At 41.6% G+C, this 71,839-nt stretch overlaps 2 protein-coding genes and 1 long non-coding RNA gene across 3 annotated transcripts; all 3 read right to left on the bottom strand.

Annotated features, from left to right (window-relative positions):
- Positions 1-6,637: 6,637 nt before the first annotated feature.
- Positions 6,638-12,534, bottom strand: LOC129534834 (allergen Bos d 2-like). The gene is made up of 6 exons (XM_055393323.2): positions 12,420-12,534; positions 10,657-10,796; positions 10,394-10,464; positions 8,960-9,067; positions 6,843-6,944; positions 6,638-6,674 (listed from the first exon to the last, which is right to left on the bottom strand). The coding sequence occupies exons 1-6, from the start codon at positions 12,498-12,500 to the stop codon at positions 6,658-6,660; spliced, it is 519 nt and encodes a 172-aa protein (XP_055249298.2). The 5' UTR covers positions 12,501-12,534; the 3' UTR covers positions 6,638-6,657.
- A 4,627-nt stretch (positions 12,535-17,161) lies between these two features.
- Positions 17,162-22,626, bottom strand: LOC148773206 (uncharacterized). The gene is made up of 3 exons (XR_016036903.1): positions 21,987-22,626; positions 20,601-20,707; positions 17,162-18,315 (listed from the first exon to the last, which is right to left on the bottom strand). It is a non-coding gene; the product is annotated as an uncharacterized LOC148773206 (long non-coding RNA).
- Positions 22,627-39,356: 16,730 nt separating this feature from the next.
- Positions 39,357-45,507, bottom strand: LOC148773205 (allergen Bos d 2-like). Its single transcript, XM_088833800.1, has 6 exons — positions 45,381-45,507; positions 43,369-43,508; positions 43,105-43,175; positions 41,692-41,799; positions 39,562-39,663; positions 39,357-39,394 (listed from the first exon to the last, which is right to left on the bottom strand). Exons 1-6 carry the CDS (start codon positions 45,459-45,461, stop codon positions 39,378-39,380), a joined length of 519 nt encoding a protein of 172 aa, XP_088689926.1. The 5' UTR covers positions 45,462-45,507; the 3' UTR covers positions 39,357-39,377.
- Positions 45,508-71,839: the final 26,332 nt, after the last annotated feature.

Here is a 71,839-nt window from a genome sequence, read left to right as displayed (position 1 = left end):
CACACAGACACATACACACATGGGCTTACTATGTGAGGAGACAGATGTGTTGTTTAACTTGTGACTCTACCTTCCTGCTCCTTAACTCCCTGGAAAGTCCTACGAGTTCACATATCTAGTGGATTAAGTGATTAAACTTCATGCACTAGTGATAGAGGATCCCTCTTCCCCAGTTCAGTTCAGTTCAGTTCAGTTGCTCAGTCGTGTCCGACTCTCCACGACCCCATGAATCACAGCACGCCAGGCCTCCCTGTCCATCACCAACTCCCTCAAACTCATGTCCACAGAGTCGGTGATGCCATCCAGCCATCTCATTCTCGGTCGTCCCCTTCTCCTCCCGCCCCCAACCATTCCCAGCATCAGACTCTTTTCCAGTGAGTCAGCTCGTCGCATGAGGTGGCCAAAGTATTGCAGTTTCAGCTTTAGCATCAGTCCCTCCAATGAACACCCAGGATTGATCTCCTTTAGAATGGACTGGTTGGATCTCCTTGCGGTACAAGGGACTCTCAAGAGTCTTCTCCAACACCACAGTTCAAAAGCATCAATTCTATGGCAATCAGCTTTCTTCACAGTCCAACTCTCACATCCATACATGACTATGGGAAAAACCATAGCCTTGACTAGACGGACCTTTGTTGGCAAAGTAATGTCTCTGCCTTTTTTTTTTTTAATTTATTTTATTGGAGGCAAATTAACTTACATTAATATATTGGTTGGTTTTGCCATACATTGACATGAATCCGCCCCGGGTGTACATGTGTTCTCTCTCTTGAACCGCCCTCCCACCTCCCTCTTCCCCATATCCTCCCTTCATGTCATCCCCGTGCACAAGCCCCAAGCATTTTGTATCATGTGTCGAACCTGGACTGGTCACTTATGATAATATACATGCTACAATGCCGTTCTCCCCAATCATCCCACCTTCACCCTCTCCCACAGAGTCCCAAAGACTGTTCTATATGCCTATGTCTCTTTTGCAGTCTCATATACAGGGTTCAGGTTACAATCTTTCTAAATTCCATATATATGTGTTAGTATACTGTATTGATGTTTTTCTTTCTGGCTTACTTCACTCTGTATCAGTTCAGTTCAGTTCAGTTCAGTCGCTCAGGCGTGTCCGACTCTCCACGACCCCATGAATCACAGCACGCCAGGCCTCCCTGTCCATCACCAACTCCCTCAAACTCATGTCCACAGAGTCAGTGATGCCATCCAGCCATCTCATTCTCGGTCGTCCCCTTCTCCTCCCGCCCCCAACCTTTCCCAGCATCAGAGTATTTTCCAGTGAGTCAACTCGTTGCATGAGGTGGCCAAAGTGTTGCAGTTTCAGCTTTAGCATCAGTCCCTCCAATGAACACCCAGGATTATATGCAGAGTACATCATGAGGAACGCTGGGCTGGAAGAAGCACAAGCTGGAATCAAGATTGCTGGGAGAAATATCAATAACCTCAGATATGCAGATGACACTACCCTTATGGCAGAAAGTGAAGAGGACCTCAAAAGCCTCTTGATGAAAGTGAAAGAGGAGAGTGAAAAGGTTGGCTTGAAGCTCAACATTCAGAAAACAAAGATCATGGCATCTGGTCCCATCACTTCATGGGAAATAGATGGAAAAACAGTGGAAACAGTGCCAGACTATTTTTTGGGGCTCCAAAATCACTGCAGATGCTTATTGCAGCCATGAAATTAAAAGACGGTTTCTCCTTGGAAGAAAAGTTATGACCAACCTTGATAGTATATTAAAAAGCAGAGACATTACTTTGCCAACCAAGGTCCGTCTAGTCAAGGCTATGGTTTTTCCCGTGGTCATGTATGGATGTGAGAGTTGGACTGTGAAGAAAGCTGATCGGTGAAGAATCGATGCTTTTGAACTGTGGTGTTGGAGAAGACTCTTGAGAGTCCCTTGTACTGCAAGGAGATCCAACCAGTCCATTCTAAAGGAGATCAGTCTGTATAATTGGCTCCAGTTTCATCCACCTCATTAAAACTGATTCAAATGCATTCTTTTTGATGGCTGAAAAATAGTCCATTGTATATATGTACCAAAGCTTTCTTATCCATTCGTCTGCAGATGGACATCTAGGTTGCTTCCATGTCCTGGCTATTATAAACAGTGCTGCAATGAACATTGGAGTACATGTGTCCCTTTCAATTCTGGTTTCCTCGGTGTGTATGCCCGGGAGTGTGATTGCTGGCTCATATGGCAGTTCTGTTTCCAGTTTTTTGAGGAATCTCCACACTGTTCTCCATAGTGGCTGTACTAGTTTGCATTCCCACCAACAGTGTAAGAGGGTTCCCTTCTCTCCACACCCTCTCCAGCATTTATTGCATGTAGACATTTGGATAGCAGCCATTCTGACTGGTGTGTAATGGTATCTCATTGTGGTTTTGATTTGCATTTCTCTGATTATGAGGGATGTTGATCATTTTTTCATGTGTTTGTTAGCCATCTTTGTGTCTTCTTTGGAGAAATGTCTGTTTAGTTCTTTGGCCCATTTTTTGATTGTATCAAGGTTGTTCATAACTTTCCTTCCAAGGAGTAAGCGTCTTTTAATTTCATGGCTGCAATCAGCATCTGAAGTGATTTTGGAGCCCCCCAAAACAAAGTCTGACACTGTTTCCACTGTTTTTCCATCTATTTCCCATGAAGTGATGGGACCAGATGCCATGATCTTTGTTTTCTGAATGTTGAGCTTCAAGCCAACCTTTTCACTCTCCTCTTTCACTTTCATCAAGAGGCTTTTGAGTTCCTCTTCACTTTCTGCCATAAGGGTAGTGTCATCTGCATATCTGAGGTTATTGATATTTCTCCCGGCAATCTTGATTCCAGCTTGTGCTTCTTCCAGCCCAGCGTTCCTCATGATGTACTGTGCATATAAGTTAAATACGCAAGGTGACAATATACAGCCTTGACGCACTCCTTTTCCTATTTGGAACCAGTCTGTTGTTCCATGTACAGTTCTGACTGTTCCTTCCTGACCTGCATACAGGTTTCTCAAGAGGCAGGTCAGGTGATCTGGTATTCCCATCTCTTTCAGAATTTTCCACAGTTTACTGTTATCCACAGGATTTGATATATCGTCAATTGGATAAAGTTCATTGAAAGTACTTTTTAAGATAAAATTTTTTAATGGTTCATGTTTCCTTCCTGGTTCGTAATGTTGCTTTCATTATTCAATCTGTAACTCTTCCTGTTAGAATTTTTAAAACTCTTTTCATGGTGTGTGTCAGTAGTCATACCTCTTATAACCTCTGCTCAGTTTTTGTTTTTAATTTAAAAAGACAGACTGGGTGTTAGTTGCTGCGCTCTGCTTTTCTCTACTTGCTGTTTGAGGGCTTGTCATGATAACGGTTTTGTCTTTCAGGCTATTTAGCACAAGTACAGTTGATGTCGTGCATGGACTTGGTTGTCATTCAGCATGTGGAAACTTCCCAGATGAGGAATTCAGTCTGTGCCCCCTGCATTGGCTGGTGGGTTCTGAACTACTGGACCTCTAGAGAAGTCCCTCTGCTCAGAGTTTTTTGTTTGAATATTTCTTCGTTTTAGTTTTTGTTTTAGGCTGGCTTGCTTGGGTGAGAACTAAGTGAGCATAGCTTCATTCTCTCGGGGGCTATTAGCAGTTGTCCTCCACTCTTCCCCAGTTAGCAGTATTGGACACCTTCCACCCCGGGGGCGCTCATGTTCAGTGTCATATCTGTTTGTCATTTTACACAGCTCGTGGGGTTCTCACAGCAAGAATACTGGAGTGGTTGGCCATTTCTCTCCTCCAGTGGATCCTGGTCTGTCAGAAGTCTTCACTATGCCATGTCCGTCATTGGTGGCCCTACACGAAATGGCTCATAGCTTCCCTGGGTCATGCTAGCCCCTTCAGCACACAAGCAGTAATTCAGGAAGGGGGTATAGCTTAGTCGTCAACCACTATTGTTGCATTTTCTGTCAACAGCTTGAGTCAATGGACACAACAGCCTTGACCTTGGAGTGCCATGTGTGTTTGTAACATGCATTCAAGGTGCATGTGGCTTACAATGAGCCCTGGCAGGGTCCGTGCCCAGCGCCCTATTTTGTCTTTCCTGCCTCTCCTGCAGAATTTCAGGTGCACCCAGCCTTTCACGTCCTTAGGAGCCTACCAGAGGTCTCCGGAGTGGGCTAGGAGTGCCTCATTTTCCCATCTCCCTTACACATTTTCCTGGTCTCTTGTCTAGTCCAGCGTCATGACCTGTGCGGTACCCTTGATTCTCCTTTTGCCCATCAGTTGGCACCAATCAATGACGATTACTTTGGAAAATGTCTGATGAGGAACTTTTATGCAGAACTGTAGGTAACTCAGCACCTGCGCCAGCAGCAAGGCCTCTGCCTCCAGGAGTGAGCGTAAGATTAGCGACCCCTAGTCGGACAATGCAGACCCCGTGCTTTGTAAACACCACCAGTGCTCTTTCTTAGCGAACACTGTTCACTTCTGTTGAATGTGTGTGCGAACTCAGTTGATAAATCATGTGTGACACTTGCGACCCCACGGACTGTAGCCTGCCAGGCTCCTCTGTCCATGGCATTCTCCAGGCAAGAACACCGGAGGGGGTTGCCACTTCCTCTGCCAGTGCATCTTCTCGACCCAGGGATCGAACCTGCGTCTCATGTGTGTCCTGTATTTGTAGGTGTATTTTTTTCTACTTCACCCTGGAGGTCCATGGAAGACTGCATTCTGCAACATCCTTACGCACCCTGACAAGCCCACAGCAGATGAACGCTGCTTAACACCATAGTTCAGTTTTTTTCAGCTGCCACTTAGAAGAGCTCAGATTCTGTTTGTAGTTGTCTGACTAACCAGTTCCATCTCTCACGTGACATCTGCTCGGAAATTATATCACTATATAAAACTACCATCTGTGGTTTATTGTCCCTTCTCGAAAAGAGACTTGCATGATTCACACCATGCATCCTAAACAGAGTTATTGCCTCCTTCACTGTACACTCTAATTTCTACTTAATTTAAGTTACATGTTTTGTGCACTTGCAAATAGAGCTCCATTGCTCTCTACACTTATGGGCATTAACCAATTTATTGATCAGTTTAGGAATCCAGTAACATAAACAAGAGCAGAGGACATTCATAGATGGAAAAGCCATGGGTTCAGAGCCTTGATTTCGAGAAGAAATGATGACTTCAAGGAAAAGGTCTCCTATCTTCATCTGGACGATTGGGACACATTAGTGCTTCTATGCTGCTCATGGTCTTACTTCTTTTTTTTCTTTTAATCATGAAAAAAAGATAAAACATTGTTGAGCTGATTAGGATTAATATGATATTGGCCAGAGCATGAAGGAAAATACAGAAGCAGTTGCTGATGGAAATAATGGGGAAATTTTCCTACAGACCCGTTCCGCAGAATTTCCTCAGTGTGGGTGCCCCTGTGGGATTGCATAGCATTTCCACCTCGTGAAACCAGCTGTGAGCCGTCCAGCCCCAGCTGTTCTGTGTGGAGTTACTACGTTACATGCTCAGCAGTCTGAGACGTAGGAAATAAGATCCTATGTGCCCTGTGCCGCTTACATCTTCCGTCGTCTCATTTATCATCATGAAGGTGTTTTGGCTACAAGGTCCTTCACTCATAGTGGGATTCCCCAACGATCATCATAACTCACAGCTCGGGGCTTCACACAGTCTCCGCTATTGTCCTGAAAGCATCTCACTGTGGAGGCTAGACCAGTGTCAGTGTTTCGGTATTTCAATCGAAGACTAAGGAAGCCTGGGCCTTTGGCACATGGCAAGGAGAAGCATTTTCTTATCCCATACTTTTTCAATTAGCTTTTATTCTAATTTAGTTGATGAGCAATGTTCATTTCAGGTATACAGCAAACTGATTCATTGATACTTTTGTTGTTGTTTCGTCACTAATTCGGTTCCCACTCTTCTGTGACCATATGGACTATAGCTTGAGAGACTCCTCTGTCCAATGGGCTTTCCAAAAAGGAATGCTGGATGGGGTTTCCATTTCCTACTCCAAGGATCTTCCCGACCCAGGGATAGAACCGGCCTCTGCTGTGTCTCCTGCATTGGCAGCAGATTGTTGACCTCTGAGGCTCCTGGGAAGCCTTCAGTTTTATATATATATATATATATATATATATATATATATATATATATATATATATGTATATGTTGGTAAATGTTTACATTTTTATAGATTCTTCTTCTTTTAAGTTATTAGAGACATTGAGTATTGTTCTCTGTGCTATGCAGTAGATCTTTTTTAATTTATTTTAAATATTTTAGTGTGTATCTGCTCATCTCAAACTCCTAATTTACCCTTTGCCTGATTCCCCTTTGGTAACCATTAATTTTGTCTATATTTGAGAGTCTTTTTTTGTTTTATCAATGGTTCCTTTGCATCATACTTTAGACTCCACATGGACGTGATAGCATGTATTTGCGTTTCTCTTTCTGACTTACTTCTCTCAGTATGATCATGTCTAGGTCCATCCATGTTGCGGCACACGGCGTTATTTCATTCTTCTTCGTGACGGGGTAATATGACATTGTGTGTGTATCCCACTCTTAAAGCAGTTAAAAAACCCTCCCCCAAAGTGTTAACCTACAGAAAGGAAACAGCCTTGTCATTTGTCACATGTCTACTCACCCAGCTGATGCTCTCTGTTCTCATGGAGGACAGTTGTCTGAAAGAGAAAGAACAAGGGGACTGATGACCACTGACAATGCCTCTATGTCAAGGGGTTATTTCAAAGCAGTTTCTGTAACAGATGTCTCTGGGAAAGGGAAATGTGACTTCAATGTCCTACTGATGTGTTTTCATTTCGGATACCTGCTGTCCTCTGGGGCTTTACCTGTTTCGATGATATTTTCAATATTTTCATTTGGAATCCCCCTTTCACTGTTCAGTTCCTGATACTTCTGAAGTTCTTCTTGAGTGAAGCTGTCTCCTCTGCCTGGATTTCATAGCAAACAGGGCAGAAGAGGTGTGTATTAGAATCCTTCATAGGTTATAGAGTGTCACCTGGCTCATACCTATAGTGTCCAGTAAGACTCACCAACACCATTGCCCTCTACCATCGCCTAAACCCTGCTCTTTTCCATAGATGTGCCTGAGTATGCACACAGGTCTTCAGAGTTTTCCATGGGGCAGAGTCCACATAGCTAGCAAGTTACCACGTTCCTGTTCCCACAACTACTTAGTGAGCAGCAGATCATTCAACTGTGAGCTTAAGCATGCCCCAGTGAGATGCAACTCTTCATGGTACATTGAAGAAGTTCATGGTGAGTCTGACACTCAGAATTCCTTCCAACTCTAACTCTTCCTGTTCGCTTTGTGTACATTCTAGAATTCCATCCCTGGGGTTTTCAGGAGCCCTCATGAAATGAAAGGAGAGGATTATTATTTGGAATTATCACAAGCACACTGATTCCATTGAGACAGTGCAGGACCGTATGTTCCTTACCCCACCCCAGATATATTCAGCCTTCCTTTCGTCTGTGAAAGATTTTAGTCAAAGAATAAGTTTCGTCAGAGAATTGAGAATGTCGGATAGCAAAGGGAAACAGACAAAGGAGATGAAATAATAATGTAGTCATGAAGCAAAGACAAGGATCTGCAGATCCTCCACAAGGACAATAGATATTATTCTGGGTCATATCCTGTGCACTTTTATACACAGTGAAACCCCCACCCAGTGGACAAGTTTACTACATGATGATCAGACTGCATCCATGACAGAAGCTGCCACAGTTTAGAGAACTGACGTCCAGGAGATGGGAACATAGCGGTCCTGGAACTGAAAATTAACTCTACTGAATACATCAGGATAACGCTGGTCAGCCGCTCATGGTCAACTTCAAAACGACTGTCGGAGCTGACTGCTCTTTTTGCAAGGAGCAAAAGCTGTCTATAAAAGCTCTTGCCCCACTGGTTGCCAGTTGTGGGGTGGGGCACTCAATCTTTGGACAAAAGTCCACTCTCCCACCTTGTTGTTGGCATATGAACGAAAGCAGACATTCCTTCCTATGAAGCTGGGCTCTTAGTTGGCTTTTGAAAGGCGGGCAGCAGGAACCCACTTTTGGTAAGAACATCACACACACTACTAAGGGATTCGTTCAGGCTTTGTCATCCTCAAATACGAGACAGAACAGCCATCCAACTCCAATGCCCATATACTAGCAGAAAGGCTAAAGGGATGTCAGAGAACCCAGGGGATTGTGTGGATGGCAGAATGATTGACATGCCTGTCCACACTTCCTCTGCAGGATCAGTATCATCGAGAGGTATTTGCAGACCTTTGCATTCAGGTTCAGGCAGTATTTCAAATATTTGAGGAAGAAGAAAGCGTTTGTAGTAGAGAAGAATGCAGCCATGGCCAGGACGTGTGTGTCAGCTAATCTCAGATTTAAGCTTGTTTCACCTTGGCATCAGGACCTGGCAACTCTGTTGTGTGATCCTTGGCAAGAAAGTCATGGAGCTTCCTGGAATATTTCATTGGAATCTGGGACAAGAGTATCTCCTATTTAAAAATGCCATCTGATAGAAGTCCCAGTGGATACATCTCCTCATTTTTCTAGCAGACAAGCTTTCTAAATCCCTGCCTCATTTCACGTGAAGTCTGAATTCTCCGTGTGAATACACGTCTGTCCCAGGGTTCTTCCTATGCGGTGCTGTGGTTAGTTGCTCAGTCCTATCTCACTATTTCTGATCCCATGAACCCTTGCCTGCCAGCCTCCTCTGTCCATGGGATTCTCCAAGCAAGAATACTGGAGTGGATTCCCATGCTCTCCTCCAGGGATTTCTTGACCCTGGGAGAGAATCCAAGTGTCCTACATTGCAGGTGGTTTCTTTCCTGTCTGAGCAGCAGTGAAGCCATAATATAAGGTATGTGTGTCCTTCTCACATTAGTATGTAAATACTGATCATATGAACACATCTGCTTTGTATTGGACAAACTACAGTACGTACCAACACCTTCAGTCATTTTTGTAATCTTTTCTCCATCATCGTTTTCAATATAAGTTACCAGCATGTTGTCTGATACATAAATCAGTTGCAGAATATTTGTACCTGCGACTGTGACAGAAAAAGAAAAAACAAGCCTCAATATGATTAACTTCTTTTCTTTTCATTTGAGTGTGTCTTCTTCCTCACATACTATCATCATTCTTCCCTCGGATGGTGAACCTTATCTCACTGACATTTCTAGTTATGTGTTGCTAGAACCAGTTAAGACAGCTAGTGAGCTAGGAAAGCTTTCTCCACACCCTCTTCTTCTGAAGATACAAGACGTCCAGCCTTCTAGACTGAACAGCATGTGGACGAGGCAGTTTCTTATTGCAGCTATAGTAAGTGTTGAACCTCAGCCAGCTCACAAGATCTGACTCTTAAATTTTCAGGAATTTTGTGACCCAATATGGAGGTGCAGTCATGGTTAGAAAGGAATTCTAATATTTTAAGTGAATTATAGGAAAATAGAAGTTAATACCCGATTCAGAGTTATTTCCTAGTACAAGAGCTAAAAAAAGAGGTACAAATTAATCTGTTGCAAAATGTTGGGCATATATACTCTGCAGTGATTGCAGATTAGATCCTGTGGCTGTGTGTCCAAGTTGCAGTTAGAAAAGATTCAGCAGACAGAGATTAGAATCCTCCTTTCTACATTTTCCCCATGAAATTAAAATATATAGACATTTGATCACTTAATATATTGCAGTATTGATATTAATACTTGAGAATTATTTTCTGTTATTTTCAACTACAGAGATAGAATCTATGTTAATGCCGCTTTCAAATTATGTATTTATATTCATATTTGAGAATTCTTTCTCCTTCTTTTAAGCTATAGATGTAGATGTCTATGGTGAAGTCCCTTTCATAAAGGGACTTTTACATAATGTCCCTTTATCTAAAACATAGTTTGAAATTTGGACTCTTATTTTAGCTGTTTTCATTTTTGGGCTTTAAATTAATCAGAATCTACTTACAAAACTCGCTAATGAATAACTTTTAATATTTAAAGAATTTTTTTAGTTATTGCAAATTTGATTGTGTATGTGAAATAAAAGAAATAAAATTGAGAGAGTCATTACAATCCGAAGAATCTTAAGTAGATCTATGCACTTCTCCATGCCCGAGGAACACAAGGAGTCATTGTTCTGGGGCTTTTTCTCAGAGACCATCAATGGCCACATTCCAACCTTGGACCTCATCCTGGTGTTGTGGGACAGAATTGATTCCTGAAAAATTAAATGGCTTTTCCAAGGTTTCATTGGTAATGAGTAGAGGAAATGGTCCACCCATCCAGACACGTAGTTGTCTTGAATGGAACCGAGACTATCCATCTGAACATGTTCCATGGTTTTCTGGAAGAAAACCCATCTGAAAAACTGGAATACTCACATTCTATGACATAAACATCTCCTTCTTGTTTCTTTAGCACTTGTGTGAATAAAGGGCATCTTCCGTCGTCCCTGAAAACCAAACAGACAAGACATTCCTTCCCACCATTCACTCCCTAGGGCTTGAGGACACACTTCCATGAATAGAGTTCGCACACCCAGCTTCACAGCCAGGACTCACGCCTCTGACTGCACATTGGAGACTGGACCCCATGTCAGAAGCCAAGAGACTCCTTGTTCTCAGTTGGGTCAGGTTGTGCTTACTTGGCGTAAAATGTAAGGGAGAGGTATTCGCAGTTGTCAATACATTCAATGCGACGATAGTAACCCCCCAGTGGACCTCCTTCCTCAATCTTCTCCTTGTTATCTGCAGCTGCGTAAATGGAGCGCCACTCTCCTGTAACCTAACAAGGAAAGTGTCCATTTATGTCAGTCCATCTCTTTTCTGGTTCATCACCAATACACAACACTATCTTGGCTTTGCATTTACCACAGAAGAGAAGTAAATTGAATCTTATTAAGCAAAGAAGATTAATAAATTCAAAGTTGCTTACTCCTTGGAAGCAAAGTAATGACCAACAGACAGCATATTAAAAAGCTTTGTTTGCCAACAAAGGTCCATCTGGTCAAAGCTATGGTTTTTCCAGTAGTCATGTATGGATGTGAGAGTTAGACTATAAAGAAAGCTGAGCACTGAAGAACTGATGCTTTTGAACTGTGGTGTTGGAGAGGACTCTTGAGAGTCCCTTGGATTGCAAGGAGATCCAACCAGTCCATCCTAAAGGAAATAAGTCTTGAATATTCATTGGAAGGACTGATGCCAAAGCTGAAACTCCAATGCTTTGGCCACCTGATGGGAAGAACCTTCATTGAAAAAGACCCTGATGCTGGGAAAGATTGAAGGCAGGAGGAGAAGGGGATTACAGCGGATGAGACGGTTGGATGGCATCACATACTCGATGGACATGAGTTTGAGTAAGTTCTGGGAGTTGGTGATGGACAGGGAGGACTGGTGTGCTGCAGTCCATAGGGTTGCAAAGAGTGAGACAATTGAGCGACTGAACTGACTCACTGAAGCAAAGAAGAGTTCTACTTCCTACCTTGCTGAATAACATGACATGAGATTACGATTGCATTGGAGCAGAAAGCATAGAATACAGAGTTTTTGTAATAGGTAAAAACCATGCCAGTAAAGACTGTGACAGTTCATAACTTTCGGAATGTTAGCATGTTAGGCTTTTCTTGTTTTGTTTTCAGTTCAGTTCAGTTCAGTCGCTCAGTCGTGTCCGACTCTTTGCAACCCCATGAATCACAGCACGCCAGGCCTCCCTGTCCATCAGCAACTCCCGGAGTTCACTCAAACTCATGTCCACAGAGTCGGTGATGCCATCCAGCCATCTAATTCTCTGTCGTCCCCTTCTCCTCCTGCCCCCAACCTTTCCTAGCATCAGAGTCTTTTCCAGTGAGTCAACTCGTCGCATGAGGTGGCCAAAGTATTACTATACGATATTTGTTTTTCTCTTTCTGACTTAACTTCACTCTGTACAATGGTCTCCAGGTCTGATCTCCTTTAGAATGGACTGGTTGGATCTCCTTGCAGTCCAAGGGACTCTCAAGAGTCTTCTCCAACACCACAGTTCAAAAGCATCAGTTCTTTGGCCCTCAGCTTTCTTCACAGTCCAACTCTCACATTCATACATGACCACTGGAAAAACCATAGCCTTGACTAGACGGACCTTTGTTGGCAAAGTAATGTCTCTGCTTTTTTACATGCTCTTTAGGTTAATCATAACTTTCCTCTAAGGAGTAAGCGTCTAATAAGAGAGAAGAAAAATAGCAAGATCTGGTAGACCCAGTGTTGAGATACGTTTATGTACATATGTGGACCATGGTATAGGTACAATCTGGTCATACAGATAAACAAGAATATCTCTTTCACGTGCACACACAACATCTGACACACACTCACACACACACACGCACAATAATAAGCAAGGCCTTCTAGCAGACCAGCTCATTCTGCGTACCTTTGAGGGGTCTATCTCAGCTGGCTTTTCGTGGTTAGCACAAACCAGGACAAGGACAAGACTCAGCAACACGACCTTCATCTCCTGACTCTCGTGTTGCTCCTTCTAGACAAGCTGAGGACGCCCCAGTTGTTGGAGAGCATGTGAGTTGGTTCCACTTTTTATAGGATATGTCTCTTGGCAGAATACATGTTGATCAAACAGTGGTTAATCACAAGATCGTGGTGACCTAAACTTATTCTTCTGACATCCTGGTTGGCAGCTGAGCATTTTGGTATTCTGTGCTTCTTATACAACTCCTGTGTTATTTCTTTCACATTGAAGGGGTCTGTTTAAGCTTATTTTCTAAAACTAATGATGGCACCTTTGGTTTAAGAAGATAAATATGTGTTATCTCTACCAGGAATCAAGTTATCAGGGAATTCGTCAGAGGGGTCGATACTTTTCTTAAATATTGAAATTGCAATATAGTTGATGTACAATATTTTTTGTTACAGGTGTACCATATATGTATTCATAATTTTATTTCTCCCTTTAGAGTTATAAAAATATTGGCTTTTTTATTCCCTATGTTTTCCCATCTTTCGTGTTTTTTTTTTTGGTCTTTGGAGATTTTAATATCCCTAGCTCAATAATTCATACAAAAATTGGCAGAAAGTCATGAAGGAGATAGTAGACTTGGTGGACAGCATCAACCTACTTCACCTGAGTGATATTTATAGAACACATCACCAATTTTTATTTTTCAAATATTCTTTGTATATTATTCATTTTATGCATAGTACTTTGTACCTCTTATTCCACTCCTTGTGTTTGCATTACAGACTTCTTTCCCTCAGCATATGTGTTTGAATAAACATCTGTATATTTTTATAGACTCCGTTCCCATTGCCCCTGCATACTATTATCAGGATATATCCCACTTTCATCCATTCCAGTCTTGATGGATACATGTTCATAGACAAGAGTTTGTAAGGAAGTGAGTCATCTTATCTCCTGGGTAGAGACTTAGGGGTGGAACTGCTGGATTTCAGTGCCTCTGATTTTCCATTCCTGTCAGATGAGACTTTCCATTGCTCCATCCTTGCCAGGACTCAGTATGGTCAGTTGTTTCCATGTCAGAGATTGTAATAATTGTGTGACTGTATATAATATGTGTGTATTATGTGTAATAAGTATGTGACAGTTTCAGAAGTACCTTCCGTTTCCTCAGTGAATAAAGTGGGGTGATGCATTTGCCTATTTCCTTTGCCAGGTGTCTCTGTAAGTCGTTTGTTCATTATGGAGTGAATTTTTTTTTTTTTTTTTTGTAATGAAGTTTGTAGGTTTTTAACATATTCTGGATATGAATCTCTTTTCAGATGGAGATGTGCGAATACTTTTCCCCTTGTCACTGGCTTCTCTTGTGTTTATTTAAGCTTGTCCCTCAAAGATGTAAATATTTTGATTGAGGCTTGGTTATTAACATTCTGTTCCCAGTGTGGGATCCTGCTTGGTGTAGATTCTAATCAGTAACCGCCTAATCTTTGGTCACATAGTGTCCCCCTGTGTTTTACCTCTAGAGTCTTTCTTGCTTTTGGTGTTAAATACATGTCAATGAGTCTCTCTGTGTTAGTTCTAAAATGTGGAGCAATGAAAGAGTTGAAGTTATTTATATCTTTTTGTCATATGAATTCCTAATTTCTCCAACAGTTTTCCTTATAAGATTATTATTTTCTTCTGAATTTCTTTTGTAACTGTATCCAAAATCTATTTGTCTGTCTATTCCTATCCCTTCCCCACAAGCAGATTTGGTTGTTTTGGTTTGTGTTTCCCCATTCTTGGTTCTTTTTTGGGACAGTGTTAAAGACAGTTGGAACATGAAGACCATATGACTAGCCTTCAAACAGTTATTTTCAAAACCAAGTGTTCACGATTCGCTGATGCTGCTAAGTCGCTTCGGTCGTGTCCGACTCTGTGCAACCCCAGAGACGGAAGCCCACCAGGTTCCTCCGTCCCTGAGATTCTCCAGGCAAGAACACTGGAATGGGTTGCCAGAATTTTTCCATTTATGGATCATTAGAGTACTTTATATTTCTGTTGATATTCACAAAGAGTGTCTGAGAGAGCACGACATTAGTTTTGCTGAATTTTGGAGCCAAAGGAAATAATCCTTGAGTAAATGCTGGCTGCAGTGTTCTCAACATAAGCAGATACTCGGTTTCAAGCATAAGTGTTTAATTTACTTAAGTTCTACCTTTTTTGTTTGTTTGTTTGTCTGTTTTTGTATGTTTTCTCCTGTTTAGTTATACTTCCATAAGGAGCTTGTGTGGTTTAAAGAAACATGTAATGAACAGCATGGTGACTATGACAGATAGGATTGCACATATACCTGTCAGTCGCTTAGAGCAGAACTTTAAGTGTTTTTATCTCAGACACACACAGACACACAGACACAAAGACACACACACATGGGGTAAAGTGAGTAACAGATGTGTGTGTTCACTTGTGTATAATGTAAGTCACCAGTGACATTTTTTCTTTGAGTCTACCTTCCTGCTCCTTAACTCCCGGCAAACTTCTAAGAAGTCATATATCCACACTCGTTTAAACTCGATCCACTTCTTACAGATCCCTCTTCCCCAGGATTTGATATATTGTCAACTGGATAGAGATCCTTGCAAATAATTTTTAGATAAATTTAGATAAATTTTTAGATAAAATTTGTTTAATGGTTCATATTTCCTGCCTGGTTCCTAATGTTGTTTTCATTATTCAAAGAGCACTGTTTCTCTGAGAATTTTTAAAAGGATTTTAGTGGGATATCTCAGTGGTCACACTTCTTATAACTTCTGCTAAGGTTTTTTTTTTTCTTTCTTTTTTCTTTTTTAAATTTTACAGCACACACTGGGTGTTACTTGCTGTGTTCTGTCTTTCACTAGTTGTGGACTCAGGGCTTGTCATTGTGATGGTTTTCTTGTTCAGGCTTTGGAGCAAGAGCAGAGTTTGCGTAGTGCATGGCCTTTGTTTTCATACAGCATGTGGGATCTTCCAGGATCAAGATTCAGTCTGTGTCCCCTGCACTGGCAGGTGGATCCTGAACCACTGGACCCCTAGGGAAGTCCCTCTGCTCAGTTTGTTCTTTCTTTGTTTTAATTCTTGTTTAAGGTCCCTTCCTTGGGTAAGACCTAAGTGAGCATAACTTCATTCTTTTGAGGGCTATTAGTAGCTGCCCTCAGCACTGCCCCAGCAGCAATATAAGACACCTTCCAATCTGGGGGGCTCATCATTCAGTGTCTTATCTGTTTGCCATTTTATACAGTTTGTGGGTTTCTCACAGGAAAAATACTGGAGTGGTTTGCCATTCTTTCCTCCAGTGGATCACATTCTGTCAGAACTCTACCTTATGACCCGTCTGTCTTGGGGTCATAACTACATGAAATAGCTCCTAGTTTCACTGAGTTATGCCAGCCCCTTCAGCACACAAGCAGTAATCCATGAACGGGGTATAGCTTAGTCTTCAACCACTATTGTTCCGTTTTCTGTCAACAACTGGACTCAATGGACACCGATATCTTGACCTTAGAGACTGTGGTTTATTCTCTTCTCCCAAAGACACTTGCATGATTCATACCATGTGTCCTAAACAAAGTTATCACTTCCTTCATTGTACACTTGATTTTCTACTTAGTTGAATTTACCTCTTTTGTGCATTAGTGAATACAGCACCTTTATTCACTACACATATGGGCATTAATCAATTTATTGATTAGTTTAGGAATCCAGTAACGTCAGCAAGAGCAGAGGACATTCACTGATGGAAAGCGATAGGTTCAGAGCCTTGATTACCTGGGAGAGAAGAAATGATGATTTCAAGGAAAAGGTCTCTTCATCTGGATGATTGGGACACATTAGTGCTTCAATGAGGCTCATGGTCTTACCTCATTTTTTCTTTTAATAATGAAAAAAATATAAAATGTTGTTGAGCTGATTAGGCTTAATATGATATTGGCCAGAGCATGAAAGAAAATACAGAAGCAGTTGCTGATGGAAACAGTAGAGAAATGTTCCTGCAGACCCATTTCACAGAATTTCCTCAGTGTGCGTGCCCCTGTGGGGTTGCACAGAATTTCCACCTGGTGAAACCAGCTGTGAGCCGTCCAGTCCCAGCTCTTCTGTTAGAGTTACTACGTTACATCCACATCTGCTATGTGACCTGTGCCGCTTACATCTTCTGTAATCTCATTTATCATCATGAAGGTGTTTTGGCTGCAAGGTCCTTCATTCATAGTGGGATTCCCCAATGATCATCATAATTCACAGCTCTGGGCTTCACAGTCTCCTATGTTGTCCTGAAAGCATCTCACTGTAGAGGCTACACCAGTGTCAGGGTTTCGATATTGAAATTGAAGCCTAAGGAAGCCCGGGCTTTTGGCACATGGCAAGGTGAAGCGTTTTGTTGTCTCATACTTTATCTTTTTTAAAAAAATATAGTTTATTTATTTTTATTGTAGGCTAATTATTTTGCAATATTCTATTTGTTTTGCCATACATTGACATGAATCCTCCCCGGGTGTACATGTGTTCCCCATCTTGAACCCCCTCCCACCTCCCTCCCCATCTCATCCCTCTGGTTCATCCCAGTGCACCAACCCCGAGCATCCTGTATCATGCATCAAACCTGGACTGGCGATTCGTTTCACATATGATAATATACATGTTTTAAGGCCATTCTCCCAAATCATCCCACCCTCGGCCTCTCCCACAGAGTCCCAAAGACTGTTCTATACATCTGGGTCTCTTTTGCTGTCTCGTATACAGGGTTATCATTATCATCTTTCTAAATTCCATATATATGCGTTAGTATACTGTATTGGTGTTTTTCTTTCTGGCTTACTTCACTCTGTTTAATAGGCTCCAGTTTCATCCACCTCATTAGAACCGATTCAAATGTACTCTTTTTAATGGCTGAGTAACACTTAATTGTGTGTATGTACCAAAGCTTTCTTATCCATTCATCTGCAGATAGACATCTACCTAGATGCTTCCATGTCCAGGCTATTATAAACAGTGCTGCGATGAACTTTTTCAATTAATTTGTTTTCTAATCGAGTTGATGAGCAATGTTTGTTCCTTTCAGGTATACAGCAAAGTGATTCATTTATACTTTTGTTGTTGTTTCGTCACTAATTCGGTTCCCACCCTTTTGTGACCATATGGAGTATAGCTTCCCAGACTCCTCTGTCCTATGGGTTTTCCAGAAAAGAATACTGGATGGGATTTCCGTTTCCTACTCCAAGGATCTTCCCGACCCAGGGATAGAACCCGCCTCTGCTGTGTCTCCTGTATTGGCAGGCAGATTCCTGACCCCTGAGGCACCTGGGAAGCCTTCAGTCATAGGCATATATGTAGGTAAATGTATACCATTTAGATTCATCTTCTGAAAGTTATTACAAGACATTGAGTATAGTTCTCTGTACTCTCCATTAGGTCTTTGTCATTTATTTTATATATTTTAGTGTGTTTGTGCTCATCTCAAACCCCTAATTTGCCCTTTGCCTGCTTCCCCTTTGGTAACCATTAATTTTTTCTTTGTTGAGAGTCTGTTTCTGTTTTATTAATGGTTCATTTACATCATATTTTAAATCCCACATGGGAGTGATAAAATGATATTTCACTTTCCTTTGTGACTTACTTTAATAAGATCGTGTCTAGGTTCATCCATGTTGCTGCAAATGCCATATTTCATTGTTTTTTCATGGGTGGGCAATACTCCACTGTGTATGTATCTCATTCTTAAAGCAATGAACCCCTCCCCCTACCAAAGTGTTAACCTAGTGAGAAAAAGCTCAGTGATATATGTGGTGTGTTTCTACTCACCCAACTGATGTTCTCTGTTCTTATGGAGGACAGTTGTCTGTGAAAGAGAATGAATAAGGGGACAGATGACCGTTGACACGCCTCTGTTTCCAAGGATTATTTGAAAACAGCTTTTTAAAAAGATATCTGTGCCAATGGGACTTTTGAATTGAACGTCCCAGTGATGTGTTTTCATTTCGGATACCTGGTGTCCTCTGGGGCTTCACATGTTTCGATGACATTATCTATATTTTCATTTGGAATCCCCCTTCCATTGTTCAGTTCCTGATACTTCTGAAGTTCTTCTTGAGTGAAACTGTTTCCTTTGGCTGGATTTCATTGCACACAGGTCAGAAGAGGTGTGCATTAGAATCCTTCATAGGTTATAGAGTGCCACCTGGCTCGTAGCTGTAGTGATCGGTAAGTCTCACCAACACCGCTGCCCTCCATCATCACCTAAACCCTGCCCTCCAGACAGTTTTCGACAGAGGTGCCTGAGTGTACACACAGGTCTTCAGATGGGCCCGTGGAGGTAGAGTCCACACAGTTAACATGTTCCAGTTCTCACAGCTGCTGGGTGAACTACAGATCATTCCGCTGTGAGCTTAAGCATGCCCCAGTGAGATGCAGTCTTTCGTGGCACATTGAAGAAGGTCATGGAGAGTCTGAGACTCAGAACTCCTCCCAACTCTAACTCTTCCTGTCCACTTTGTCTGCATCCTAGAAGCCCATCTGGGGTTTTCATGAACACTCATGAAATACATGGGAGAGGTGAATGATTTAGATTTTTCAGAAGCACACTGACCCCAATGAGACAGTGCAGGACCCTGTGTTCCTTGCCCATGTTTTTTTGCATGCCTTTTGTCTGCAAAAGATTTTAGTCAAAGAATAAGTTTAATCGTAGAAATGAGAACTTGGGAAAGCAAGGAAAACAGTCAAAGGAGACCAAATGATCATGTATTCATGAAGCAAAGACAAGAACCTCTATTTCTTTTCCAAGGGCAATAGATACTATTCTGGGTCATCCTACGAGCTGTCTTATAGACACTGAAACCCCCACCCGGTGGACCAGTTAACTACAGGATGACCAGACTGCAGCCATGACATAAGCAGCCACGATTCTGAGAATTGACGTCAAGGAGATGGAACAAAGTGACCCTGGAACTGATTATTGACGGTGCGAGAAACAATCACGAGGACATGAGTCAGACCACCGAACACCAATTTCAAAGTGCCTGTTGGAGTTGACTGTGCTGTTTCTGCAAAGAGCCCCCTCCCTCTGTCTGACTCCCTGAGTGTCATATGTGGGGTGGGGCATTCAGCCTTTGGACAGAATCCACCCTCCTCCCCGTTGTCGGCATCTGAACGAAGGCAGAGTTTCCTTTCTATGAAGCTGGCCTCTTGTTTGGCTTGTTAAGGGTGGGCAGCAGGAACTCACTTTCGGTAGCCACGTCACTGATGCTACTGAGGAAAAACTCACTTTCACTCTGTCATCCTCAAAGACCAGACACAACACCCACCCATCTCCGATGAGTGTATGACATCAGAAAGGATCAAGGGACATGCCAGGGAACCCAGGGGTTTGTCCAGATGGCAGAATGACTGACATTCCAGACCACACTGCCTCTGCAGTCTCAATGTGACCCAGTGGTATTTGCAGAGCTTTGGGTTCAGGTTCAGGGAGTACTTTCATGACTGTGACAAAGAAGAAAGTGTTTATGGTGGAGATGAATGCCGTCATGGCTGGGACCTGTGAGTTTGCTAAACTCAGATTCAAACTTTGGTTCTTTTTGGTGTCAGGACCTGGCAACTGCGTTAGGGGATACTTGGTGAGAAAGTCATGGAGCTTCCTGGAATGTTTCATTTGAAATCTGGGACAAGTGTATCTCATTTTAAAAAGAGCCATTTGATAGAATGCCCAGTGGGTACATTTCCTCATTTTTCTAGCAGACAGACTTTCTATATCCCTGACTCATGTCACATGAAGTCTGAATTCTACATGTGAATACACGTCTGTTCCAGTGTGTTGCATATAAGGTTCTGTGCTTAGTCTCTCAGTCATGTCCAGCTGTTTGTGACCCCCATGGACTGTAGCCTACCAGGCTTCTCTGTCCATGGGTATTTTTGAGGCAAGAATAGTGGTGTGGGTTCCCATACCCTTCTCCAGTGGATCTTCCCAACCCAGGGATCAAACCCAGGTCTCCTGCACAGCAGGTGGGTTCTTTCCCATCTGAGCCACCAGTCAGGCCGTAATATAAGTGATGTGTGTACATCTGTACTTTCTGAAAAAATAATGATCATATAAACACATCTAGTTTATATTGGATAAGCTACAATACCTACCGGCACCTTCAGTTATTTTTGTGATCTCTGTCCATCATCGTTTTCAAAATAAGTTACCAACATGTTGTCTGGTACATGAATCAGTTGCAAAACATTTGTACCCACGTCTATAGCAGAAGGAAAAAAAAAATCAAACCTCAGTATGATTAACTTCTTTTCATTTGAGCCTGATTTATTCTTCATGTGCTATCATCACCCTTCCCTCAGATGGTGGACTCTTATTTCACTAGTGATGCACTTTATAACCAGTTAAAACAGCTAGTGAACTAGAAAAGCTTTCTCCACACCTCCTTCTCCTGAAGAGAATTAAGACTTCCAGTCTTCTAGACTGAGCAGTCTGTGAATGATAGCAAAGTTGCTTATTGCAACTGCAGTAGGTTTGAACCTCAACCATCTCACCCGAGCTCAAAAGAGCTGACTGTTAAATATTCAGGAATTTTGAGACCCAGTTCGCCAGTACAGTCATGGTTAGAAAGGAACTTAAAAAATATGAATAAATCATATTTTAATTAAAGTTAGTACATCATGCAGAGTTATTTCTTAGTAGAAGAGCTAATAAAAGAGGTACAAATTAGTCTATTGCAAAACGTCAGTCACATAAACTCTGAAATGATTGCAGATTAGTTTCTCTGTGTTTCCACAGTTGAAAATAAATGCATCAGACCAAGATCAGAGTGCTCTGTTGTACATTTTTTTCCATCATAATGAAACGTGGACATTTGATCATCGAATATTACGGTATTGATATTAATATTTGAGATTTATTTCCTGTTATTTTAATTACAGATAGAAATCTATGTTAATTCCCCTTTCAAATTATATATTAATATTCATATTTGAAAATTCTTTCTCCTTATTTTAAGCTATAGAGATAGAAGTCTATGCTAAAGTCCCTTTCAAATTTGACATTTTAGTTTGAAATTTTCACTCTTATTTTATCTGTTGTCATTTTTGGGCTTTAAGTTAATTATGTTCTACTTACAAACTTGCTAATGAAGAACTTTTAATATTTAAAGAATTTCTTTACTTAAAGCAAAATTCATCATGTAGGTCCAGTAAAAGCAAAAACTGTGAAAGGGTCGTTATTACCCTATATAGGTTATTGCACTTCTCCATGCCCGAGGGACATGGGGAGTCAATATTCTGGGGCTTTTTCTCAGAGACCATGAATGGAATCATTCTACCCTGGGACCTCATCCTGGTGTTTTGGGACAGAATTGATTGCTGAAAAATTAAATGGCCTTTCCAAGGTTGCATTCATCATGAGCACAGGAAATAGTTCACCAATCCACACATCTAGCTGTCTTGGGTGAAATGGAGACTATCAATCCGCACATGGTCCATGGTTTGGGGAAGACAACCCATCAGAGAAGCTGGAATACTCACATTCTATGAGGTAAACGCCTCCTTCTTGTCTCTTTAGCTCTTCTGAGAGAAACTGGCATCTCCCGTCAGTCTTGAAACGCAATCAGACAAGACATTCCTTCCTCGCCATTCACTCCCCAGGGCTTGAGGATGCCCTTCCATGAATAACGTTCACACACCCAGCTTCACAGCCGTGACTCACGCCTCAAACTGCACATTGGAGAACGGACCCCCTGTCAGAAGCCAACAGACTCCTTGTTCTCAGTTGAGGAGGATTGTGCTTACTTGACATAAAATGCAAGGGAGAGGTGTTCGAAGTCATCGTCACATTCAATCTGATGATAGTAACAGCTCAGTGGGCCCCCTTCTACAATCTCCTTGTTACCCGCAGTATGTAAATGGTGCAGCAGCCTCCTGTAACCTAAGAAGGAAGTTCTTCAGAAACGTCAGTCACTCTCTTTTCTGCTTACACAGTACCTTTGCTTCTGCATTTATCACAGAGGAGAAGTAAATCGAATCTTATTAAGCAAAGATGAGTTCTCCCCGCTACCTTGCTGAATAACGCGACGTGAAATCATCTTTCTTATTGGAAGGGAAAGCATCCAATTCAGAGATTTTAGCAGATAATTCAGAGCTATTTGAAATAAATAAAACAATGACAGTAAAGACTGTCCCAGTTCATAACTTTCTGAATTATAGTAATTTTTTTAACATGCAGACAAGATTAAAAAAAGAAAAAAAAAGGAAAGAGCAGATAGAGAGAGGGTTGTATTACCCTCATGAAGATACATGGACCAAGATATGTATACAGTCTCTTCATGCATATAAACATATAAAAGAATATGTGTGTCACATGCACACACAACCTCACACACACACACACGCAAACACACACTCACACACTCAAACAAGCAATACCTTCTAACAGATCAGCTCATTCTGAGTATCTGTGAGGGGTCTATCTCAGCTGGAGTTTCCTGGGCAGCACGAACCAGGACGAGGACAAGACTCAGCAACAGAACCTTCAACTTCTGACTCTCATCATCCTTCTTCTAGAGAATCTGAAGGCGCCCCAGTTACTGGAGAGAATGTGCATTGGTTCCACTTTTTATAGGACCTGTCTCTTGGCAGAGTATATATTGATCTAACAGTGTTTAATCACAAGACATAGGTTACACAGACGCCGTCTTCTGACATCCTGGTTGGCAGCTGAGCATTTTGGCATCCTGTGCTTCTTATACAATTCCTGTGTTATTCCTTTCACATTGAAGAGGTCTTTTTAAGCTTATTTTCTAAAACTAATGATGGCACCTTCTGTTTAAGAAGATAAATATTTGGTGGCTCTACCAGGAATCAGTTATCAGGGCATTCCTCAGAGGGGTCTATATTATTTTAATACTGAAATTGAAATATTGTTGATGTGCAATATTTTTTGTTACAGATGTACCATATAGGAATTCATCATTTTATTTCTAGTTTTGAAGTTTTAAAAATATTGGCTTGTTTCATTCCCTATGTGATACAGTCTTTATTTTTCAAATAATCTTTGTCCATTAATTATTTTATGCATGGTATTTTGTACCTCTTATTCCACTCCTTGTGTGTGTTTCTGACTTCTTTCCCTCAGCATGTTTGTTTGAATAAACATCTGTATATTTTATAGACTCCGTTCCCATTGCCCCTGCATAGGATCATCAGGATATGTCCCACTTTCATCCATTCCAGCGTTGATGGATACATGTTCATAGATGAGTCTTTGTAAGGCATTGAGCTGTCTTATCTCGTGGGTAGAGACTTAGGTTTGGAACTGCTGGATCTCAGTGCCTTCTTATTTTCGATTTCTGCCAACAGGAGGTGAGACTTTCCATTTATCCACCCTTGCCCGGACTCAGTGTGGTCACTTGTTTTCATTTCAGAGATTGTAATAAGTTTGTGAGTGTATCCAGTTTCGGTGGTACTTTTTCCCTTTCCTGAAGGAATAAAGAGGTGGAATTACCATTTGTTTATTTTCTCTGTAAGTGTCTCTGCCAGTCATTTGTTCATCACTAAGTGAATTAATTTTTTTTTTCTATGAAGTTAGTACGGTTTTTCAACACATTCTGCATATGAGTCTCTTTTCAGATGGAGATAGGCCAATAGTTTTCCCCCGTCGCTGGCTTCTCTTGTGTTTCCTTAGGCTTTTCCCTCAAAGATGTAAATATTTTGACTGAAGCTTGGTTGTTCACATTCTCTTTCCAGTGTGGGATCCTGGTGTATATTCTAATCAGTAACCACCTAATCTTTAGTCACAGATTATCTGCCTCTAGGTTTCACCTCTAGAGTCTTTCTTGCTTTTGGTCTTAAATGTAGGTTTATGAGTTTCCACGTAAATTGTCAAACATGGAGCAGTGAAAGGATTGAAGCTCTTTATATCTTTTTTTTGAATGTGCATTTCCAATTTCTCCAATAGTTTTCCCTATAAAATTATTATTTTCTTCCGAATTTCCTTTGTATCTGTATCCAAAATCTGTTTCTCTCTATATTCCCTTCCCTTCCCGAAAAGCAGCTTTGTTTGTGTTTTGGTTTGTATTTCCCCATTCATGTTTCATTTTTTTTTTTTTTTTTTGGGCAGTGTTAGAGTTAGAACATGAAGATCACATGAGTGGCCTTCAACAAGTTTGTCTCAAAAGCAAAGCATTCACGGTTCACAAGCTTGTGAAGATGGAATTTCTCATCCATTTCTGGATCATTGAAAGAGAAAGTCATTCATTCACATTCAACTCTTTGCGACCCCATAGACTCTCTAGGCCAGAATACTGGAGTGGGTAACCGTTCCCTTCTCCATGGGATCTTCCTAACCCAGGACTCCTGCATTGCAGGCAGATTCTTTAGGAGCTGAGGCACACGGGAAGCCAGAGTAGTGTGTATTTCATTTCACTGAGAGTGTCTGAAAGAGCAAGACATCAGTTTTGCTACGTTTTGTAGCCAAAACACATAACCCTTGAATAAATGCTGGCTGTGGAGAAGGAAATGGCAACCCACTCCAGTGTTCTTGCCTGGAAAATCCCAGGGATGGGGGAGCCTTGTGGGGTGCCGTCTGTGGGGTTGCACAGAGTCGGACACGACTGAAGCGACTTAGCAGCAGCAGCAACAGCAGCAGAGTTCTCAACAAAAGGAGATGCTCGGTTTCAAACATAAGACTTTAATTGACTTAAGTTACTGTGGTTTTTTTGTACGTGTTTTTATGTTTAGCTGTCATTACCTAAGGAGGTCCTGTGATTTAAAGAAAAATGTAAGGAACAGCATGGTGATTATGACTAATAGTATTGCACACATACCTGGTCAGTCGCTTAGAGTAGAACTTTTATGTGTTTTTATCTCATACACGCACAGACACACATCCACACACAGGCTAACGTCTGAGACGACAGATGTGTTAGTTTACTTGTGTCTTAAAGAAATCACCAGTGACATTTACTCTTTGTCTCTACCTTCCTGGTCCTGAACACTCTGCAGAGTTCTAAGAGTTCCTATGTAAAGACCAATTAAACTCAACACACTTGTCATAGATCCCTCTTCCCCCAGATTTGATATATTTTTAACTGGATGTAAATACTTGAAAAAAAAAGTTCAGATAAAATTTTTTTACTGGTTCATATTTCCTGTCTGGTTTCTAATGTTGCTTTCATGATTCAAACTGAAGTTGTTTCTTTTTTTTTTTTTCCATTAGTTACCACTTCTTATATAGTTTATTTTTTATTTTTATTTTTTTATTGGAAGCTAATATCAATAATCTCAGATATGCAGATGACACTACCCTTATGGCAGAAAGTGAAGAGGAACTCAAAAGCCTCTTGATGAAAGTGAAAGAGGAGAGTGAAAAGGTTGGCTTGAAGCTCAACATTCAGAAAACAAAGATCATGGCATCTGGTCCCATCACTTCATGGGAAATAAATGGAAAAACAGTGGAAACAGTGTCAGACTTTATTTTTTTGGGCTCCAAAATCACTGCAGATGCTGATTGCAGCCATGAAATTAAAAGACACTTACTCCTTGGAAGGAAAGTTATGACTAGCCTAGATAGCATAGTAAAAAGCAGAGACATTACTTTGCCAACAAAGGTCCGTCTAGTCAAGGCTATGGTTTTTCCCGTGGTCATGTATGGATGTGAGAGTTGGACTGTGACGAAAGCTGATTGCCGAAGAATTGATGCTTTTGAACTGTGGTAATGGAGAAGACTCTTGAGAGTCCCTTGTACTGCAAGGAGATCCAACCAGTCCATTCTAAGGGAGATCGATCCTGGGTGTTCATTGGAGGGACTGATGCTGAAGCTGAAACTGCAGTACTTTGGCCACCTCATGTGACGAGTTGACTCACTGGAAAAGACTCTGATGCTGGGAAAGGTTGGGGGCGGGAGGAGAAGGGGACGACGGAGGATGAGATGGCTGGATGGCATCACCGACTCTGTGGACATGAGTCTGAGTGAGCTCCGGGAGTTGGTGATGGGCAGGGAGACCTGGTGTGCTGTGATTCATGGGGTCACGGAGAGTCGGACACGACTGAGTGACTGAAGTGAACTGAACTGAATTATTTTACAATATTATATTGGTTGGTTTTGCCATACATTGACATGAATCCGCCCCGGGTGTACATGAGTTCCCCCTCCTAAACCCCCCTCCGACCTCCCTTTATCCTCCCTCTGGGTCATCCCCGCATACCAGCCCCGAGCATCCTGTAACATGCATCGACCCTGAACTGGTGATTCGTTTCACATATGACAGCATACATGTTTAATGCCATTCTCCAAAATCATCCCATCCCATTCCCACAGAGTCCCAAAGACTGTTCTATACATCTGTGTCTCTTTTGCTGTCTCATATACAGGATTATCATTTGCATCTTTCTAAATTCCATATATATGCGTTAGTATACTGTATTGTTTTTCTTTCTGGCTTACTTCACTCGGTATAATAGGCTCCAGTTTCATCCACCTCATTAGAACTGATTCAAATACATTCTTTTTAATGGCTGAGTAATACTCCATTGTGTATATGTACCAAAGCTTTCTTATCCATTCGTCTGCAGATGGACATCTAGGTTGCTTCCATGTCCTGGCTATTATAAACAGTGCTGCAATGAACATTGGAGTACATGTGTCTCTTTCAATTCTGGTTTCCTCAGTGTATATGCCCAGGAGTGCAATTGCTGGATCATATGGCAGTTCTATTTCCAGTTTTTTGAGGAACCTCCACACTGTTCTCCATAGTGGCTGTACTAGTTTGCATTCCCACCAACAGTGTAAGAGGGTTCCCTTCTCTCCACACCCTCTCCAGCATTTATTGCATGTAGACATTTGGATAGCAGCCATTCTGACTGGTGTGAAATGGTGTCTCATTGTGGTTTTGATTTGCATTTCTCTGATGATGAGGGATGTTGAGCATTTTTTCATGTGTTTGTTAGCCATCTTTATGTCTTCTTTGGAGAAATGTCTGTTTAGTTCTTTGGTCCATTTTTTGATTGGGTCGTTTATTTTTTTGGAATTGAGCTGCAGGAGCTGATTGTATATTTTGGAGATTAATCCTTTATCAGTTGCTTCATTTGCTATTATTTTCTCCCATTCTGAAGGCTGTCTTTTCACCTTACTTATAGTTTCCTTTGCTGTGCAGAAGCTTTTGATTTTAATTAGGTCCCATTTGCTTATTTTTGCCTTTATTTCCAATATTCTGGGAGGTGGGTCTTGGAGGATCCTGCTGTAATTTATGTCGGAGAGTGTTTCGCCTATGTTCTCCTCTAGGAGTTTTATAGTTTCTGGTCTTACATTTAGCTCTCTAATCCATTTTGAGTTTATTTTTGTGTATGGTGTTAGGAAGTGTTCTAGTTTCATTCTTTTACAAGTGGCTGACCAGTTTTCCCAGCACCACTTGTTAAAGAGACTGTCTTTTGTCCATTTTATATTCTTGCCTCCTTTGTCAAAGATAAGGTGTCCATAGGTGCATGGATTTATCTCTGGGCTTTCTATTTTGTTCCATTGATCTATATTTCTGTCTTTATGCCAGTACCATACTCTCTTGATGACTGTGGCTTTGTAGTAGAGCCTGAAGTCCAGCAGGTTGATTCCCCCAGTTCCATTCTTCTGACTCAAGATTGCTTTGGCTATTCAAGGTTTTTTGTATTTCCATACAAATTGTGAGATTATTTGTTCTAGTTCTGTGAAAAATATCATTGGTAACTTGATAGGGATTGCATTGAATGTATAAATTACTTTGGGTAGTATACTCATTTTTACAATATTTATTCTTCCAACCCATGAACATGGTATATTTCTCCATCTGTTAGTGTCCTCTTTGATTATTTTCACTAGTGTTTTATAGTTTTCTATGTACAAGTCTTTTGTTTCCTTAGGTAGATATATTCCTAAGTATTTAATTCTTTTTGTTGCAACAGTGAATGGAATAGTTTCCTCACTTTCTCTATTTTCTCATTATTAGTGTATAGGAATGCAAGGGATTTCTGTGTGTTGATTTTATATCCTGCAACTTTGCTGTAATCATTGATTAGCTCTAGTAGTTTTCTGGTAGAGTCTTTAGGGTTTTCTGTGTAGAGGATCATGTCATCAGCGAACAGTGAAAATTTTAGTTCTTCTTTTCCAATTTGTATTCCTTTTATGTCTTTTTCTGCTCTGATTGCTGTGGCCAAAACTTCCAGAACTATGTTGAAGAGTAGTGGTGAGAGTGGGCACCCTTGTCTTGTTCCTGACTTTAGGGGAAATGCTTTCAGTTTTCACCATTGAGGATAATGTTTGCTGTGGGTTTGTCATATATAGCTTTTATTATGTTGAGGTATGTCCCTTCTGTTCCCATTTTCTGGAGGGTTTTTATCATAAATGGATGTTGAATTTTGGCAAAGGCTTTCTCTGCATCTATTGAGATAATCATATGATTTTTATTTTCCAGTTTGTTATTGTGGTGTATTACGTTGATTGATTTGCGGATATTGAAGAATCCTTGCGTTCCTGGGATAAAGCCCACTTGGTCATGATGTATGATCTTCTTAATGTGTTGTTGGATTCTGATTGCTAGAATTTTGTGAAGGATTTTTGCATCTATGTTCATCAGTGATATTGGCCTTTAGTTTTCTTTTTTTGTGGGGTCTTTAACAGGTTTTGAGATTAGGGTGATGGTGGAAGGCAATGGCAAGCCACTCCAGTACTCTTGCCTGGAGAATCCCATGGATGGAGGAGCCTGGTAGGCTGCAGTCCATGGGGTCGCTAAGGGTCGGACACGACTGAGTGACTTCACTTTCACTTTTCACTTTCACACATTGGAGAAGGAAATGGCAACCCACTCCAGTGTTCTTGCCTGAAGAATCCCAGGGAAGGGGGAGCCCGGTGGTCTTCCGTCTATGGGGTCACACAGAGTCGGACACGACTGAAGTGACTTAGCAGCAGCAGCGGGCCTCATAAAATGAGTTTGGAAGTTTCCCTTCCTCAGCAATTTTCTGGAAGAGTTTGAGTAGAATAGGTGTTAGCTCTTCTCTAAATTTTTGGTAGAATTCAGCTGTGAAACCGTCCGGACCTGGGCTTTTGTTTGCTGGAAGATTTCTGATTACAGCCTCTAGTTCCGTGCTTGTGATGGGTCTCTTCAGATTTTCTATTTCTTCCTGGTTCAGTATTGGCAAGGTGTACTTTTCTAGGAATTTGTCCATTTCTTCCAGGTTATTCATTTTATTGCCATATAATGCTGATAGTATTCTCTAATAATCCTTTGTATTTCTGTGTTGTCAGTTGTGATCTCTTCATTTTCATTTCTAATTTTATTGATTTGGTTCTTCTCCCTTTGTTTCTTGATGAGTCTGGCTAGTGGTTTGTCAATTTTATTTACCTTCTCAAAGAACCAGCTTTTGACTTTGTTGATTTTTGCTATGGTCTCTTTTGTTTCAATTGCATTTATCTCTGCCCTAATTTTTATGATTTCTTTCCTTCTACTGACCCTGGGGTTCTTAATTTTTTCCTTTTCTATTGCTTTAGATGTAGAGTTAGGTTATTTAGTTGACTTTTTTCTTCTTTCTTGAGGTGTGCCTGTATTGCTATGAACTTCCCCCTTAGCGCTGCTTTTACAGTGTCCCAGAGGTTTTGGCTTGTTGCGTTTTCATTTTCATTCATTTCTATGCATATTCTGATTTCTCTTCTGATTTCTTCTATGATTTGTTCATTATTCCGCAGCGTGTTTTTCAGCCTCCATATGTTGGCATTTTTAATAGCTTTTCTCCCGTAATTTAGATCTAATCTTACTGCATTGTGGTCAGAAAAGATGCTTGGAATGATTTCAATATTTGTGAATTTACCAAGGCTAGATTTATGGCTCAAGATGTGATCTATCCTGGAAAAGGTTCCGTGTGTGCTTGAGAAAAAGGTGAAATTCATTGTTTTGGGATGAAATGTCCTATAGAGATCTATTAGGTCTAACTGGTCTATTGTATCATTTAAAGTTTGTGTTTCCTTATTAATTTTCTGTTTAGTTGATCTATCCATAGATGTAAGTGGGGTATTAAAATCTCCCACTATTATTGCATTGTTGTTAATTTCCCCTTTCATACTTGTTAGTAATTGTCTTACATATTGTGGTGCTCCTAATTTGGAAAACTCAGCAATAGCCACAGGACTGGAAAACGTCAATCTTCATTCCAGTCCCAAACAAAGGGAATGCCAAAGAATGCTCAAAATACCGCACAATTGCACTCATCTCACACACTAGTAAAGTCATGCTCAAAATTCTCCAAGCTAGGCTCCAGCAATATGTGACTCGTGAAATTCCAGATGTTCAAGCAGGTTTTAGAAAAGGCAGAGGAACCAGAGGTCAAATTGCCAACATCTGCTGGATCATGGAGAACGCAAGAGAGTTCCAGAAAAACATCTATTTCTGCTTCATTGACTATGCCAAAGCCTTTGACTGTGGGGATCACAATAAACTGTGGAAAATTCTGAAAGAAATGGGAATACCAGACCGCCTGACCTGCTTCTTGAGAAACGTATATGCAGGTCAGGAAGCAACAGTTAGAACTGGACATGGAACAACAGACTGGTTCCAAATAGGAAAAGGAGTACGTCAAGGCTGTATATTGTCACCCTGCTTATTTAACTTATATGCAGAGTACATCATGAGGAATGCTGGGCTGGAAGAAGTACAAGCTGGAATCAACATTGCCGGGAGAAATATCAATAACCTCAGATATGCAGATGACACCACCCTTATGGCAGAAAGTGAAGAGGAACTCAAAAGCCTCTTGATGAAAGTGAAAGAGGAGAGTGAAAAGGTTGGCTTGAAGCTCAACATTCAGAAAACGAAGATCATGGCATCTGGTCCCATCACTTCATGGGAAATAGATGGACAAACAGTGGAAACAGTGTCAGACTTTTAGTTTTGGGGGCTCCAAAATCACTGTGGATGCTGATTGCAGCCATGAAATTAAAAGACGCTTACTCCTTGGAAGGAAAGTTATGACTAACTTAGATAGCATATTAAAAAGCAGAGACATTACTTTGCCAACCAAGGTCCGTCTAGTCAAGGCTATGATTTTTCCCGTGGTCATGTATGGTTGTGAGAGTTGGACTGTGAAGAAAGCTGATTGCCGAAGAATTGATGCTTTTGAACTGTGGTAATGGAGAAGACTCTTGAGAGTCCCTTGGACTGCAAGGAGATCCAACCAGTCCATTCTAAAAGAGATCAATCCTGGGTGTTCATTGGAAGGACTTATGCTAAAGCTGAAACTCCAATACTTTGGTCACCTTATGCGACGAGTTGACTCACTGGAAAAGACTCCGATGCTGGGAGCGATTGGGGGAAGGAGGAGACGGGGACGACAGAGAATGAGATGGCTGTATGGCATCACCGACTCTGTGGACATGAGTTTGAGTGAACTCCGTGAGTTGGTGATGGACAGGGAGGCCTGGCATACGGAGGTTCATGGGGTCGCAAAGAGTCGGACACGACTGAGTGACTGAACTGAACTGAACTATGTTGGGTGCATGCATGTTTATAATTGTTATATCTTCATCTTGGATTGATTCTTTGATCATTATGTAGTTTCCTTCTTTGTCTCTTTTCACAGCCTTTGTTTTAAAGTCTATTTTATCTGACATGAGTATTGCTATTCCTGCTTTCTTTTGGTGTCTATTTGCGTGGAATATTTTTTTCCAGCCCTTCACTTTCAGTCTGTATGTGTCCCTCGTTTTGAGGTGGGTCTCTTGTAGACAACATATGTGGGGGTCTTGTTTTTGTATCCATTCAGCCAGCCTTCGTCTTTTGGTTGGGGCATTCAACCCATTTACGATTAAGGTAATTATTGATCAATACCATCCCATAGCCATTTTCTTTATTGCTTTGGGTCGAGGTTATACACCCTTTCTGTGTTTCCTGTCTATCTAGAGAAGATCCTTTAGCATTTGTTGGAGAACTGGTTTGGTGATGCTGAATTCCCTCAGCTTTTGCTTGTCTGTAAAGCTTTTGATTTCTCCTTCATATTTGAATGAGTTCCTTGCTGGGTACAGTAATCTGGGCTGTAGGTTATTTTCTTTCATCACTTTAAGTATGTCCTGCCATTCCCTCCTGGCCTGAAGAGTTTCTGTTGAAAGATCAGCTGTTATCCTTATGGGAAGGATCCTTGTGTGTTATTTGCTGCTTTTCCCTTGCTGCTTTTAATATTTGTTCTTTGTGTTTGATCTTTGTTAATTTGATTAATATGTGTCTTGGAGTATTTCGCCTTGGGTTTGTCCTGTTGGGGACTCTCTGTGTTTCTTGGACTTGGGTGATTATTTCTTTCCCTATTTTAGGGAAGTTTTCAACTATTATCTCCTCAAGTATTCTCTCATGGCCTTTCTTTTTGTCTTCTTCTTCTGGGACTCCTATGATTCGAATGGTGGAGCATTTAATATTGTCCCAGAGGTCTCTAATATTGTCCTCATTTCTTTTAATTCGTTTTTCTTTTTTCCTCTCTGTTTCATTTATTTCTACAATTCTATCTTCTAGCTCGCTTATCCTGTCTTCTGCTTCTGTTATTCTACCTTTTGTTCCCTCCAGAGGGTTTCTGATCTCATCTATTGCATTATTCATTGTATATTGACTCTTTTTTATCTCCTCTAAGTCATTATTAAACCTTTCTTCCACATTCTCAATCCTTTTCTCCAGGTTATTTATCTGTAACTCCATTTTGCTTTCAAGATTTTGAATCATTTTCACCACCAAAATTCGAAATTCTTTATCAGGTAGATTCCCTATATCTTCCTCTTTTGTTTGTGTTGGTGGGCATTTATCTTGTTCCTTTACTTGCTGGGTATTTCTCTGCCTCTTCATCTTGCTTATATTGCTTTGCTTGGGGAGGCCTTTCCCTCTTCTAGCAGTTTGTAGAGTTCTCTTCATTATGTAGTTTCCTCGCTGTGTGTGGGGTTGGACGGGTGACTTGTCAAGGTTCCCTGGTTAGGGAAGCTTGTGTCGGTGTTCTGGTGGGTGGAGCTGGATTTCTTCTCTCTTGGGTGCAATGAAATGTCCAGTAATGAGTTATGAGATGTCAGTGTGTTTGGAGTGACTTTGGGCAGTCTGTATATTGAAGCTCAGGGCTATTTTCCTGTGTTGCTGGAGAATTTGTGTGGTATGTCTTGCTCTGGAACTTGTTGACCCTTGGGTGGGGCTTGGTTTTAGTGTAGGTATGGAGGCGTTTGATGAGCTCCTATCGATTAATGTTCCCTGGAGTCAGGAGTTCTCTGGTGTTCTCAGGATTCGGGCTTAAGCCTCTTGCCTCTGGTTTTTGGTCTTATTTTTGGAGTAGCCTCTAGACTACTCTATCTGTCATTTCCAAGGTAATTCCCTCTGTTTTAGCTTCTGTTTGCTGGTCTCTTCAGTGTCTAATTTCTGCCCTGACACTAGGGTGCGGGCGGACACTTTTTACAGGCTCAGTTGTTCAGTCCTGTTCTGGGAAGGGAAGATTGCTGCAGACAAATATCTCTGGCGTCTGTGGGGAGTGCTCGCAGCATCTCGGCCACACTGGGTTTGCCCGCACTCACAGCGCATGTGCTGTCCCAGTCTACACTGCACAGGCTCTAGGTTGCTCTACTGGGAACTGTCCGAGGCCATCCCTGGGTTGTATGCATTCCCAGGTCTGAGCGGCTCAAGTTCAGGTTCTTGGGTACTCTACAAAGGCGCAGACTTGGTTGGGCCTGCGTTTTGTGCCTTCCCTGGTCCGAGCAGCTCAAGTGACCAGGTGTTTGGCGAGCATGGTCACTGCGACTTATCGCCTCCCCAGACTCTGCCACTAGGTTTTCTGTGTGTACAACCAGCGCACCTTCTCAGGCGGATATCGACCGGCCCAAGCCCAAGAAGTCTTGATTAGCAATGAAGCCTGCCTGCAGTTTGGTATCAGATGACTTTCTGGGGCCACAGTTGCCCATTCCAGCTCTGGCTGCCCTTCCTACCTGTCGCGGTGGGGTGATGGGGGATGGGCCGACCTCAGCCGGCTCGCTCTGCTCAGCCCTTTGTTCTGTGAGCGGGGCCGGCGGAGTCTTAGGTTAGAGCTTTCCACCTTTTCGTGGGGAAGCTATCCCAGTCTGCTTTGTTCTCCCCAGTTCTCTCAGATTGTTCTCGGGGCATTCAAGCCCAGTCTTCTCTCTAAGCAGTTCAGCCGGCTCCTCCCTGCCCAGCCCCTGCTTGCTAATGGCGTATGCAGGCGTCTGTGCTGCTTCTCCACTGGGAGTTACCATTTGGCGGGTAATCTGTGGGTTTTAAAAAAATCTTAAAAAAAAAAAAAGAGGGTTATGTGGCCCTCTGTGGTTCCAGGCCTCGCCACAGATTCACCAGTGAGAGTGTTTCCTGGTGTTTGGAAACCTCTCTTTTTAAAGCCTCCCTTCCCGGGATGGAGATCCGTCCTTACTTCCTTTGTCTCTTTTTCTCTTTTATGTTTTTTCCTACCTCCTTTCAAAGACAATGTTCTGCTTTTCTGGTTGCCTGCTGTCCTCTGCCAGCATTCAGAAGTTGTTTTGTGGACTTTACTCCGAGTTCAAATGTTCTTTTGATGAATATGTGGGGGAGAGAGTGGTCTTGCCATCCTGTTCCTCCGCCATCTTGTTCCTTCTCCTGAAGTTGTTTCTGTTAGAATTTTTAAAACTATTTTATGTTGTGTCACAGTGGTCACACTTCTTATAACTTCTGCTCAGTTTTATTTTTTTTAAACGTTAAAACACACACTGGGTGTTTTTTGCTGCGCTCTGCTTTTCTCGACTTGCAGGTGGAGTGCTTCTCATGGCGATGGGTCTCCACTGGGGCTTCAGATCACAAGTACAGTTGATGTAGTGCGTGGGCTTAGTTGCTGTGCAGCACGGGGGATCTTTCTGGATCAGGGATTCAATCTGTGTCCCCTGCATTAGCTGGTGGATTCTGAACCACTGGACCCGAAAGTTAGTTGTTTTGTTTCTTTGCTTTCCTTCTTGTTTTAGGCAGCTTCCTTGGTTGAGACCTAAGTGAGCATCGCTTCGTTCTCTCTGGGGCTATTGGGAGTTGCCCTCCACTCTTCCCCAACACCAATACTGGACACCTTCCAACCTAGGTAGCTCATCTTTCAGTGTCTTATCTGTTTGCCATTTCACACGGCTCATGGGGTTCCCACAGCAAGAATACTGGAGTGGTTGGCCACGTGCTCCTCCAGTGGATCTCACGTTCTGTCAGAACTCTTCACTGTGACCTGTCTGTCTTGGGTGGCCCTGCACCAAGTGGCTCATAGCTTCACTGAGTTATGCCAGCCCCTTACCACACAAGGCAGTGATCCATGAAGTGCGTATAGTTTAGTCGTCAACCACTACTGTTCCGTTTTCTGTCAACAACTCGAGTTAATGGAGACAAATATCTTGACCTTGAAGATGAGTGGTTGTAACATGCATTCAAAGCACATCTAGCTTACAGTGAGCCCTGGCAGCGTATGTGACCAGTGCCCTATTCTGTCTTTTCTGTCACTCCTGAAGCATTTCAGGGGAGCCAAGCCTTCCTTATCCTCAGTTCAGTTCAGTTGATTTCAGTCGCTCAGTCATGTCTGACTCTTTGTGACCCCATGAACCGCAGCACGCCAGGCCTCCCTGTCCATCGCCAACTCCCGGAGTCCACCCAAACCCATGTCCATTGAGTAGGTGATGACATACAACCATCTAATCCTCTGTCGTCCCCTTCTCCTCCTGCCCTCCGTCTTTCCCAGCATCAGAGTCTTTTTAAATGAGTCAGCTCTTTGTATCAGGTGGCCAAATTATTGGAGTTTCAGCTTCAACATCAGTCCTTCCAGTGAACACCCAGGACTGATCTCTTTTAGGATAGACTGGTTGGACCTCCTTGCAGTCCAAGGGACTCTCAAGAATCTTCTCCAACTCCACAGTTCAAAAGCATCAATTCTTCTGTGCTTAGCTTTCTTTATAGTCCAACTCTCACATCCATACATGACCACTGGAAAAACCATAGCCTTGACTAGACGGATCTTTGTTGGCAAAGTAATGTGTCTGCATTTTAATATGCTGTCTAGGTGGGTGACAACTTTCCTTCTAAGGAGTAAGCTTAGGTGCTTACCAAAGGTCCCCTGAGTGGTCTAGGACTGCCTCATCTCTCCCATCTCCCTTAAACATTGTTCTTGGTCTCTTGTCTTTTCCAGTTGCATGATCTATTGGGTACCCATGATGCTCCTTTCTTCCCATCAGTTGGCACCAATCAATGACTTTTACTTTTGAAAATTGTCTGATGAGGAACTTTTATGCAAAGCTTTAGGTAACTCTGCACCTGCTGCTGCTGCTGCTGCTAAGTCACTTCAGTCGTGTCCGACTCTGTGTGACCCCATAGACGGCAGCCCACCAGGCTCCCCCATCCCTGGGATTCTCCAGGCAAGAACACTGGAGTGGGTTGCCATTTCCTTCTCCACCTGCATCAGCATCAAATTCTTTGCTTCCAGGGTTTGAGCTGCAGAATACCAGCAGCAAGTCGGACAGCACAGACCGCGTGCTTTGTAAACACCATCAGGGCGCTTTCTTTAGTAAATACTGTTCCCTTTTGTTGTATGTATGTCTGTGCTCAGTTGATAAATTGTGTCTGACTCTTGTGACCTCATGGATTGTAGCCCACCAGGCTCCTCTGTCTTTGGGATTCCCCATGCAAGAACACTGGAGTGGTTTCCATTTCCCCCTCTGGGGCGTCTTCTCAACCCAGGAATAAAATCTTCATCCTTGTGTCTCCTGCATTAGTAGGTATATTCTTTACCACTGCATCCCCTGGAAGGCTGCATGCTGCAAAATCCTCCCCACCCCTTGCAACCCCACAGCAGATGAACGCTGCTTAACCCCATGCTTGAGTTGTTTTCAGGTGTTACTTAGGATAGCTCAGATTCTATTTGAAGTTGTCTGACTAACCAATTCCATCTCTCCCATGACATCTGACAGGAACCTTATATCACCATATACAACTACCATCTGTGGTTTATTCTCTCTTGTAAACACACTCGCTGGATTCACACTGTGTGTCCTAAACAGCGTTATCTTCTCCTTTGTACACTTGATTTTCTTCATAGTTGAATTTACATGTTGTGTGCATTTGCCAGTAGAAGTTTGTCCACTACACATATATGCATTAATGAATTTATTAATCAGTTTAGGAATCCAGTAACATCAGGAAGAACAGAAGATAGTCACAGTTGGAAAACCTGGGTTCTGGATCATGATTTTCTGGGAGAGAAGGAATGATGATTTCAAGGAAAAGATCTATTATCTTCATATGTGTGATTGGGACACATTACTGCTTCGATGCTGCTCGTATTGTTACTTTTTTTTCTTTAAGCCTGAAAGGAAAGTAAAACATTGTTGAGTTGCCTAAGGTTAATATGATATTGCCCAGAGCAGGAATGATAAAATAGAAGCAGTTTCTGTTGGAAACAGTGGAGAAATTTTCCTACAATATGCGTTTCACAGAAGTTCATCTGTGTGTACCCCTGTGGCGTTGCATAGAATTACCACCTGTGTAAAATTGTTGTGAATTAGTCTAGTATCAGGTCTTTTCGTTGAGAGGTACTAAGTTATGTATTCACATCTCTGAAATGTAGGAGATTATAAACTATGTGAAATGTGCCAGTTACATCTTCTGCAGTCTCATGTATCATCATGAATGTGTTGTGGCTGCAAGGTCCTTCATTCACAGTGGGATTCCCCAGAGATCATCATAACTCACAGCTCAGGGCTTCACACAGACTCCTTTGTCCTGAAAGCGTCTCACTGTGGAGTCTAGACCGTGTCAGTCTTTAGATACTGAATCCAAAGACTTAAGAAAGTCTGAGCCTTTGGCACGTGGCAATGTGAAGTGTTTTGTAATCTCATTCTTTATTAAAATTGATTTTTATTGGCGTAGAGTTGATGTGCAATGTCATATTAGTTTCAGGTATAGCGGAAAATGATTCATTTATACCTTTGTTATTGCGGAGTCACTCAGGTGTGTCTTAAACTTTGTGTCCTATGGAGTATATCTTGCAGACTCCTCTGTTCGTTGCATTTTCCAGGCAAGAATACTGGATGGGGTTTCCATTTCCTATTCCAAGTGATCTTCCTGACCCAGGGATAAAACCCACCTCTCCTGTGTTTCCTGCATTGGCAGGCAGTTTCTTGACCTCTGAGTCACCTTGGAAGCCCTCATTTATAAATATATATATATATATCAATATCTATCTATCTATATATTTATATGTAGGTAAATGTATACCTTTTTAATAAATTCTTCTTCTTTTATGTTATTACAAGCCATTGAGTGTTGTTCTCTGTGCTATCCAGTGGATCTTTTTTTGTTTATTTCATATATTTTAGTGTGCATCTGGTCATTTGAAACTCCTAATTTACCATTTGCCTGCTTCCCCTTTGGTTACCATTAATTTTATCTATGTTTGAGAGTCTGTTTCTGGTTTATTATTATTATTATTTAATTTATTGATCTCTTTTATTTCTTTTTTTTTTTAATTTTACAATATTGTATTGATTTTGCCATACATTGACATGAATCTGCCTTGGGTGCACATGTGTTCCCCATCTTGAAACCCCATCCCACCTGCCTCCCGATACCATCCCTCTGGTTCATCCCAGTGCACCAACCCCCAATAATAATGGTTCATTTGCATCATACTTTAGACTCCACATAGACGTGATAGCATATATTTGTGTTTCTCTTTCTGACTTACTTCTCTCAGTAAGATCATGTCTAGGTCCATCCATGTTGCTGCACACGGCGTTATTTCATTCTTTTTCGTGACGGGGTAATATGACATTGTGTATGTATCCCACTCTTACAGCAGTTAAAAAACCCTCCCCCAAAGTATTAACCTACAGAAAGGAAACAGCCTTGTCATTTGTCACATGTCTACTCACCCAGCTGATGCTCTCTGTTCTCATGGAGGACAGTTGTCTGAAAGAGAAAGAACAAGGGGACAGATGACCCCTGACATGCCTCTATGTCAAGGGGTTATTTCAAAGCAGCTTTTGTGACAGATGTCTCTGTGAAAGGGAAATGTGACTTCAATGTCCTACTGATGTGTTTTCATTTCGGATACCTGCTGTCCTCTGGGGCTTTACCTGTTTCGATGACATTATCTATGTTTTCATTTGGAATCCCCCTTTCACTGTTCAGTTCCTGATACTTCTGAAGTTCTTCTTGAGTGAAACTGTGTCCTCTGCCTGGATTTCATAGCAAACAGGGCAGAAGAGGTGTGTATTAGAATCCTTTATAGGTTATAGAGTGTCAGCCGGCTCATACCTATAGTGTCCAGTAAGACTCACCAACACCATTGCCCTCCACCATCGCCTAAACCCTGCTCTGCAGGTAGCTTTCCATAGATGTGCCCGAGTGTGCACACAGGTCTTCATATTTTTCCAGGGGGCAGAGTCCACATAGCTAGCAAGTTACCACGTTCCTCTTCTCACAACTACTTAGTGAGCTGCAGATCATTCAACTGTGAGCTTAAGCGTGCCCCAGTGAGATGCAACTCTTCGTGGTCCATTGAAGAAGTTCATGGCGAGTCTGAGACTCAGAATTCCTCCCAACTCTAACTCTTTCTGTTCGCTTTGTGTACATTCTAGAATTCCATCCCTGGGGTTTTCAGGAACCCTCATGAAATGAAAGGAGAGGGTTATTATTTGGAATTATCACAAGCACTCTGATCCCATTGAGATGGTTCAGGATCATATGTATGTTCCTTACCCTACCCCTGATGTGTTCAGCCTGCCTTTTGTCTGTGAAATATTTTAGTCAAAGAATAAGTTTAATCAGAGAATTGAGAATGTCAGATAGCAAAGGAAAAAAGACAAATAGATGAAATAATAATGTAGTCATGAAGCAAAGATAAGGACCTGCAGATCCTCCGCAAGGGCAATAGATATTATTCTGGGTCATACCCTGTGCGCTGTTTTATACACACTGAAACCTCCACCCAGTAGACAAGTTTACTACATGATGACCAGACTGCAGCCATGACAGAAGCTACCACCGTTTAGAGAACTGACGTCCAGGAGATGGGAACATAGCGGTCCTGGAACTGAAGATTAACTGTAGTGAATACATCGGGATAACGCTGGTCAACCGCTCATGGTTAACTTCAAAATGACTGTCAGATCTGACTGCTGTTTTTGCAAGGAGCCCCCTCCCTCTGTCTGTAAAAGCTCTTGCCCCACTGGTTGCCAGTTGTGGGGTTGGGTAGTCAGCCTTTGGACAGAAATCCACTCTCCCACCTTGTTGTTGGCATATGAACGAAGCATGCATTCCTTCCTATGAAGCTGGGCTCTTAGTTGGCTTTTGAAAGGAGGGCAGCAGGAACCCACTTTTGGTAACAACATTGCACACACTTCTCAGGTATTTTTTCAGGCTTTGTCATCCTCAAATACAAGACAGAAGAGCCATCCACCTCCAATGTCCATAAAATAGCAGAAAGGATAAAGGGATGTCAGAGAACCAGGGGACTGCGTGGATGGCAGAATGACTGACATGCCTGTCCACACTTCTTCTACAGGATTCAGTATCATAGAGAGGTATTTGCAGAGCTTTGCGTTCAGGTTCAGGCAGTATTTTAAGTATTGTGAGGAAAAAGAAAGCGTTGTTGTAGAGAAGAATGCAGCCGTGGGCGGACCTGTGCGTCAGCTAAACTCAGATTTAAGCTTGGTTCACTTTGGCATCAGGACCTGGCAACTCTGTTGTGTGATCCTTGGCGAGAAAGTCATGGAGCTTCCTGGAAGATCTCATTGGAATCTGGGACAAGAGTATCTCCTATTTAAAAATGCCATCTGATAGAAGTCCCAGTGGATACATCTCCTCATTTTTCTAGCAAACTTTCTAAATCCCTGCCTCGTTTCACGTGAAGTCTGAATTCTCCGTGTGAACACACGTCTGTCCCAGGGTTCTTCCTATGAGGTGCTGTGGTTAGTTGCTCAGTCCTATCTGACTCTTTCTGATCCCATGAACTCTTTCCTGCCAGCCTCCTCTGTCCATGGGATTCTCCAAGCAAGAATACTGGAGTGGATTCCCATGCTCTCCTCCAGGGATTTCTTGACCCTGGGAGAGAATCCAAGTGTCGTACATTGCAGGTGGGTTCTTTCCCTGTCTGAGCAGCAGTGAAGCCATAATATAAGGTATGTGTGTCCTTCTCAAATTAGTATGAAAATACTGATCATATGAACATATCTGCTTTGTATTGGAAAAACTACAGTACGTACCAACACCTTCAGTTATTTTTGTGATCTTCTCTCCATCATCGTTTTCAAAATAAGTTACCAGTATGTTGTCTGATACATGAATGATTTGAAAAACATTTGTACCTGCGACTGTGACAGAAAAAGAGAAAATCAAGCCTCAATATGACGAACTCCTTTTCTTTTCATTTGAGTGCATTTTTCCTCACATGCTATCATCTGTCTTCCCTCGGATGATGAACCTTATCTCACTGACATTTCTAGTTGTGTGTTTCTAGAACCAGTTAAGACAGCTAGTGAGCTAGGAAAGCTTTCTCCACACCCCCTTCTTCTGAAGATAATTAAGGCTTCCAGTCTTCTAGACTGAACAGTCTGTGCATGAGGCAAAGTTTCTTATTGCAGCTGTAGGAGGTGTTGAACCTCAGCCATCTCAAACCAGATCCCAAAACCTGACTGTTAAATTTTCAGGAATTGTGATCCAGTATGAAGGTGCAATAATGGTTAGAAAGGAATTCTAATAATTTGAATCAATCATAGTAAAATAAAAGGTAATTCCCAGTCCAGAGTTATTTCCTAGTGCAAGAGCTAATAAAAGACGTACAAATTAGTCTGTTGCAAAATGTTTCAACATATATTCTCTGCAGTGTTTGCAGATTAGATCCTGTGGCTGTGCATCCACAGTTGCAATTAGAAAAGATTCACCAGACAGAGATTAGAATCCTCCACTACGTTTTCTCCATGAAAGTGAAATATATGGACACTTGAACACTTAATATATTACAGTATTGATATTAATATTTGAGAATTATTTTCTGTTATTTTCAAATACAGAGATAGAATCTCTGTTAATGCCCCTTTCAAATTATATATTGATATTTGTATTTGAGAATTCTTTCTCCTTATTTTAAGCTATAGAGATAGAAGTCTATGGTAAAGTCCCTTTCAAGTCTGTAAAAATTAGTTTAAACCTTTGGGCTCTTATTTTAGCTGTTGTCATTTTTGGGCTTTAAGTTAATCATGTTCTACTTTCTAAACTTGCTAATGAAGAACTTTGAATACTTAAAGAATTTCTTTAGTTTTTTCCAATTTGATCATGTAGGTCAAATAAAAGAAAGAAAATTTGAGAGAGTTGTTACAATCCTAAGTAAGTCTACACACTTCTCCATGCCCAAGGAACACGAGGAGTCAATGTTCTGGGGATTTTTCTCAGAGACCATGAATGGCCACATTCCAACCTGGGACTTCATCCTGGTGGTGTGGGGTAGAATTGATTGCTGAAAAATTAAATCGCTTTTCCAAGGTTGCATTGGTAATCAGTAGAGGAAATGGTCAACTCATCCAGACATCTAGTTGTCTTGAATGGAACCGAGACTATCCATCTGAATATGTTCCATGGTTTTCTGGAAGACAGCTCATCTGAAAAGCTGGAATACTCACATTCTATGACGTAAACACCTCCTTCTTGTCTCTTTGACACTTCTGTGAATTTCTTGCATCTCCCGTCTTCCCTGAAAACCAAACAGACAAGACATTCCTTCCTCACCATTCACTCCCCAGGGCTTGAGGACGCCCTTCCGTGAATAGAGTTCGCACACCCAGCTTCACAGCCAGGACTCACGCCTCTGACTGCACATTGGAGCCTGGACCCCATGTCAGAAGCCAAGAGACTCCTTGTTCTCAGTTGGGTCAGGTTGTGCTTACTTGGCATAAAATGTAAGGGAGAGGTATTCGCAGTCGTCGGTACATTCAATCTGACGATAGTAACCCCTCAGTGGGCCCCCTTCCACAATCTTCTCCTTGTTATCTGCAGCTGCGTAAATGGTGCGCCACTCTCCTCTAACCTAACAAGGAAGGGGTCCATTAACGTCAGTCAGTATCTTTTCTGGTTCATCACCAATACACAACACTATCTTGGCTTTGCATTTACCACAGAAGAGAAGTAAATTGAATCTTATTAAGCACACGACTGGAAAGGGTCAGTTTTCGTTCCAGTCCCAAAGAATACTCAAACTACCGCACAATTGCATTCATCTCACACGCTAGTAAAGTAATGCTTAAAATTCTCCAAGCCAGGCTTCAGCTGAACCATGAACTTCCAGATGTCCAAGCTGGTTTTTGAAAAGGCAGAGGAACCAGAGATCAAATTGCCAACATCCTCTGGATCATCGAAAAAGCAAGAGAGTTCCAGAAAAACATCTATTTCTCCTTTGTTGTGTATGCCAAAGCCTTTGACAGTGGGGATCACAATAAACTGTGGAAAATTCTTCAAGAGATGGGAATACCAGACCACCTGACCTTCTTGAGAAACCAGTATGAAGGTCAGAAAGCAACAGTTAGAACTGGATATGGAACAACAGACTGGTTCCAAACAGAAAAAGGAGTACATCAAGGCTGTATATTGTCCCCCTGCTTATTTAACTTCTATGCAGATTACATCATGAGGAACGTTGGGCTGGAGGAAGCACAGCTAGAATCAAGATTTCTGGGAGAAATATCAGTAACCTCAGATATGCAGATGACACTACCCTTATGGCAGAAAGTGAAGAAGAACTAAAGAGCCTCTTGATGACAGTTAAAGAGGAGAGTGAAAAAGTTGGCTTAAAGCTCAACATTCAGAAAACTAAGATCATAGCATCCGATCCCACCACTTCATGGCAAATAGATGGAAAGACAGTGGAAAAAGTGTCAGATTTTATTTTCTGGGCTCCAAAATCACTGCAGATGCTGATTGCAGCCATGAAATTAAAAGCCGCTTACTCCTTGGAAGGAAAGTTATGACCAACCTAGACAGCATATTAAAAAGCAGAGACATTACTTTGCCAACAAAGGTCCGTCTATTCAAGGCTATGGTTTTTCCAGAAGTCATGCATGCATGTGAGAGTTGGACTATAAAGAAAGCTGAGCACGGAAGAATTGATGCTTTTGAACTGTGGTGCTGGAGAAGACTTGAGAGTCCCTTGAACTGTAAGGAGATCCAACCAGTCCATCCTAAAGGAGATCCGTCCTGGGTGTTCATTGGAAGGACTGATGTTGAAGCTGAAACTCCAATACTTTGCCCACGTGATGTGAAGAACTGACTCATTGGAAAAGACCTTGATGCTGGCCAAGATTGAAGGCAGGAGGAGAAGGGGATGACAGAGGATGAGATGGTGGGATGGTATCACCGTCTCGATGGATATGGGTTTGAGTAAACTCCAGGAGTTGGTGATGGATAGGGAAGCTGGCTGTGCTGCAGTCCATTGGGTCGCAAAGAGTTGGACACGACTGAGCAAGTGAACTATCTGAAGCAAAGAAGAGTTCTACTTCCTGCCTTGCTGAAATACATGACATGACATCATGATTTATGTTGGAACAGAAAGCGTAGAATTCAGCGTTTTTACACAGAATTTGGAGTTTTTTGTCATCACTAAAACAATGCCAGTAAAAACTGTGACAGTTCATAACTTTCTGAATGTTTGCATGTTAGGTTCTTGTTGTTTTGTTTTACGTAGAGACCAGAAGAAAGATTCCAAGAAAAATACCAAGAGCAGATAGAGCGTTGTATTGCATTCATGTAGATACGTGAACCATGATATGTGTACAGTCTGGTCGTACATATTAAACAAGAATATCTCTGTCATGTGCACACACAACCTCTGACATATAACCTCTACACACACACTTGCTCAGGAAAACAGGCAAGACCTTCTAGCAGATTAACTCATTCTGGGTACCTTTGAGTGGTCTATCTCAGTTGCAGTTTCCTGGGCCACACAAACCAGACCAAAGACGAGAGTCACGAACACAGCCTTCATCTTGGGACTCTTGTTGTCCTTCTGCTAGGGAAGCTGAGGATGTCCTGGTTTTTGGAGAGCTTGTGAATTGGTTTCACGTTTTATAGGGTACATCTCTTGGCAGAATCCATATTGATCAAACAGTGGTTGATCTTAATATCTTGGATACATAGATATTGTCTTCGGACATCCTGGTTGGCAGCTGAACTTTTTGGCATTCTGTGCCTCTTATATACACCTCCTGTGTTATTCCTTTCAAATTGAAGAGGTCTGTTTAAGTTTATTTTGTAAAACTAAAGATGGCCCTGTTTCAGAAGATAAAATATGTGGTGTCTCTACTAGAAATCAGTTTTCAGGGAATTCCTCCGAGGGGTCTATGTTTTCACATGTTAAAATTGAAGTACAGCTGATGTACAATATATATATTTTTTGTTACAGGTGTATCATATAGGTATTCATAATTTCTCCTTTTGAAGTTATAAAAATATTGTCTTTCACCCCCCCATGTTGAATAATCTTTATTTTTCAAATAATCTTTGTCCATTATTTATTCTATGCATAGTACTGTGTTCCTCTTATTTCACTCCTCCTGAGTGTGTGTTTCTGACTTCTTTCCCATAGCATATTTGTTTGAATAAGCATCTATATATTTTTATAGACTCTGTTCCCATAGCCCCTGCATAGTATCATCAGGATATGTCCCATTTTTATCCATTCCAATGTTGATGGATACATGTTCATAGACCAGTCTTTGTAAGGAACTGAGCCATGTTGTCTTGTGGGTAGACTTAGGTGTGGAACTGCTGGATCTCAGTGCCTTCTTATTTTCGATTCCTGCCAATAGGAGATGAGAATTTCCATTGCACCATCCTTGCCAGGACTCAGTATGGTCAGCTGTTTTCATTTCAGAGATTGTATTAAGTGTGTGATGGTATCCAGTTACAGTAGGAACTTTCATTTCCTGAATGAATCAAGCGGTGGGCTTGCCATTTGTCTGTTTTCTCTGTCAAGTGTCTCTGCAAATCGTTTGTTCATTCCTGAGTGAATTATGCTTGTTTGCTTGAAATTTGTAGGTTTTCAATATAGTCTGGATCAAGTCCTTTTTCAGATGGAGATGTGCCAGTATTTTCCCCCACTCACCGGCTTCTCCTGTGCTTTCTTAAGGGTGTCCTTCAAAGATGTAAATATTTTGATTGAGGCTTAGTTACTAGCGTGCTGTTCCCAGTGTGGGATCTTGGTTGGCATACATTCTAATCAGTAACCACCTAATCTTGGTCACAGAGTATCCACCTGTGTTTTTACCTATAGAGTCTTTCTTGCTTTCGGTCTTACATATAGGTCTACGAGTCTCCCTGTGTCAGTTGTAAAACAAGGAGCAATGAAGGGGTTTAAGCTGGTCTTTTTTTTTTTTTTTTCCATTTGGCATGTGAATTCCCAATTTCTACAACAGTCTTCTCTATACGATTATTATTTTCTACTGAATATCTTTTGTAAATATTCAGTTTAGTTCAGTCGCTCGGTCGTGTCGGATTCTTTGTGAACCCATGAACCGCAACACGGCAAACGTCCCTGTCCATCACCAACTCCCGGGGTCCAACCAACCCCATGTCCATTGAGTCGGTGATGCCATCCAGCCATCTCGTCCTCTGTCGTCCCCTTCTGCTCATGCCCTCAATCTTTCCCAGCATCAGGGTCTTTTCCAATGAGTCAGCTGTTCGCATCACGTGGCTAAAGTACTGGAGTTTCAGCTTCAACATCAGTCCTTCCAATGAATACCCAGGACTGATCTTTAGAATGGACTGATTGGATCTCTTTGCAGCCCAAGGGACTCTCAAGAGTCTCCCCCAACACCACATTTTGTAAGTATATCCACAATGTCTCTGTCTGTCCCTTCCACAGGAGCAGATTTGTTTGTGTCTTGGCTTGTGTTTCCCCATTCTTGGTGCCTTATTTTTGGACAGGGTTAAAGATAGTTGGAACATGAAGATCATATGACTAGCCTTCAGCAACTTTGTGTCCTAAACAAAGTGTTCATGTTTCAGAAGCTTGTGAAAATGGAATTTCTCATCCATTTATGAATCATTAGAATATTATATGTTTCTGTTGATTTTCACAGAGAATATCTAAAATAGCAAGACATTAGTTTCGTTACATTTTGGAGCCAAAATAAATTATCACTGGGTAAATGCTGGGTGCAGAGTTCTCAACAGATGCAGATATCAATTTCAAACATAATGCTTTAATTGACTGAAGTTCTACTGTTTTTTTTTTTTTTTGGTATGCATTTTTCTGTTTAGTGATAATTACCTGAAGACCTCCTATGGTTTATAGAAAGATGTAATGAACAGCATTTTGACTATGACTAATAGTACTATAGCTAGAATTGGACATGGAACAACAGACTGGTTCCAAATAGGAAAAGGAGTGCGTCTGGGCTGCATATTGTCACCTTGCTTATTTAACTTATATGCAGAGTGCATCATGAGGAACGCTGGGCTGGAGGAAGCACAAGCTGGAATCAAGATTGCCAGGAGAAATATCAATAACCTCAGATATGCAGATGACACCACCCTTATGGCAGAAAGTGAAGAAGAACTAAAGAGCCTCTTAATGAAAGTGAAAGAGGAGAGTGAAAAAGTTGGCTTAAAGCTCAACATTAAGATCATGGCATCTGGTCCCATCACTTCATGGGAAATAGATGGGGAAACAGTGGAAACAGTGTCAGACTTTATTTTTGGGCTCCAAAATCACTGTGGATGTTGATTGCAGCCATGAAATTAAAAGACGCTTCCTCCGTGGAAGGAAAATTATGACCAACCTAGATAGCATATTAAAAAGCAGAGACATTACTTTGATAACAAAGGTCCGTCTAGTCAAGGCTGTGGTTTTTCCAGTGGTCATGTATGGATGTGAGAGTTGGACCATAAAGAAAGCTGAGCGCCAAGGCATTGATGCTTTTGAACTGCGGTGTTGGAGAAGACTCTTGAGAGTCCCTTGGACTACAAGGAGATCCAACCAGTCCATCCTAAAGGTATCAGTCCTGGGTGTTCATTGGAAGGACTGATGCTAAGGCTGAAACTCCAATACTTTGCCACCTCATCCGAAGAGTTGACTCACTGGAAAAGACTCTGATGCTGGAGGAATTGGGGGCAGGAGGCGAAGGGGATGACAGAGAATGAGATGGCTGGATGGCATCACCGATTTGATGGACGTGAGTTTGAGTGAACTCTGGGAGTTGGTGATGGACAGGGAGGCCTGCTGTGATTCATGGGGTCGCAAAGAGTCGGACATGACTGAGCGACTGAACTGAACTGACAGCATATGGGAGCTTTGCCGACAGGGAATTCAGTCTGTGTCCCCTGTGTTGGCAGGTGGATTCTGAACCATTGGACCCGTAGATAAGTCCCTCTGCTCAATTTTTTCTTTCTTAGTTTTAATTCTTGTTGTTGGTGGCTTCCTTGGATGAGACCTGAGTGAGCATAGCTTCATTCCTTCCCGGGCTATTAGCAGTTGCCCTCCGGTCTTCCCCAGTGGCAATATTGGACACCTTCCAACCAGGGGGGCTCATCGTTCAGTGTCATATCTGTCTGCCTTTTTATACAGTTCGTGGTTTTCTTACAGCAAGAATACTGACGTGGTTTGCCACTCATTCCTCCAGTGGATCACGTTCTGTCAGAACTCTTCACTATGACAAATATGTCTAGGGTGACCCTGTACCAAATGGCTCCTAGCTTTCCTGAGTTATGCCAGCCCCTTCACCACACAAGGCAGTGATCCATGAAGTGGGTATACCTTAGTCATCAACCACTATTGTTCCATTTTCTCTCAACAACTCCAATCAAAGGACACAAACACCTTGACCTTGGAGAACCGTGTGTGGTTGTAATATGTATTCAAAGTGCATGTGGCTTAGAGTGAGCCCCGGCAGGGTACATGACCAATGCCCTATTCTGTCTTTCCACAGCATTTCAGGTGCATCCAGCCTTCCACATTCTCAGGAGCCTACCAGAGTTCTCCAGAGTATTCTATGGCTGCTTCATTGTTTGCATCTCCCTTAAACATGTTTCCTGGTCTCTTGTCTGGTCGAGTGACTTGGCCGATGGGATACCCTAGATGCGCCTTTTTTCCCCATCAGTTGGCACCAATAAGTGACTATTATTTTGAAAAATATCTGATGAGGAACTTTTATGCAGAGCTTTAGTTATCTCAGCACCTGCATCAGCAGCAAGACCTCTAATTCTGGGGTCTGAGTTGCAGAGTAGCCCCCCCACCCCGCCCCCAGTCGGACACCACAGACCCTGTGCTTTGTAAACACCATCAGGGCTCTTTCTTTAGTAAACACTGTTCACTTTTGTTGTGTGTGTGCGCACTCAGTTGTTAAATTGTGTCTGATCTTGCGACTCCATGGACTGTAGCCTGCCAGGCCCCTCTGTCCATGGGATTCTCCAAGCAAGAACACTGGAGTGGGTAGCCATTTCCTTCTCCAATGCGTGAAAGTGAAAAGTGAAAGTGAAGTTGCTCATTCATGTCCGACTCTTAGCGACCCCACGGACTGCAGCCTACCAGGCTCCTCCATCCATGGGATTTTCCAGGCACGTTTCCTGGTGTGGGGTACCATTTCCTACTCCAAGGATCTTCCCAAGCCAGGGATAAACCCACCTCTCCTGTGTCTCCTACATTGGCAGGCAGATTCTAGAACGCTGAGTCACCTGGGAAGCCCTTAGTTTCATATATGTGAAGGTAAAAGTAAACCTTTTTCATTCGTCTTCTTATAAGTCACTGAGTATAGTTCTCTGTTCTTTCCAGTTGGTCTTCCTTGTTTATTTTACATATTTTAGTGTGTATCTGCTCATCTCAGACTCCTAATTTACCCATTTCCTGCTTCTCCTTTGGTAATCATTAATATTATTTGTGTTTGACAGTCGGTTTTTGTTTTATTAATGGTTCATTTGAATCATTTTTTAGATTCCACATGAAAGTTATATCATATGATATTTGCCTTTCTCTTTATGACTTGCCTTACTTAATAACAGCTTTTCTAAATCCGTCTATGTTGCTGCAAATGGATTATTTCATTTTTTTTCGTGGCTGAGTAATATTCCTTTGTGTATGTATCCAATTCTTAAAACACTAAACCCCACCAACCCCAAAGTGTTAACCTATTGAGAAAAAAAAAAAACTGTGCTATATATGTTATATTTCTACTTATCCAAGTGCTGTTCGCTCTTGTTATGTAGGACAGTTCTCTGTGAAAGAGAATCAGTAAGGGGATAAATGATGATTGACATGCCTGTATTTCAAAGGATTGCTTAAAAACAGCTTTTATCAAAGATGTCTCTACCAATAGGAAATTTGAATTGATTGTCCAAGTGATACATTTTCATTTCAGATACCTGTTGTCTTCTGGGGCTTTACCTTTTTTGATGACATTATCTATATTTTCAATTGGAATCCCCCTTTGTTAGTTCAGCTCCTGATATTTCTGAAGTTCTTCTTCAGCGAAACTGTAATTTGCCTGCATTTCATAGCAAACAGGGCGGAAGACATGTACGTTAGAATCCTTTGTAAGTTATAGAGTGTCACCTGGCTCATGCTTGTAGTGATCGGTAAGTCTCACCAACACCACTGCCTTCCACCGTCACCTAAACCCTGCTCTCCAGTTAGTTTTTGACAGACGTGCACGAGTGTGCACACAGGTCTTCAGATGTGTCCGTGGCGGTAGAGTCCACACAGTTAACATATTTTCACATTCCAGTTCAGAGGACAGCTAATCATTCAGCCGAGACCTTAGGCATCCCCCTGTGAGATGCAGTCTTTCATGGCACATCGCAGAAGGTCATGGCGGGTCTGAGACTCAGAATTCTTCCCAACTCTATCTCTTCCTGTCCACTTTGTCGACATTCTAGAAATCCATCCCTGGTGTTTTCATGAACCCTTATGAAATGAATGGGTGTGGGAACGATGTGGAAGTTTCAAAACCACACAAATCCTTGAGACGGAACAGGACTCTCTGTTCCTTGCCTCACCCACCCTGTTTTTGGCCTGCTTTTTGCCTGTGATATATTTTAGTCAAAGAATAACTTGAATCATAGAAAGGAGAATGTGGGAAAGCAAACAAAAACAGTTAAAAGAAGGGGGCGATCCTAAGACGGCGAAGGAATATGAAGGGGAGACCACTTTCTCCCCAACAAATTCATCGAAAGATCATTTAAACGCTGAGCAAATTCTACAAAACAACTTCCGAATGCTGGCAGAGGACACCAGGCACCCAGAAAAGCAGCCCATTGTCTTCAAAAGGAGATGTTTTATCTTCAGTGTCATATGAATGAAGAAATCTTGAAGATACTGTAAGAATAAGACTGAAAACCAGAGGCAGGAGGCATAAATCCAAAGCCTGAGAACTCCAGAGAACTCCTGACTCCAGGGAACAGTGATAGACAAGAGCTCATCCAAAAGTCTCCATACCTACACTGAAACCAAGACCCATCCAAGAGCCAACGAGCTGCAGAGCAAGACATACCATACTAATTCTCCAGCAATGCAGGAACATAGCCCTGAGCATTAATATACAGGCTGCCCAAAGTCACACCAAACCCAGTTCAGTTCAGTTCAGTTCAGTTCAGTCGCTCAGTCGTGTTCGACTCTTTGCAACACCATGAACCGCAACATGCCAGGCCTCCCTGTCCATGACCAACTCCCAGAGTCCACCCAAACCCATATCCATTGAGTTGGTGATGCCATTGAGCCATCTCATCCTCTGTCGTCCCCTTCTCCTCCTGCTCTAAATCACTACTGGACACTTCATTGCACTCCAGAGAGAAGAGATCAAGCTCCACCCACCAGAACACCAAAGCAAGCTTCCCTAACCAGGAACCCTTGATAAGCCACTCATCCAACCCCATCCAAAGGGAGGAACCTCCACAATAAAGAGGAACCACAAACTTCCAGGATACAGAAGAAGGCCAGCCCAAACACAGCAATCTAAACAAGATGAAAAGGCAGAGAAATATTCAGCAGTTTGTAAAGGAACATAGTAAATGCCTACCAAACCAAACAAAAGAGGAAGAGATAGGGAGTCTACCTGAAAAAGAATTCAGAATAATGATAGTAAAAATGATCCAAAATCCTGAAAACAAAATGGATTTACAGATAAATAGCCTGGAGACAAGGATTGAGAAGATGCAAGAAATGTTTAACAAAGACCTAGAAGAAATAAAAAGAGAGTCAGTCAATAGTGAATAATGCAATAACTGAGATCAAAAACACTCTGGAGGGAACCAACAGTAGAATAACTGAGGCAGAAGATAGGATAAGTGAGGTGGAAGATAAAATGATGGAAATAAGTGAAGTATAGAGGAAAAAAGAAATAATTAAAAGAAGTGAAGAAAACCTCAGAGACCTCTGGGACAATGTCAAAAGCCCCAACATTCGAATTATAGGAGTCCCAGAAGAAGAAGACAAAAAGAAAGGCCATGACAAAATACTCGAGGAGATAATAGTTGAAAAGTTCCCTAAAATGGGGAAGGAAATAGCCACCCAAGTCCAAGAAACCCAGAGAATCCCAACCAGGAGAAACACAAGGCAAAACACTGCAAGACACATATTAATCAAGTTATCAAAGAGAAAACACAAAGAACAAATATTAAAGCAGCAAGGAAAAAACAACAAATAAGACAAAAAGAGATTCCTGTAAGGATAACAGCTGACCTTTCAATAGAAACTCTTCAGGCCAGAAGGGAATGTCAGGACACACTCTGATGGTCAACTCTGTCTCAATGACATTTCTAGTTGTGTGTTGTTAGAATCTTTAAGACAACTAGTTAAGTAGGAAAGCTCTCTCCATACACCCCTCTCCTGAATATCATTAAGACTTGCAGTCTTCTAAACTTAGCAGTCTGTGAACGATAGCAAAGTTGCTTGTTGCAACTATAGTATGTGTTGAACCTCAGTCATCTCATGCCATCTCACAAGAGCTGACTGTTACATTTTTCAGGAATTTTGTGGCCCAATTTGCAAGTACAGTCATGGTTACAATGGAATTCTAAATACTTAGATGAATCTTAGTAAAAATGAAGGTTACTACATAATCCAGAGTTATTTCCTAGCATAAGAGCCAACAAAAGAGGTACAAGTTAGTCTATTGCATAATGTTGGCTAATATACTCTTTAATGATTGCAGATTAGATCCTATGGCTGCATGTCCACAGTTAAAATTAAAATTAGTTGCATCAGACCAAGATTAGAGTGCTCCGTTGTATATTTGATCAATGAAATCCATGAATATTTGATCACTTAATGTAATGTTACAGTTTTGATATTAATATTTGAGTATCATTTCCTGTTATTTTCAACTACATAGATAGAAATCTATGTTAGAGACCCTTTCAACTTAAGTATTGATATTGTATTTGAGAAATATTTCTTTTCATTTCAAACTATAGAGATAGAAGTCTATGCCAAAGTCACTTTCAAATTATGGAAGAATTAGTTTGAAATTTTTGCTCTTGTTTTGAAGTGAAGTGAAAATCACTCCGTCGTGTCTGACGGTTTGCAACCCTTGGGCTGTCACCCATCAGACTCCTCTGTCCGTGGGATTCTCCAGGCAAGAATACTAGAGTGGGTAGCCATTTTCTTCTCCACAGTACTTCCCAGCCCAGGGATCAAACCTGGATCTTCTGCATTGCAGAGCTCTAACTTTAGCTGTTCTCATTTTGGGGCTTGAAATTAATTATGTTCTACTTACTACACTTGGTAATAAAGAACTTTTAATATTCAAAGAATTTCTTCAGTTTAAGCAAGTTTTATCGTGTAGGTGAAATAAAAGTTAGAAAAAAAATTTATACGAGTCATTAGAATCTTAAGTACGTTTACGCACTTCACCATGCCCAGGGAACATGTATAGTCACCGTCCTGAGGCTTTTTCTCAGAGACCATCAATGGCCATATTTCACCCTTGGACCTCATCCTGGTGTTGTGGGACAGAATTGATTCCTGAAAGATTAAATAGTCTTTCCAGGATTGCATTGGTAATGAGCAGTGGAAACAGTCCAACCATCCAGACATCTAGTTGTCTTTGATGGAACCGAGGCTATCCAACTGAACGCATTCCTTGGTTTTGGGAAGACAACCCATTGGAAAAACTGGAATACTCACACTGTATTATGTAAACATCTCCTTCTTATCTCGTTGCCACTTCTGTGAGCAACGGGCATGTCCCATCAATACTGAAAAACCATCAGAGAAGACATTCCTTCCTTGCCATCCATTTCCCAGCACTTGAGGATACCCTTCTGTGAATAGAGTTTGCACCCTCAACTTCATAGCCATGACTCACGACTTTCACTGCACGTTGAAGCCTGGACCTCATGTCTAAAGTCAACAGTCTCCTTTCTTTCCATTGAGGAGAACTGTGCTTACTTGACATGAAATGTAATGAAGAGGTATTCACAGTCGCTGATACCTTCTATCCGACGATAATAACCCCTCAGTGGGCCCCCATCCACCATCTTCTCCTTGTTATCTGCAGCTGCATAAATGGTGCGCCAGTCTCCGTGAATCTAAGAAGGAAGGTCTCCATAAGCATCAGTCAGTATCTTTTCTGGTTGCTCACAGGTACACAGCAGCACCTTTGCTTCTGCCTTTAGCAAGAAAGATAAGTAAGTTCAACCTTAGTAAGCAGAGGTCTACCTGCTACCTTGCTGAAAAACATGACATGAATTCATGATTCCTATTGGAGCAGAAAGCATAGCATTCGGAGATTTTGACATGAGTCAGCCATGGGTGTACATGATTCATTTCAATAAATGGCAAAAACCACTATAATATTGTAAAGTAATTAGCCTCCAATGAAAATAAAGAAATTTTAAAAATATGTCAGCAGGAAAAAAAATAGAATTTGGAGATTTTTTGAAATAGAACTGGTCATGACAGTTCATGACTCTTTGAGTGATAGCAATTTTTTTTTTTTAACCTATGGACAAGTAAGATGAAGAAAAAATTAATGAGTGGATAGAGAAAGGGTTGTATTTTGCTCATGTAGTGACATGGACCACAGTATGTATACAATCCAGTCATACATATAAATGAGCCTATTGCTTACATGTACACAAAACAACCACACACACACACGCACACAGACACACATACACTCAAACAAGCAAGATCTTCTAGGAGATCACCTCATTCTACATACCTTTCAGGGGGCTATCTCAGCTGGAGTTTCCTGGGCAGCACAAATCAGAACAAAGAGGAGAGTCATGGACACAACCTTCATCTTGGGACTCTCATGGTTCTCTTCTAGAGAAGCTGAATGTGTCTCAATTGTTGGAGAGGTTATGAATTGGTTGCACTTTTTATAGGATTTGTCTTTTGGCAGAGTACGTAATGATCAAACAGTGGTTAATCACACGACCCTGATTACATAGATGTCATCTTCTGATATCCTGGATGGCAGCTGAGCTTTTTTGGCATTCTTTGGTTCTTTCAAAGATATTGATTTTAAGAGAAGCTACAGTGGATGGTTTAAAACAGTTTAAAGCAGAAGCTACAGTGTTGATTTAAAACTCAACATTCAGAAAACTAAGATCATGGCATCCGGTCCCATCACTTCATGGCAAATTGAGGGGGAAACAATGGAAACAATGACAGACTTTGTTTTGTGGGGATGTGCTCTAAAATCACTGCAGATGGTGACTACAGCCATGAAATTAAAAAATGCTTTCTCCTTAGAAGAAAAACTGTGACCAACATAGACAGCATATTAAAAAGCAGAGACATTACTTTGCCCACAAAGTTCCATCTAGTCAGAGCTATGTTTTTTCCAGTAGTCATGTATGGATGTAAACGTTGGAGTATAAGGAAAGCTGAGCACCAAATAATTGATGCTTGTGAACTGTGGTGTTGGAGAAGACTCTTGAGAGTTCCATGGACTTCAAGGAGATGCAACCAGTCCATCCTAAAGGAAAGCAGTCCTGGGTGTTCACTGGAAGGACTGATGCTGAAGCTGAAACTCCAATCCTCTGGCCACCTGATACGAAGAGCTGACTCATTGGAAAAGACCTGATGCTGGGAAAGATTGAAGGCAGGAGGAGAAGGGGACGACAGAGGATGAGATGGTTGGATGGCATCACTGACTCAATGGACATGAGCTTGAGCAAGCTCCGGGAGTTGGCGATGGACAGGGAAGCCTGGCGTGCTGCAGTCTATGCGGTGGCAAAGAGTCGGACACAGTTGAGCAACTGAACAGAACAGAGCAGTGGATTTGGATACTGAGCCTTCAGAGCAAATAAGAAATCCCAGAACACTTGAGGTATTTCCAAGACAGTGATATCTGTATTCTTGTCTATCCTCAGACAAACAGTCCAAGACACCTATCCTCAACTCCTGTGCTATTTCTTTCACATGGTAGAGGTCTGCTAAGGCTTATTTTTTAAAACTACAGATGGCACTCTCTAGTTTAAGAAGACATATATGTGTTGTCTACCAGGAATCAGGTATCAGGGCCTTCCTCAGAACTTCCTGGGCAGCACAAACCAAGCCGAAAAGAAGAGTCAGGAATGCAAACTTCACCTTGTCACTCTGGTGTTCCTTCTTCTAGAGAAACTGAGGGGGTCCCACTTGTTGGAGAGGTTGTGAATTGGCTGCAGTTTTTCTATTGAAATTCGTTGCTGTAGAATATTTTTTGTTACAGGTATACCATACAGGTGTTCATAATTTTACTGCTATTTTTGAAGTAATAGATATGTAGGCTTTTTAAAATTCCCTGCATTGTACAATATATCTTTAAACCTTATTTATTTAATCCATAGTTGTTTGTACTTCTTATTCTACTCCTCCTGTCTTAACCCCCTACTTTTTGTCTAGTGGTCACCACTAGTTTGTTCTGTGTATCTATGAGTCTGCTCCTGTTTTCATATTCAAGAGTTTATTTTACTTTTATCTTGCCCATATAAGTGGCATACAACCCTTTTTCTATCCATTCTTTTATTTTTTCTTCATCTTATTTGTCTGTAGTTTGAAGAAATAAACTTACCTTGCTACCATCCAGAGAGTCATAAACTGTCATGGTCATTTGAGGTGATATCATACAGTATTTCTTTTGCCATCTGACTTGTTTCACTTAACATAATGTCTTTAAAGTCTATCCATGTTGCTCAAAGTTTCACATTTTTATGGTTACCAAGTATTCCACTGATTCATGTATGGATATACATAGATACGTGTGTGTTTGTGTATACATATATAGACAGATGTTCAAGCTGAATGTAGAAAAGGCTGAAGAACAAGAAATCAAGTTGCCAACATTCACTGGATCATCAAAAACCAGGAGAGATCCAGAAAAGCATCTAATTGTGCTTTAGTGACTACACTGAAAACTTTGACTACGTGGATCACAACACAATGTAGAAAACTCCCGAAGTGATGGGAATTCCAGACCACCTTACCTGCCTCCTGAGAAATCTGTATACAGGTTAAGAAGCAAGAGTTAGAACCGGATATGGAACAACAGACAGGTTCCAAGTTGGGAAAGAGTACATCAAGGCTGTATATTGCCATTCTGTTTATTTAACTTGTATGCAAAGTGCATCATGTGAAATGCTGGGCTGAATGAAGCTCAAGCTGGAGTCCAAATTGCCAGGAGAAATATCAATAACCTCAGATGTGCAGATGACACCACCGTTATGGCAGAAAGTGAAGAGGAACCAACGAGCCTCTTGATGAAAGTGCAAGAGGAGAGTGAAAAAGTTGGCCTAAAACTCAACATTCAGAAAACTAAGATCACAGCATCTGGTCCCATCACTTTATGTCAAATAGATGGGGAAACAGTGAGAGACTTTATTTTCTTGGGCTCCAAAATCACTGCGTATGGTGACTGCAGCCATGAAATTAAAAGACACTTTCTTCTTGGAAGAAAAGCAACGACAAACTTATACAGCATATTAAAAAGCAGAGATATTAATTTGCTAAAGCGGTGCATCCGGTCAGAGTTATGGTTCTTCCAGTGGTCATGTATGGATGTGAGCATTGGACTATAAAGAGAACTGGGCACCAAAGAATTGATGCTTTTGAACAGTGGTGTTGGAGAAGACTCTTGAGAGTCCCTTGAACTTCAAGGAGACCCAACCTGTCCATCTTAAAGGATATGAGTCCTGAATATTCACTGGAAGAACTGAGACCAAAGCTGAAACTCCAATCCTTTGGCCACCTGATGCAACGAACTGACTCACTGGAAAAGACCCTGATGCTGGGAAAGATTGAAGGCAGGTGTAGAGGACGACAGACAATGAGATGGTTGGATGGCATCACCCACTTAATGGACATGAGCTTGAGCAAGCTCCGAGAGTTGATGATAGACGGGGAAGCCTGGTGTGCTTCAGTCCATGGGGTCCCCACAGCGGATGAGATGGTTGCATGGCGTCACTGACTTGATGCACATGAGTTTGAACAAACCCCGGAAGATGGTGAAGGATCGGGTAGTCTTGCTAGCTGCAGTCCATGGGGTTACAAAGAGTAGGACACGACGGGGCGAATGAACTGAATTTCTGTATATATACAGAACATAGTACATAGTTTCTAAGGCTTCTTTGGTCTTCCCAGGTGCTGCTAGTGGTAAAGAATCCACCTGACAACGCAAGAGATAGGTGCAGATTCTATCATGTTGGGAAGATGACTTGGAGAAGGAAATAGTAACCAACTTCAGTATTCTTGCTGGAGAATCCCATGGACAGAGGAGCCTAGCGAGCTACAGTCCTTGGGGTCCCAAGGGTTGGACCGGACTTAGTGACTAAACCATCATCACCATGGTTTCTTTATATATTTTATTTAAATTTAATGAAAAATTTTCATCAGGAGTCAATTTTCATCTTCTGCCTCACTCAAGGATCCTTCCCAAACTCATCTCTCCAATTTAATTTTGCCTTTAGGGTATAACCTACTCTCACTGCAGCGTATGAGATTTCTGCCTTGCATGCAGCCCCTGACACTGAACTCCAGGTTCTTTGAACCATTCTCCTGACTGGTCTCACGTTAGGCAAGCTAGATTAAAGAACCTATGGTCAGTCACTCTCTAAATGACACTTGCTTGGGCAGTTTGCTTCCAGGCTGACACCAGCATATGATGATCACGGTAAAAATAAAAAAGTAAATGCGTGGTTCCTGATTGGAGCCACAAAATACTGAAACTGAACTAGGCCTGTGTTACTGAACTGAACTCTGTAGCTGAACTGAAAGGTGAGTTTTTAAAACTCTTGGTTGAGATGTAAGTGATATACCCCAAAAGCTCACATATTTCAGATTGTACAGTTCATAAACTTCGGATGACGAGAGTTGTAAAAACTTTCGCCCAGTTAGTATCTGAGTATATCTGTCAGCTTCAACACTATCCTTGGGCTCCCTGGTCATACCTACTCCTGCCTACCACCTCCCCCAGCCCTGACTTGGGAACCCACCCCTTAGTTTTCTGGCACAATAGATGACTAATTGGTATTCTTTAGAATTTTTCAAACATTGAATCTGTGTGTGTGTTTCTGGCATATTTCCCTCAGCATATTCGTTTGAGTAAATATCTATATTTTGTGTAGATCCGTTCCCATTGGCCCTGCGTAGTACCTTCAGAGTATGTTCCATGTTTATCCTTTGCAGTGTTCACGGACAAGTTTTTCTAAGGGACTAAGGTGCTCTTCTGCTGGGTAGTCACTTAGGGGTGGAGCTGCTGGATCTCAGTGCCTTCTGATTCTTGATTTTTGCCAACAGGAGACGAGGATTGCCGTTGTGATGGAATGAGGTTAGAGTTGTAATTTCCATTTCCTGAAAGAATAAAGAGGGGTGATTGCCATTTGTCAATTCTCTTTGTGAAGTGTCTCTGCAAGTCATTTGTTCCTTCCTGAGTGAATCAATGTTTTATTTTTTATGAAGTTTGTAGGTTTTTAAGATATTCTGGATATGAGTCCCTTTTCAGATAGAGATGTGGCGATATCTTTTCCCCATCGCTGGCTTCTCTTGTGCTTCCTTAAGGCTGTCCCCCAAAGATGTAAATATTTTGACTGAGGCTTGATTATTAACATTCTGTTCCCAGTGTGGGACCCTGCTTGGTGTATATCCTAATCAGTAACCATCTGAACTTTGGCCACAGAGTGTCCACCTGTGTTTTACCTCTAGAGTCTTCCTTGCTTTCTGTTTTGCATAGATGCCTACAAGTCTCTCTGTGTTACTTGTAAAACATGTAGCAAATAATGGATTGAAGTTTTTTTTTTTTTGTCCTATGAATTTCCAATTTCTTCCACAGTTTTCCCTATACAGTAATTATTTTACTGAATTTCCTTTGTAACTATGTCCAAAATATATTTGTCTGTATATTCCTGTCCCTTCCCCAAGAGCAGATTTGGTTGTGTTTTGGTTTGTGTTTCCCCCACTCCAGATTCCTTCTTTTGGGCAATGATAAAGACAGAGGGTGAAGGTCATATGACTAGCCTTCAGCAAGTTTGTGTCAAAAGCAAACTGTTCACCATTCACAAGCTTGTGAAAGTTGAATTTTCATCCATTTATGGATCATTAGAGTATTGTATATATCTCTTGATTTTCACAAAGGTGCCTGAAATAGCACGATATTAGTTTTGCTACATTTTGGAGCCAAAAGAAATAATCCTTGAGTAAATGCTGGCTGCAGAGTTCTCAACAGAAGCAGATACGCGGTTTCAAACATAAGGCTTTATTTAACATAAGTTCTACTTTGTTTATTTATTTATTTTTTTGTATGTGTTTTTCTGCTTACTTCTATTATCTGAAGAGCTCATGTGATTTAAAGAAAGATGTAATACACGGCCTGGTGACTTTGCCAAATAGGATTGCACAGATACCTGTCAGTCGATTAGTGTAGAACTTCAAGTGTATTTATCTATTGTGCACGTGCACGCACAATCACACACACATACACACACACGGGGTAACTATGATGTCAGGACACAGACGTGTTAGACACCTTGCGTCTTATGTAAATCACCAGTGACATTTTTTCTTTGAGTCTACCTTCCTGCTCCTTAACTCCCAGCAAATTTCTAAGAGGTCATACATCCACACTCGTTTAAACTCGATCCACTTCTTATAGATCCCTCTTCCCCAGGATTTGATATATTGTCAGCTGGATAGAGATCCTTGCAAATAATTTTTAGATAAAATTTGTTTAATGGTTCATATTTCCTGCCTGGTTCCTAATGTTGTTTTCATTATTCAAAGAGCACTGTTTCTCTGAGAATTTTTAAAAGTATTTTAGTGGGGTATCTCAGTGGTCACACTTCATATAACTTCTGCTAAGTCTTTTTTTTTTTTTTTTCTTTTTTAAATTTTACGACACACACTGGGTGTTACTTGCTGTGTTCTGTCTTTCGCTAGTTGTGGACTCAGGGCTTGTCTTTGTGATGGTTTTCTTGTTCAGGCTCTGGAGCAAGAGCAGAGTTTGCGTAGTGCATGGCCTTTGTTGTCATACAGCATGTGGGATCTTCCAGGATCAAGATTCAGTCTGTGTCCCCTGCATTTGCAGGTGGATCCTGAACCACTGGACCCCTAGGGAAGTTCCTCTGCTCAGTTTGTTCTTTCTTTGTTTTAATTCTTGTTTAAGGTCCCTTCCTTGGGTAAGACCTAAGTGAGCATAACTTCATTCTTTTGAGGGCTATTAGTAGCTGCCCTTAGCACTGCCCCAGTAGCAATATAGGACACCTTCCAACCTGGGGGGCTCATCATTCAGTGTCTTATCTGTTTGCCATTTTATACAGTTCGTGGGTTTCTCACAGGAAAAATACTGGAGTGGTTTGCCATTCTTTCCTCCTGTGGATCACATTCTGTCAGAACTCTACCTTATGTCTTGGGTGGCCCTACATGAAATAGCTCCTAGTTTCACTGAGTTATGCCAGCCCCTTCAGCACACAAGCAGTAATCCATGAACGGGGTATAGCTTAGTCTTCAACCACTATTGTTCCGTTTTCTGTCAACAACTGGACTCAATGGACACCGATATCTTGACCTTAGAGACTGTGGTTTATTCTCTCTTCTCCCAAAGACACTTGCATGATTCATACCATGTGTCCTAAACAAAGTTATCACTTCCTTCATTGTACACTTGATTTTCTACTTAGTTGAATTTACCTCTTTTGTGCATTAGTGAATACAGAACCTTTGTTCACTACACATATGGGCATTAATCAATTTATTGATTAGTTTAGGAATCCAGTAACGTCAGCAAGAGCAGAGGACCTTCATTGATGGAAAGCGATAGGTTCAGAGCCTTGATTACCTGGGAGAGAAGAAATGATGATTTCAAGGAAAAGGTCTCTTCATCTGGATGATTGGGACGCATTAGTGCTTCAATGAGGCTCATGGTCTTACTTCATTTTTTCTTTTAATAATGAAAAAAATATAAAATGTTGTTGAACTGATTAGGCTTAATATGATATTGGCCAGAGCATGAAAGAAAATGTAGAAGCAGTTGCTGATGGAAACAGTAGAGAAATTTTCCTACAAACCCATTTCACAGAATTTCCTCAGTGTGCGTGCCCCTGTGGGGTTGCACAGAATTTCCACCTGGTGAAACCAGCTGTGAGCCGTCCAGTCCCAGCTCTTCTGTTAGAGTTACTACGTTACATCCACATATGCTATGTGACCTGTGCCACTTACATCTTCTGTAATCTCATTTATCATCATGAAGGTGTTTTGGCTGCAAGGTCCTTCATTCATAGTGGGATTCCCCAACGATCATCATAACTCACAGCTCGGGGCTTCACACAGTCTCCTCTGTTGTCCTGAAAGCATCTCACTGTAGAGGCTAGACCAGTGTCAGGGTTTCGATATTGAAATCGAAGCCTAAGGAAGCCCGGGCTTTTGGCTCATGGAAAGGTGAAGCGTTTTGTTGCCCCATACTTTTTCTTTTTTTCTTTTTTATAGTTTATTTATTTTAATTGCAGGCTAATTATTTTACAATATTCTGTTGGTTTTGCCATACATTGACATGAATCCTCCCCGGGTGTACATGTGTTCCCCATCTTGAACCCCCTCCCACCTCCCTCCCCATCCCATCCCTCTGGTTCATCCCAGTGCACCAACCCCGAGCATCCTGTATCATGCATCAAACCTGGACTGGCGATTCATTTCACATATGATAATATACATGTTTCAAGGCCATTCTCCCAAATCATCCCACCCTCACCCTCTCCCACAGAGTCCCAAAGACTGTTCTATACATCTGGGTCTCTTTTGCTGTCTCGTATACAGGGTTATCATTTGCATCTTTCTAAATTCCATATATATGCGTTAGTATACTGTATTGGTGTTTTTCTTTCTGGCTTACTTCACTCTGTATAATAGGCTCCAGTTTCATCCACCTCATTAGAACAGATTCAAATGTATTCTTTTTAATGGCTGAGTAACACTTAATTGTGCATATGTACCAAAGCTTTCTTATCCATTCATCTGCAGAGGGACATCTACCTAGATGCTTCCATGTCCTGGCTATTATAAACAGTGCTGCGATGAACTTTTTCAATTAATTTGTTTTCTAATTGAGTTGATGAGCAATGTTTGTTCCTTTCAGGTATACAGCAAAGTGATTCATTTATACTTTTTTTGTTGTTTCGTCACTAATTCGGTTCCCACCCTTTTGTGACCATATGGAGTATAGCTTCCCAGACTCCTCTGTCCTATGGGTTTTCCAGAAAAGAATACTGGATGGGATTTCCGTTTCCTACTCCAAGGATCTTCCCGACCCAGGGATAGAACCCGCCTCTGCTGTGTCTCCTGTATTGGCAGGCAGATTCCTGACCCCTGAGGCACCTGGAAAGCCTTCAGTCATAGGCATATATGTAGGTAAATGTATACCATTTAGATTCATCTTCTGAAAGTTATTACAAGACATTGAGTATAGTTCTCTGTACTCTCCATTAGGTCTTTGTCATTTATTTTATATATTTTAGTGTGTATGTGCTCATCTCAAACCCCTAATTTGCCCTTTGCCTGCTTCCCCTTTGGTAACCATTAATTTTTTCTTTGCTGAGAGTCTGTTTCTGTTTTATTAATGGCTCATTTACATTGTATTTTAAATCCCACATGAGAGTGATAAAATGATATTTCACTTTCCTTTGTGACTTACTTTACTGGGATCGTGTCTAGGTCCATCCATGTTGCTGCAAATGCCATATTTCACTGTTTTTTCATGGGTGGGCAATACTCCACTGTGTATGTATGAACTCCTCCCCCTACCAAAGTGTTAACCTAGTGAGAAAAAGCTCAGTGATATATGTGGTGTGTTTCTAGTCACCCAACTGATGTTCTCTGTTCTTATGGAGGACAGTTGTCTGTGAAAGAGAATGAATAAGGGGACAGATGACCGTTGACACGCCTCTGTTTCCAAGGATTATTTGAAAACAGCTTTTTAAAAAGATATCTGTGCCAATGGGACTTTTGAATTGAACGTCCCAGTGATGTGTTTTCATTTCGGATACCTGGTGTCCTCTGGGGCTTCACATGTTTCGATGACATTATCTATATTTTCATTTGGAATCCCCCTTCCATTGTTCAGTTCCTGATACTTCTGAAGTTCTTCTTGAGTGAAACCGTTTCCTTTGGCTGGATTTCATTGCACACAGGTCAGAAGAGGTGTGCATTAGAATCCTTCATAGGTTATAGAGTGCCACCTGGCTCGTAGCTGTAGTGATCGGTAAGTCTCACCAACACCGCTGCCCTCCATCATCACCTAAACCCTGCCCTCCAGACAGTTTTCGACAGAGGTGCCTGAGTGTACACACAGGTCTTCAGATGGGCCCGTGGAGGTAGAGTCCACACAGTTAACATGTTCCAGTTCTCGCAGCTGCTGGGTGAACTACAGATCATTCCGCTGTGAGCTTAAGCATGCCCCAGTGAGATGCAGTCTTTCGTGGCACATTGAAGAAGGTCATGGAGAGTCTGAGACTCAGAACTCCTCCCAACTCTAACTCTTCCTGTCCAATTTGTCCGCATCCTAGAAGCCCATCTGGGGTTTTCATGAATACTCATGAAATACATGGGAGAGGTGAATGATTTAGATTTTTCAGAAGCACACTGACCCCAATGAGACAGTGCAGCACCCTGTGTTCCTTGCCCATGTTTTTTTGCATGCCTTTTGTCTGCAAAAGATTTTAGTCAAAGAATAAATTTAATCGTAGAAATGAGAACTTGGGAAAGCAAGGAAAACAGTCAACGGAGACCAAATGATCATGTATTTGTGAAGCAAAGACAAGAACCTCTATTTCTTTTCCAAGGGCAATAGATAGTATTCTGGGTCATCCTATGAGCTGTCTTATAGACACTGAAACCCCCACCTGGTGAACCAGTTAACTACAGGATGACCAGACTGCAGCCGTGACATAAGCAGCCACGATTCTGAGAACTGACATCAAGGAGATGGAACAAATTGACCCTGGAACTGATCATTGACGGTGCGTGAAACAATCACGAGGACATGAGTCAGAGCACCGAACACCAATTTCAAAGTGACTGTTGCAGTTGACTGTGCTGTTTCTGCAAAGAGCCCCCTCCCTCTGTCTGACTCCCTGAGTGTCATATGTGGGGTGGGGCATTCAGCCTTTGGACAGAATCCACCCTCCTCCCCGTTGTCGGCATCTGAACGAAGGCAGAGTTTCCTTTCTATGAAGCTGGCCTCTTGTTTGGCTTGTTAAGGGTGGGCAGCAGGAACTCACTTTTGGAACTCACTGATACTACTGAGGAAAAACTCACTTTCACTCTGTCATCCTCAAAGACCAGACACAACACCCACTCATCTCCGATGAGGGTATAACATCAGAAAGGATCAAGGGACATGCCAGGGAACCCAGGGGATTGTCCAGATGACAGAATGACTGACATACCAGACCACACTGCCTCTGCAGTCTCAATGTGACCCAGTGGTATTTGCAGAGCTTTGGGTTCAGGTTCAGGGAGTACTTTCATGACTGTGACAAAGAAGAAAGTGTTTGTGGTGGAGATGAATGCAGTCATGGCTGGGACCTGTGAGTTTGCTAAACTCAGATTCAAACTTTGGTTCTTTTTGGTGTCAGGACCTGGCAACTGCGTTAGGGGATACTTGGTGAGAAAGTCATGGAGCTTCCTGGAATATTTCATTTGAAATCTGGGACAAGTGTATCACATTTTAAAAAGAGCCATTTGATAGAATGCCCAGTGGGTACATTTCCTCATTTTTCTAGCAGACGGACTTTCTATATCCCTGACTCATGTCACATGAAGTCTGAATTCTACATGTGAATACACGTCTGTTGCAGTGTGTTGCATGTAAGGTTCTGTGCTTAGTCTCTCAGTCATGTCCAGCTGTTTGCGACCCCCATGGACTGTAGCCTACCAGGCTCCTCTGTCCATGGGTACTTTTGAGGCAAGAATAGTGGTGTGGGTTCCCATACCCTCCTCCAGTGGATCTTCCCAACCCAGGGATCAAACCCAGGTCTCCTGCACAGCAGGTGGGTTCTTTCCCATCTGAGCCACCAGTCAGGCCGTAATATAAGTGATGTGTGTACATCTGTACTTTCTGCAAAAATAATGACCATATAAACACATCAAGTTTATATTGGATAAGCTGCAATACCTACCAGCACCTTCAGTTATTTTTGTGATCTCTGTCCATCATTGTTTTCAAAATAAGTTACGAACATATTGTCTGGTACATGAATCAGTTGCTAAACATTTGTACCCACGTCTATAGCAGAAGGAAAAAAAAATCAAACCTCAGTATGATTAACTTCTTTTCATTTGAGCCTGATTTATTCTTCATGTGCTATCATCACCCTACCCTCAGATGGTGGACTCTTATTTCACTAGTGATACGCTTTAGAACCAGTTAAGACAGCTAGTGAACTCGAAAAGCTTTCTCCACACCTCCTTCTCCTGAAGAGAATTAAGACTTCCAGTCTTCTAGACTGAGCACTCTGTGAATGATAGCAAGGTTGCTTATTGCAACTGCAGTAGGTTTGAACCTCAACCATCTCACCCGAGCTCAAAAGAGCTGACTGTTAAATATTCAGGAGTTTTGAGACCCAGTTCGCCAGTACAGTCATGGTTAGAAAGGAACTTTAAAAATATGAATGAATCATATTTTAATTAAAGTTAGTACATCATGCAGAGTTATTTCTTAGTAGAAGAGCTAATAAAAGAGGTACAAATGAGTCTATTGCAAAACGTCAGACACATAAACTCTGAAATGATTGCAGATTAGTTTCTCTGTGTTTCCACAGTTGAAAATAAATGCATCAGACCAAGATCAGAGTGCTCTGTTGTACATTTTTTTCCATCATAATGAAACGTGGACATTTGATCATCGAATATTACGGTATTGATATTAATATTTGAGATTTATTTCCTGTTATTTTAATTACAGATAGAAATCTATGTTAATTCCCCTTTCAAATTATATATTAATATTCATATTTGAGAATTCTTTCTCCTTATTTTAAGCTATAGAGATAGAAGTCTATGCTAAAGTCCCTTTCAAATTTGACATTTTAGTTTGAAATTTTCACTCTTATTTTATCTGTTGTCATTTTTGGGCTTTAAGTTAATTATGTTCTACTTACCAACTTGCTAATGAAGAACTTTTAATATTTAAAGAATTTCTTTACTTAAAGCAAAATTCATCATGTAGGTCAAGTAAAAGCAAAAACTGTGAAAGGGTCGTTATTACCCTATATAGGTTATTGCACTTCTCCATGCCCGAGGGACATGGGGAGTCAATATTCTGGGGCTTTTTCTCAGAGACCATGAATGGCCACATTCTACCCTGGGACCTCATCCTGGTCTTTTGGGACAGAATTGATTGCTGAAAAATTAAATGTCTTTTCCAAGGTTGCATTCATCATGAGCACAGGAAATAGTTCACCAATCCACACATCTAGCTGTCTTGAGTAAAATGGAGACTATCAATCCGCACATGGTCCATGGTTTGGGGAAGACAACCCATCAGAGAAGCTGGAATACTCGCATTCTATGAGGTAAACGCCTCCTTCTTGTCTCTTTAGCTCTTCTGAGAAAAACTGGCATCTCCTGTCAGTCTTGAAACGCAATCAGACAAGACATTCCTTCCTTGCCATTCACTCCTCAGGGCTTGAGGATGCCCTTCCGTGAATAACGTTCACACACACAGCTTCGCAGCCGTGACTCACGCCTCAAACTGCACATTGGAGACCGGACCCCCTGTCAGAAGCCCACAGACTCCTTGTTCTCAGTTGAGGAGAACTGTGCTTACTTGACATAAAATGCAAGGGAGAGGTGTTCGCAGTCATCGTCACATTCAATCTGATGATAGTAACAGCTCAGTGGGCCCCCTTCTACAATCTCCTTGTTACCCGCAGTATGTAAATGGTGCAGCAGCCTCCTGTAACCTAAGAAGGAAGTTCTTCAGAAACGTCAGTCACTCTCTTTTCTGCTTACACAGTACCTTTGCTTCTGCATTTATCACAGAGGAGAAGTAAATCGAATCTTATTAAGCAAAGATGAGTTCTCCCCGCTACCTTGCTGAATAACGCGATGTGAAATCATCTTTCTTATTGGAAGGGAAAGCATCAAATTCAGAGATTTTAGCAGATAATTCAGAGCTATTTGAAACAAATAAACCGATGACAGTAAAGACTGTCCCAGTTCATAACTTTCTGAATTATAGTAATTTTTTTAACATGCAGACAAGATTAAAAAAAAAAAAAGGAAAGAGCAGATAGAGAGAGGGTTGTATTACGCTCATGAAGATACATGGACCAAGTTATGTATACAGTCTCTTCATGCATATAAACATATAAAAGAATATGTGTGTCACATGCACACACAACCTCACACACACACACACACGCAAACACCCACACACTCAAACAAGCAATACCTTCTAGCAGATCAGCTCATTCTGAGTATCTGTGAGGGGTCTATCTCAGCTGGAGTTTCCTGGGCAGCACGAACCAGGACGAGGACAAGACTCAGCAACAGAACCTTCAACTTCTGACTCTCATCATCCTTCTTCTAGAGAATCTGAAGGCGCCCCAGTTACTGGAGAGAATGTGCATTGGTTCCACTTTTTATAGGACCTGTCTCTTGGCAGAGTATATATTGATCTAACAGTGTTTAATCACAAGACATAGGTTACACAGACGCCGTCTTCTGACATCCTGGTTGGCAGCTGAGCATTTTGGCATCCTGTGCTTCTTATACAATTCCTGTGTTATTCCTTTCACATTGAAGAGGTCTTTTTAAGCTTATTTTCTAAAACTAATGATGGCACCTTCTGTTTAAGAAGATAAATATTTGGTGGCTCTACCAGGAATCAGTTGTCAGGGCATTCCTCAGAGGGGTCTATATTATTTTAATACTGAAATTGAAATATTGTTGATGTGCAATATTTTTTGTTACAGGTGTACCATATAGGAATTCATCATTTTATTTCTAGTTTTGAAGTTTTAAAAATATTGGCTTGTTTTATTCCCTATGTGATACCGTCTTTATTTTTCAAATAATCTTTGTCCATTAATTATTTTATGCATGGTATTTTGTACCTCTTATTCCACTCCTTGTGTGTGTTTCTGACTTCTTTCCCTCAGCATGTTTGTTTGAATAAACATCTGTATATTTTATAGACTCCGTTCCCATTGCCCCTGCATAGGATCATCAGGATATGTCCCACTTTCATCCATTCTAGCGTTGATGGATACATGTTCATAGATGAGTCTTTGTAAGGCATTGAGCTGTCTTATCTCGTGGGTAGAGACTTAGGTTTGGAACTGCTGGATCTCAGTGCCTTCTATTTTCGATTTCTGCCAACAGGAGGTGAGACTTTCCATTTATCCACCCTTGCCCGGACTCTGTTCGTAGTGATGCTTTCTAAGGCCCACTTGACTTCACATTCCAAGATGTCTGGCTCTAGGTCGGTGATCACATTATCGTGACTATCTTGGTCGTGAAGATCTTTTTTGTACAGTTCTTCTGTGTATTCCTGCCACCTCTTCTTAATATCTTCTGCTTCTGTTAGGTACATACCATTTCTGTCCTTTATCGCGCCCATCTTTGCATGAAATGTTCCCTTGGAATCTCTAATTTTCTTGAAGAGGTCTCTTGTTTTTCCTATTCTGTTGTTTTCCTCTATTTCTTTGCATTGATCACTGAGGAAGGCTTTCTTATCTCTCCTTGCTATTCTTTGGAACTCTGCATTCAGATGCTTATATCTTTCCTTTTCTCCTTTGCTTTTTGCCTCCCTTCTTTTTACAGCTATTTGTAAGGCCTCCTCAGACAGCCATTTCGCTCTTTTGCATTTCTTTTCCATGGGGATGGTCTTGGTCCCTGTCTCCTGTACAATGTCACGAACCTCCGTCCAGAGTTCATCAGGCACTCTATCAATCTGTGAAAGTGCTGCACTCAATATGCCAGCAGATTTGGAAAACTCAGCAGTGGCCACAGGACTGGAAGAGGTCAGTCTTCATTCCAATCCCAAAGAAAGGCAATGCCAAAGAATGTTCAAACTACCGCACAATTGCAATCATTTCACATGCTAGTAAAGTCATGCTCAAAATTCTCCAAGCCAGGCTTCAGCAGTATGTAAACCGTGAACTCCCAGATGTTCAAGCAGGTTTTAGAAAAGGCAGAGGCACCAGAGATCAAATTGCCAACATCCGCTGGATCATGGAGAAAGCAAGAGAGTTTCAGAAAAACATCTATTTCTGCTTCATTGACTATGCCAAAGCCTTTGACTGTGTGGATCACAATAAACTGTGGAACATTCTGAAAGAGATGGGAATCCAGGACCACCTGACCTGCCTCTTGAGAAACCTGTATGCAGGTCAGGAAGCAACAGTCAGAACTGGACATGGAACAACCGACTGGTTCCAAATAGGAAAAGGTGTACGTCAAGGTTGTATATTGTCACCTTGCTTATTTAACTTATATGCAGAGTACATCATGAGGAACGCTGGGCAGGAAGAAGCACAAGCTGGAATCAAGATTGCCGGGAGAAATATCAATAACCTCAGATATGCAGATGACACCACCCTTATGGCAGAAAGTGAAGAGGAACTCAAAGGCCTCTTGATGAAAGTGAAAGAGGAGAGTGAAAAGGTTGGCTTGAAGCTCAACATTCAGAAAACGAAGATCATGGCATCTGGTCCCATCACTTCATGGGAAATAGATGGAAAAACAGTGGAAACAGTGTCAGACTTTGTTTTTTTGGGCTCCAACATCACTGCAGATGCTGATTGCAGCCATGAAATTAAAAGACGCTTGCTCCTTGGAAGGAAAGTTATGACCAACCTTGATAGTATATTAAAAAGCAGAGACATTACTTTGCCAACCAAGGTCTGTCTAGTCAAGGCTATGGTTTTTCCCGTGGTCATGTATGGATGTGAGAG

Source organism: Moschus berezovskii, chromosome X (genome assembly GCF_049115385.1).
Source record: "Moschus berezovskii isolate FMDL1 chromosome X, NW_MosBer_1.0, whole genome shotgun sequence".
Taxonomy (NCBI): domain Eukaryota; kingdom Metazoa; phylum Chordata; class Mammalia; order Artiodactyla; family Moschidae; genus Moschus; species Moschus berezovskii.
The sequence above is the reverse complement of the archived record's forward strand: the minus strand, read 5'-3'. Positions and strand labels throughout refer to the sequence as shown.

What these genes read in the sequence shown, in the direction of transcription:
- LOC148773205 (XM_088833800.1), bottom strand. Translation starts at nt 45,461, where the DNA reads ATGAAGGCTGTGTTCGTGACTCTCGTCTTTGGTCTGGTTTGTGTGGCC. An exon ending in CTGAGATAGACCACTCAAAG is followed by an intron (nt 43,509 to 45,380) that starts GTACCCAGAATG and finishes CTTCCTTGTTAG; the next exon opens with GTTAGAGGAGAGTGGCGCAC. An exon ending in AAAAATAACTGAAGGTGTTG is followed by an intron (nt 39,664 to 41,691) that starts GTACGTACTGTA and finishes TATGAAATCCAG; the next exon opens with GCAGAGGACACAGTTTCACT.
- LOC129534834 (XM_055393323.2), bottom strand. Translation starts at nt 12,500, where the DNA reads ATGAAGGTCGTGTTGCTGAGTCTTGTCCTTGTCCTGGTTTGTGCTAAC. An exon ending in CTGAGATAGACCCCTCAAAG is followed by an intron (nt 10,797 to 12,419) that starts GTACGCAGAATG and finishes TTTCCTTGTTAG; the next exon opens with GTTACAGGAGAGTGGCGCTC. An exon ending in AAAAATGACTGAAGGTGTTG is followed by an intron (nt 6,945 to 8,959) that starts GTACGTACTGTA and finishes TATGAAATCCAG; the next exon opens with GCAGAGGAGACAGCTTCACT.